Here is a 72,089-nt window from a genome sequence, read left to right as displayed (position 1 = left end):
TTCGAATTCATGGTGATTTTTCGTAAACTTACTATTTTTTCAGCTTTGAAAATCAACATTCTGCCTCTCATGTAGTCACGGGACTGTTAACAACACTTTCTATAAGTTTCGTAATTTCACAAACAACATCTGTAATATTTGTGAATATCAGACCCACAATAGAACACTTTTTGATCAATTTCAAGCTTTTCTTTGTCATTCTAGAGATAAGTTCAGTGGTCAGTGCTACGTCTTCTATACGTTGTTCATTCTTGAATGAAGCATTCCTTGTTGAACAATTTAGCAGCTACTGTGTGCTCAGTGGAAGAGTATTTGTCCATTATCACACACTTCCCTTGCTTTTGGCATGGGTGTATTTGAAGGATTCTCACACAACTTCGACTTTCTTAATCCTAAAATGAAACTAAACTAAAATCTGCCCAAGCAGGCCATGAAGGTCCAACCGTACCGACCAGTCGCCGTGTCATCCTCAGCTCACAGGCGTCATTGGTTACGAATATAGACGGGCACTGGGTCAGCACACCGCTCTCCCGGACGTATGTCACTTTGCGAGACCGGAGCCGCTACTTCTAATTCAAGTAGCTCCTCAGGGCTGAGTGCACCCAGCCTGCCAACAGCGTCAGGCAGACCGGATGGTCACCCATCCGAGTGCTAGCCCAGCCCGACAGCGCTTAACTTCGGTGATGTGGCAGGAACCGACGTTACCACTGCGGAAAGGCAGTCGGCAAATCCTAAAAAAACACTTATGAAATTTGTTATATGTGCTTTACCTTTAAATACACTAATTTATTGAGAGTGCATTTGGTTGCAAATTATTTCAGCATGAGGTATAATTTCATTAGAATAACCAAAACTTGAAATTAACATCATTCAGGTATTTTAAATTACTGTTACCTCTGCAGAGGTTTGATCTGAATCTGTTACTGATGAATGACTTTTTAAAGGTTACAAATTTTCGTGAACCCTATGGTTTATAATCACAGACATTATTTCTTGGGGATAGAGGGCCACGGTTCAAGTTTTCTTTCTCACAAAAGAATTGAAAGAAAAGTAATCGGAAAGAACAGCTGGAAACAGAGTTATAATCTCATTCTACAATTGATCACATTCAGTAAAATGAAACACCGTTTTTAAGCACAACACAGCTGGGTTAAAAAATAAGACTGCCCGTCTCCCAGCAGCAGTCACCTCGCCAGATTCGGTACTGCAGAAGCGACAGTGTTGTCTCTCCCTCTCCCCCGGGGCACCCACTCTGACAGCTTCCTGTGCGCGCATGCGCTCAACAGCCGAAAACCACGCTGCTGGAAGTGTGAAGCGGAATTCCACGCAAAGTTTTTTGTATCTTTTTCAAAAATTGATGGATGTCTTCTGACATTAAGCATAATGATTACACTCTGAAGGAGAAAATATCGCAACACCAAAAAGTAATTAATGTAAAGAAATGAAATTTCGGGAATGTTTTTGTCTAGGGTAGACATTTAAGTGATCCACATTGCAAGACCACAGGTTAATGTAATTTTGAAATGTTGGTACACTAATAAACGGTGTAACCACCACAATGTGGAATGCAAGCGTGCAAACGCGCATGCGCTGTGTTGTACACGTGCCGGCCATCAGTTTGTGGGTTGGAGTCCCACGCCTGTTGCTGTCGGTCGGTCAGTACAGGAGCGGTTAATACTGTTTGTGGAAGACGCTGGAGTCGTCGCCCGGTGATGTGCCACGTGTGCCGGATTGGAGACAGATCTGGTGATCGAGAAGGTCAAAGCAACGCGTCGAGACTCTGTAGAGCATGTTGGGTTGTGGGCTAGCGTTATCCTGCTGGAAACCACCAATGGAGTGCTGTACAGGAATGGCAGTACAACAACGACTCGTTGTCACAATACTGACACATGAATTTGCAGTCAGGGCGCACGGGGTAACCACAAGAGTGCTCCTGCTGTCACACGAAACCGCACCCCAGACCACAGCTCCAGGTGTAGGTCAGGTGTGTCCAGCATGCAAACAGGTTGGCTACAGGCCGTCAACTGGCTTTCCTCTAACCAACAATTGGCCGACAGTGGTTCCGAGACAGAACCAGCTTTCGTCAGGAATCACAACAGACCTCCAGCTGCCCTCCAGTGAGCTCTCGCTCGGCACCACTGGAGCCGCGAATGGCGGTGGTTTGTGGTCAGCGGGAAGGGCGCTGCAGGGCGTCCGGCTCGGAGCTGCCCTCGACGTAACTGACTCGTTACAGCTGGCTGCGTCGCTGTGGAGCCAACTGCTGCTCAGACTGCTGCTGCAGACGCAGTTCGACGCTCCAGAACGATACGCCGGGAACGCCGGTCTCCCCTCTGGGTACTGCCACGCGGTCGGCCGGAGTCCGGTCTCGTTGCGCCAGCAGTCGTTTTCAGTGGCCGCAGCCCTCGTGCAGCACTGTAGGAGGAACATCCTGCTTCTCGTGGCCTTATTACAGGACCTAGTTCACACTCAGTGCCTTTGTCGCCTAAAAGGCATTCGTGACCAACATGAGCTCACCACGTCCAGTCTGAGAGATAATTATCGCTCACCGCCGTTACGACGTGTATTTAAAGTAAAACTGATTTGCATCCTCACAGTGGAGCTACCAGCGACTCTCTTCTGCGACCGCCGCGACATCAGAGCGGACACAATCTTCCAGATGCACCAACACGCCTACCAGCTTTCGTTTACATCTGACAACTCCTTCTTGCTGTTGCAAGTTTTGCTGTCTGTGTACATTGTACAAATGTAAATAAAGAATTCGTTGTATTAAACACTATTGATTATATAAAGTGGAAGAAAATAGCAGGTGCTACATTTCCACAGTGCCTACACGCAAGCCGCCACTGAATGCCTGCAGAGTTGCTGTTGACTATGTGTCAAACTGATACTCTGCCAGTTTGTAAGTACATCATGATTCTTAGACAAAGAAGCCCAGTGAACGAAATACGAAGCAGGCAGTCCATACTAAGTTCACCTCAGATCGTTGCCGGTGGCTTGATGTGAATTGCCTTTATGTAAATGTTTAATACGGTTATGCTAACTATCACTTACCGCAGAAATTTATTTGCATTTTATGTTTGAGTATTCTCAATGACAACAATTAAAAATCACAAATACCCGTTTTCCCATTTTCACAATTTCGTTCCAATTTCGGGCGAGCTGGCTGCACTGATGTATGTGTTCTACATTCGTATAGGTAATGACTACAACAATCTTAAAGAAAAAGGATCATAAAGAGTGCGCATTTGATGAACTGGAAAGAGATACGTTGGTGTGACGATGTATGAATGTGATGCTGATGGTAATTTAGAGGCGTAATGCTGATGATGTTACTGACACTGAAGCTGCTGTAGCTCGACTGGAGATCAACGACAAGCTCGGGCTAAGAAATTCCGATGGAAAGGGAATGAACCGTAGGAAAAGATAATGTACAAGTTGTATTCCTGTCAGAGGCGCACAGCTGGATTGGGAGTGTGGGTTGAAGAAGTAAATGTTTCAGTAAGGCATTGCAAGAACTGTGCTTGTGATGGGTTATGACTACACAACGATAGCTGATATCGTGCAGGTTGGGGTGGGGCTGGAATTAGACCAGGGTATATGCCACAAGGTTACGCATTTCCAGTTTGTTTGTAAATGAGAAATACTCGAATGTAATATCACAAACAAACAAATTACCTGTATAATTATGTTACTTCTTTCACATTTCTATCCTACAAATCACGAATGTAAATAGCACTTGTAGCTGAAGAGAATTTCCTGAGTTCGGTTGCTTCATAAACCACACAAATCTAGGAACTGTCGCTGCAACTAAATACCTAGGATTATAGTTACGAACAACTTAACATGGAACGATCAAGTAGCAAATGTTGTGCGGAAGACGAACAAAAAATTGCGCTGTATTAGCAAAACACATGGAAAATACGACAGATCTATTAAAGAAACAGCCTAACAACACTTCTCAGTCTTCTTCTACCTGGTATGGCCACACATAATACCATTGCTGATGACGGACATCACCTCCAAACGGAGTCTTAGTTTAATCATTCAATGGCCGTTATGTGACGAACATCTCCACAAAGTGTGATTCATGTCGACTGTTGCTTCAAGGAGCTAGACTTCCCATTTTCGTCACCGTGTTTGGTACGTAGTTCAGCGGTTATGTATATACAAGACAGGAAACATGACGAGTTACACATCCAGTGCTGGTGTCATTCCGTGTCGCCGCCAGCTTGCGTTCGCTGCAGGTAACTGTTATTGATGGCTGATCGCATTTAACGGAAATCAGGCGGCGAAATGACGTTCGCTTAGCGACGGATGGCGACTGCCGATGAGAGAGCGGGATTTATCGGCACGCAGACCCGCGAGCGTCAGACAAGCCGGCCGACCGCACACGCCTCCCTGCGGATTCGCTTGTTATATTAGGCGCATACGTAGAAATAATTATGCAGTGAGTGCGCTTCTACGAACTGCCCATCGGCTACCCTCTCGTACAAAATGGTTGTGTAAATATCTCATGTTTGATTTGCCGTGCAGCCTTGGGTGGCCGTATTTTTACGAGGATCACTCCGAAAAGGATTGCATAATGTATTTTTTTTTTTTGTCATGCATTTTACTTCCTTACCTCCAAAGCTTTTACATATCTTGACATACTCTTGGCAGACAAAATGTAATTTTGTGACGTAATCTCCGTCCGTTTCAGTCGCCTTATACCACTGTGGAACTAAGGCCTGTATAACCGCACGACTGAAGACAGGACCAGCGCCTTTGACCCACTGTTTAGCAGTTTACTGAAGAGGTGGTAATCACAGGGTGCCAGAGTAGGCCTGAGGGTGGTTGTTTCACAATCGCCCACCCAAGGATGAGTAGGGGCTACCTGTGACACTTCTGAAGGGTAATCGAAACAACATTGACGACCTGTGGTCAGCCATTATTCTGCAGCAGAATTGCGCCGTGCGTCAAGATTCCTGGGCTTTTGGACTTGATCGAATGCTTCAATTTTTGCAAAACATCTTCATTTCCATGGGCATTAATTGTGACGTCGTGTTCCAGAAACTCAGTCAGCAGTGGGCTCCTGCTGTCAAAGGAAAAGGTTTATTGTGAGTTTCGCACAGTTGGCGTGCCTGCTGTTCCGACTACGCTGCAGAAGTTTCGCTGGGAAGCCCTCACACGTCTGTAACACAGTGTCTGTCTCTCCCCATATGTTTGGAGAGATAGCCCAACCGACCAGTTTTCCCGCCAAAATTTGAACTTCCCGCAGTGCCATCATCGCGATGTTGCCATATCTATCTCCGCCATCTTGGACCCGCCATCTTGAGCAAATTTGTCAACAATGCAGAGTGGGGTGACTCCTTGTTGCCCTACTACTCTTATCTTGCAATTGTCTCGTTTGTCTATGTTCAGTCTGTGAGCCAACACACTTGCGGCAAAGTGTGCGATGGAATCACATATCACAATGTTGTAGGTCCTTACCGGCTTAATAGGTGATGTGTACTGAGTTGTGTCGAGTCTTGCTAGTTTGTGGATGATTTTGGGGGCTTTGTCAATTGTAACTTTGATATGATAGTTGAAAGTCTGTTTTTAGCCAATTGGCAGCCGTACATAATGTGTGGCTTGCTTCCTCTTGATGCTTGTATTGCCTAATTTTAGAATTGGATTCCTCTGTAATGTCGCTCTGAGCAATAAATATACATTTTTTATGGGAGCGACTTTTAATTTATAATCTTTGCACCAAGTGTTAATTTTCTAAACCAGTTGCGTGCCTGTTGTCTCTATTGCTGCTCTCAACTTGGCTGACACCACTATGAGCAGGTCATCTCCGTGTGCCACCACACCTCTTACCCTATTGTCACCACCCGGCATGTTCAACAAGGGTACAATTACAATATCCTAGAATATTGGTCCACAAATCGAACCCTGTGGACATCCCTTCGTTATTCTCTTGACAACCTTGTGTGTACCAGCCCTCCACTATGCCACTCTGCCTCTGCAGTAGTCGAGGAGGCTATTGAGGAGGGAAGCTGATAGCCTCATTTCCCTTAACCTGGCGAAGAGGGTCGGCCACCACAGGTTCTCAGAGCCCTGGCTATGTCGATTTTTATGGCGGCCACGTATTTGTCACTGATGCTATTTGTAACTCTCAGTTCTTGGTTGACGGCGTCTTCTATTGATCTAGCTTCCTTGAAGCCGAATTGATGGGGCGTTTACCCAAGGAGATGTCTGTGCGGTTGTATGAGGTCAGACAGCAGCCTTCTCGGTTCCTTGGAGAGAGTGTTTAAGAGGCAGATCGGTCGGTACGTTTTGGAGTCTTTTGCTCTTTGTTTTGTGATTTCCTGATTATTACTACATTAGTACTTTTCCAAAAGTTTGGAATTCTGCCTGTTAGTAGTGCCTCGTTAGTAAGAAAAGGTGTGATTTGTGTTACCCTTTGTTTTAATGTATCTGAAAGTATACTGTCTGGGCCAGTTGCTTTTCGGTTTTTTAAGCCTGCTTGCCTCATGCTCTCTCTTAGGACAGCGTGGTGTCACTCGTCTTGTGTGGGATCGACATGTGGGAGTAGCCTGTTCAGAAAATATTCTGCTGTGCTTCTCCATCCTCTGATCATGGTGCCGTCAGCTTGTTTTAGTGTTGACAGAACTGTCGGTGTCTTAACTCGTTCTGTTTCTATCTTGAAAGGTTGTCCCCAAATGTCATTCTGTTGCTGGGTTTTGACGAAATTGGTCCTGTAGTCTAGCCTTATTGTCTTTAGTTGTTTCTGGTATTTCTTTTAGCGTCACAATACAGGTCAAGTCTAATCTGTCTTTCAGGAGCTGTTTTTGCTTGTTGGTAATACTTTCTTTTGTCCCGTGAATCCTTCCTTAATCTTGCCAGTTCTGTCGACCACGATTGTTTCTGTCCCCATACAGTTTTTTTCCCGTGGTATACCTGCTTCCTTTGCTCTTTGTTGGTCCTCTGTCAGTATATGCGTTTTGCAATCTATACTGCTTTGAACTGTGTGTAGTGACGACGCCTCAACAATACCTCTAACTTTTTTCCAGTCACCTATTCCTGTGAGTAAATACTGTTGTTCGTGGCCCATGTTATGTGTAATGACATATCTGTGCTTATGGTGATTGCGTTGTGGTCGCTGTGTGTGGCTCTATCCCATACCCTCCATGTGCTCACTAGTGGAAGGGATTTTGCGTTACCTAGAGAAAGGTCTACGTTACTTACACCACCAGAGTCTCCGCGGTAGGTAGGCGGCTGACCCTGCCTACTCAGTGTAAAGACGTTGCATTCATTTACCACGCCAACCAATGTTTATCCTCCGTTATCAGTTATGAGTTCCATAAGGGGGATTTCGCGTTGATATCGGTTAGAATGAGCAGCCTTTTTCTTTCTGAGTTCCGTGCAATGTCTTTTATTTTGTCTAATAAAGGTTCTATATCATACGAGTACTGAGCGTAAATGGACGACATGAGTCATACATCCTGCTGTGGCGATGTGTTCAGAGCAAAAGTGGGTGATCTGTGTTACTAGAGGTTTTTATGAACTACTATTATCGTCGTTTTCGGGTTCAGTGCACCTACTATTGTGTTTAATGCAAGGGGAGTCCTGAAATCTTCCTGCCTCGCAGAAAGGGTTCCTGAACCCGGGCAATGTCTGCTTTTGTTTCTTCCAGGAGCCTACCTAGTTACATGTTTACTAGGGTACTTCCCTGGCAGTTTAGTTGCATTACGTTCATAAGGGATGTCTAATCAAGGAAAATCACTTAGGTGTGGTTTCTTTAAAATTCAGAAACACCCGTACATGTTCTCTCACGAAGTCCTTCTATGCTTTCCATAGGTATAGGCCATCTCCCCTTCGTGCACATGCCTCCCCTAAAAGTCTACAGAGTTGTTTGGTGTTCGATTTTCAACTCTTAGGATCAGCCTATCAGTTCGTTCTGTTGTTGGGAAGCAGATTTTATCCCCATTTTCACGCTTGTTTCGTATTACGTAGCGAAGAGCTGTTTGAAATATATCCATGTTTTCTAGTCTGCTAAGCTGTAGGTTAGCTTCTAAGCTTTCGTAGTTTATGTGATAAACGGTATTCAGCTGGGGTCCTTGGTTGTGTCTGGCTGGTGTTCTTGACTGTTTGTTTGTTGCTCCAGTTTCGAGTAATGTTGCAGTGCTGCGTGTTCTTCTTCCTTTATGGTTTCTGGTAGTGTGGAATTTGATGTGTTTTTGCTGAGCATTTTCCCTGATAGTGACTTGTTCTTTTTGATGCCTTCCAGCGACTTATTTTGTGAATGGTGACTCTTGTATGTCCATTTCTGGGGTGGTTGGGTCCTGTGTTCGGTAGGTGAAGGATGTGTCTTCCTGTTCAACTACCTCACTGCTTTATTTTTCGTATTGACTGTGTGTACTAACCCTATAGGCAAAACGAACTGGTGTAATATAGGGTCTACATTTGGTTGTATTGCACTCTACTTGCTGTGCGGGTAGTGTACGATTGTCTTTGTCTGTGTTTGCTTATGGTGTTGGATTTCTTATGAACTCCGTGACATCTTTATCCTAAGGAGGTCCAAGGACGTCGATACATTTCTCTGAACTATATTGTGTGTATTTTGTCTTCCAGTTCGTCAACTCGCAAAAGGGGGCCAGCCTGGAAGAGGCCCTGTCAAACATGTGATGTTTCAGGTGCCTGGCAACTTCATATTCAATTGCACCCTGCATGCTCATATCTCCTATATAGTCGGTAATGCTTAAGTACCTAAATTGTATTCTCTCCCAGAACTGAGGTTCGACATCATTACTAGTATTGGCATATGGGGATTGCAGGAACCCCATGTTTTGCTGCAAGGCAATGGCTCGCCGCCAGCCTCTCATTCTAGTTGACGGCGATTTGTACCTTTGCCTGTTTATGTTACTAGTTACGTCTGTCCCTGCTTGTGTTAGGGGGGTGCTTTCTGACAGTTACGGTAGCACTCCTTATTATTGGACGTTGTCCAGAACATCATACGCGGTGCACTCTATTTGTCTTTCGTAGGGCTGTTTATATGTAGGACAGTCCCACCCCCTGCCTTATCGCATGTTTTATTTGTGGGTTTGATAGGTATACAGCTTACAGGATTGTCCTGCCTGCATGCTGACACTTTGTGTCACTGTTTTGCACGTCTCCCACATACTGGGTCCTTCTCGCAATGCTTCGATCGGTGACCGAATAGTAAGCCAACAGTTAAAACATTTTTGTACAGCAACAAAGTCACTGATAAACAAAGATTCAAACTGAATGAAAACCCTTTCATTCTGAAGCAGCGGTAACCGTATTCTTGGCGACACTTTTAAAATATTGTTTACTGTCCTTTTGCCCTTTGGTCCTGTTTTAAATTTTATTTTAACCTCACTATCGAACCCATCTTTAGTAATATGTTCACTCAGGTTTTTTTCGAGGAGCGCTTCTAAGAATTCCTGGTCAGTTAAATATGTTGAGACATGGTGCACTGGCAGCAGGGGTCTGAACTTCTTGGGCTCATCACACCTAATGTCCTTAAGCTGTAATGTATTTCAATTATCTTTTTCTTGTCTACAGATTGTATGCTCCAGTGTCCGCGTATACTCGCGGACGTGGAGCTTAACTTAGTCAAAAGCCAATGCACACTTACCAAATGCTTCAAAAAAGTGAGGCAAACAGAGCACGCAGCTGACGAAATTTGCCGTACAGCAGTCGATTCCCAAATTATGGATCTATTGCGCATGTAGTTCGCTTCTAAACTGAGTGCAACCAGTTTCATGAAGCGCAGTACGCTGTGTAGTTTGTCCTGCACCTTCACGCGCTGTTACTCGGTAACAACAGGAAACAGGAGCCACAGGCCAGTTGACGATACCTGCAGCCAGCTTTCCGTAGACGGCGTCTGTCAAGTCGGCCGCTGCTGTCTGGGACTCCTGACGCGATGAACAGCTGTGGCTCTCGCAGTCTGCAGCCGCACTCCACCCTGTCGGCACTGACCGTGACCGACGTCACACAGCACGCTTCAATCCGCACTGTCAGCACCATCCGCGTCCGACGTCACCACAGCCCGCTGCACTCCACGCTGTCAGCACGGTCTGCAACCGAAGTCACCACAGCCCGCTGCGCTCCACGCTGTCAGCACCGTCCGCATCTGACATCAACACAGCCCGCTGCACTCCGTGCTGTCAGCACAATCTGCGTCCGACATCACCACAGCCCGCTGCACTCCATGCCGTCTGCACCGTCTGCAACAGACGTCCCCACAGCCCTCTGCACTCCACGCTGTGAACACCGTCTGCGGAAGACGTCAGCACAGCTCGCTGGACTCTGTGTTGTCAGCACCATCAGCGTCCGACACCACCACAGCATGCTGCACACCACGCTGTCAGCACCGTCCACGTCCGACGCCATCACAGCCCGCTGGAATCCACGCTGTCAGCACCGTCCGCGTCCGACATCACCACAGCCCGCTGCACTCCACGCTGTCAGCACAGTCCGGGTCCGACATCACCACAGCCCGCTGGACTCCACTCTGTCAGCACCATCCGAGTCCGATGTCACCACAGCCTGCTGCACTCCACGCTGTAAGCGCCGTCCGTGTCCAACGTCACCACAGCCCGCTGCACTCCATGCTGTGAGCAACGTACGCGGCCGACGTCACCACAGCCCGCTGGACTCCACGCTGTCAGCACCATCCGTGTCCAATGTCACCACAACCCGCTGCACTACACGCTGTCAGCACTGTCCGTGTCCGACGTCACCACAGAACACTGGACTCCACGCTGACAGCACCGTCCATGTCCGACGTCACCACAGCCTGCTGCACTCCACGCTGTGAGCACCATCCGCGTAAGACGTCACCACAGCACGCTGGACACCACGCTGTGAGCACCGTCAGTGTCCGACGTCACCACAGCCCCCTGCACTCCATGCTGTCAGCACCATTAAGGTCTGACGTCCCCACAGCCCGCTGCACTCCACGCTGTGAACACCGTCTGTGGAAGACGTCAGCACAGCCCATTGGACTCCGTGCTGTCAGGACCGTCCGCGTCCGACGTCAGCAGAGCCCGCTGGACATCGCGCTGTCACCACCATCCGCGTCCGAAATTACCACTGCCCGCTGCACACCACGCTGTCAGCACCGTCCGTCTCCTACGTCACCACAGCCTGCTGCACTCCTTGCTGTCAGCGCCGTCAGAGTCAGACATCACCACAGGCCGCTGCCCTCCACGCTGTCAGCACCGTCCGGGTCCGACGTCACCACAGAACGCTGGACTCCACGCTGTCAGCACCATCCGTGTCCGACGTCACCACAGCCTGCTCCACTCCTCGCTGTAAGCGCCGTCCGTGTCCAACGTCACCACAGCCCGCTGCACACCATGCTGTGAGCAACGTCTGCGGCTGACGTCACCACAGCCCGCTGCACTCCACGCTGTCAGCACCGTCTGCAACCGACGTCAATACAGCCCGCTGGACTCCACGCTGTCAGCACCGTCCGTGTCCAAAGTCACCACAGCCCGCTGCACTCCACGCTGTCAGCACCGTCCGTGTCCAACGTCACCACAGCCCCGTGGACTCAACTCTGTCAGCACCGTCCGTGTCCGACGTCACCACAGCTTGCTGCACCCAACACTTATAGCGCCGTCCGTGTCAGACGTCACCACAGCCCGCTGGACTCAACACTGCCAGCACCATCCACGTCCGACATCACCACAGCCCGCTGCACTCCACGCTCTGAGCACCATCCGCGTAAGACGTCACCACAGCCCGCTGGACTCCACGCCGTCAGCACCGTCCGTGCCCGACGTCACCACAGCCCCCTGCACACCACGCTGTCAGCACCGTCCAGGTCTGACGTCACCACAGCCCGCTGCACTCCAAGCTGTCAGCACCATTCGCGTCCAACTTCCCCACAGCCTGCTGGATTCCGCGCCGTCAGCACCATCCGTGTGCGACGTCACCACAGCCCGCTGCACTCTACGCTGTGAGCACCGTATGCGTCCGACGTCACCACAGACCGCTGCACTCCACGCTGTGAGCACCGTCCGCGTCCGACGTCACCACAACCCGCTGGACTCAACGCCGTCAGCACCGTCCGTGTCCGACGTCACCAAAGCCAGCGGGACACCACGCTTTCAGCAGCGTCCGCAACTGACGTCATCACAGCCAGTTGCACTCAAAGCTGTCAGCACCGTACGCGTCGGACGTCACCACAGCCCTCTGGGCACCACGCCGTCAGCAACGTCCGTCTCCGACGTCACCTGAGCCTGCTGCACTCCACGCTGTCAGCGACGTCCGTGTCCGACGTCACCGCAGCCCGCTGCATTCCACGCTGTGTACACCGTCCGCGTCCGACGTCACCACAGCTCGCTGTACTACACGCAGTCAGCACCGTCCGTGTCCAACGTCACCACAGCATGCTGTACTATGTGCTTTCAGTGCCGTCTGTGTCCGACGTCACCACAGCCCGCTGGACTCCACACTGTTAGCACCGTCTGCGTCCGACGTCACCAGAGCTCGCTGCACTCCACGCAGTCAGCGACGTCCGTGTCCAACGTCACCGCAGCCCGCTGCATTCCACGCTGTGTGCACCGTCCGCGTCCGACGTCACCACAGGTCGCTGTACTACACGCAGTCAGCACCGTCCGTGTCCGACGTCACCACAGCTTGCTGTACTATGTGCTTTCAGTGCCGTCTGCGTCTGACGACGCCACAGCCCGCTGGACTCCACACTGTTAGCACCGTCTGTGTCCGACGTCACCACAGCCCGCTGCACTCCACGCTGTCAGGACCGTCCATGTCCGACATCACCACAGCCCGCTCCACTCCACACTGTCAGCACCGTCCACGTCCGACGTCACCACAGCCCGCTGCATTTCACGCTGTCAGCACCGTCCGGGTCCGACGTCACCACAGCCCGCTATACACCACACTGTTAGCACCGGCCGTGTCCGACTTCACCACAGCCCGCTGGACTCCTCGCTGTCATCACCGTCCATGTCCGACATCACCACAGGCCGCTGCAGTCCACGTCCGACGTCACCACAGCCCGCTGCACTCCACGCTGTCAGCACCGTCAACAACCGACGTGAACACAGCCCGCTTGCTTCCACATTGTCAGCACCGTTTGCGTCCGACGTCATCACAATCTGATGCACTCCACGCTGTCAGCACCATCCGTGTCCGACGTCACCACAGCCTACTGCACTCAACGCTGTAAGTGCCGGCTGTGTCCGACGTCACCACAGCCCGCTGCACTCCTCGCTGTGAGCACCGTCCGCGTCGACGTCACCACAGCCCGCTGCACTCTACACCGTCAGCACCGTCCGCGACCGACGTCACCACAGCTCGCTGCACTCCACGCTGTCAGTGCTGTCTGTGTCCGACGTCACCACAGCCCGCTGCACACCACGCTGTGAGCACCGTCCGCGTCCGACGTCACCACAGCCCGCTGCACTCCACGCTGTCACCACCGTCAACGCCTGACGTCACCACAGCCTGCAGCACTCCACGGGGTGAGCACCGTCCGTGTACGACGTCACCACAGCCCGAAGCACCCCACGCTGTCAGCAACGTTCGCGTCCGACGTCACCACAGCCTGAAACAATCCACGATGTGTGCTCCGTCTGTGTCCGACGTCACCACAGCCCGCTGCACCCCACGCTGTAAGCACCGTCCACGTCCGACGTCACCATAGACCGCTGCACTCCACACTGTCATCACCGTCCGCGTCCGGCGTCACCACAGCCTGCAGCACTCCACGCTGTGAGCACTGTCAGTGTTCGACGTCATCACATCCCGCTGCACTCCATGCTGACAACACCGACTGATTCCGACGTCAACACAGCCCGCAGGACTCCATGCTGTGAGCACCGTCCGTGTCCGACGTCACCACAGCCCGCTGCACTCCACGCTGTTAGCAGCATGAGTGGCCGACGTCACCACTGCCCGCTGGACTCCACGCTGTCACCACCGTCCGCGTCCGACGTCCCCACAGCCCGCTGGACTCCACACTGTTAGCACCGTCCGTGTCCGACGTCACCACAGCTTGCTGTACTCCACGCTGTCAGTGCCGTCTGGGTCCGTCGTCACCACAGCCCGCTGCACTCCGCGCTGTTAGCACCACTTGCGTCCGACGTCACCACAGCCCGCTGGACTCCACACTGTCAGCACCGTCCGCGTCCGCCATAACCACAGCCCGCTGCACTCCACGCTGTCAGGGCCGTACCTCTTTGACGTCACCAGAGCCTGCTGCAGTCCAAGCTGTGTGCACCGTCCGCGTCCGTCGACACCACAGCCCGCTGCACTCCACGCTGTCAGCACAGTCCGCGTCCGATGTCTCACAGCCCGTTGCACTCCACGCTGTCAGCATCGTGCATGTCCGACGTCAACACAGACCGCTGCAATCCACGCTGTCAGGACCGTCCGCGTCCGACGTCACCACAGCCAGCAGCACTACACGCTGTGAGCACCGTCCGTGACCGACGTCACCACAGCCCACTGCACTCCACACTGTGTGCACCGTCCGCGTCCGACATCATAACAGCCCGCTGCACTCCACGCTGTCAGCACCGTACGGTTCTCACATCACCACAGCCCGCTGCACACCACGCTGTCAGCATCGCCTGCGTCCGACGTCACCACAGCCCGCTGGAATCCTCGCTGTCAGCACCGTCCGCGTCCGACGTCACCATAGCCGGCAGCACTCCACGCTGTGAGCACCGTCAGTGTCCGACTTCACCACAGCCCGCTGGATTCCACAATTTCAGCACCGTTAGCGTCCGACAGCACCACAGCCCGCTGCACTCGATGCTGTCAGCACCGTCCATGCCCGACGTCACCACAGCCCGCTGCACTCCACGCTGTCAGCACCGTCCGCGTCCGACGTCACCACAGCTCGCTGCACTCCACGCTGTCAGTGCTGTCTGTTCCGACGTCATCACAGCCCGCTACTCACCATGCTGTGAGCACCGTCCGCGTCCGACGTCACCACAGCCCGCTGCACTCCACGCTGTCACCACCGTCAACGCCGGACGTAACCACAGCCTGCAGCACCCCATGGGGTGAGCATCGTCCGTGTCCGACGTCACCACAGCCCGATGCACTCCACGCTGTCAGCAACGTTCGCATCCGACGTCACCACAGCCTGAAACACTCCACGATGTGTGCTCCGTCTGTGTCCGACGTCACCACAGCCCGATGCACTCCACGCTGTAAGCACCGTCCACGTCCGACGTCACCACAGACTGCTGCACTCCACGCTGTCATCACCGTCCGCGTCCGACGTCACCACAGCCTGCAGCACTCCACGCTGTGAGCACTGTCAGTGTTCGACGTCACCACATCCCGCTGCACTCCATGCTGTCAACACCGACCGATTCCGACGTCACCACAACCGGCAGGACTCCATGCTGTGAGCACCGTCCGTGTCCGACGTCACCACAGCCCGCTGCACTCCACGCTGTCTGCACCGTAAGGTTCTCACATCACCACAGCCCGCTGCACTCCACGCTGTCAGCACCGCCCGTGTCCGACGTCACCACAGCCCGCTGGACTCCACGCTCTCAGCACCGTCCGTGTCCGACGTCACCACAACCAGCTGCACTCCATGCTGCCAGCACCGTCCGCGTCCGACTTCACCACAGCCCGCTGCATTCCACGCTGTGAGCACCGCCCGCGACTGACGTCACCACAGCCCGCCACACTACACGCTGCCAGCACCGTCCGTGTCCGACGTCACCACAGCCCGCTGGACTCCATGCTGTCAGCACAGTCCGGGTCTGACATCACCACAGCCCGCTGCACTCCACGCAGTCAGCACCGTGCGCGTCCGACGTCACCAAAGCCCGCTGGGCTCCTCGCTGTCAGCACCGTCCATGTCCGACGTCACCACAGCACGCTGCACTCCATGCTGTCAGCACCATCTGCGTCCGACATCACCACAGCTTGCTTTACTACACACAGTCAGCACTGTCCTTGTCCGACGTCTCCACAATCCACTGGAATCCACGCTTTCAGCACCGCCCTGGTCTAACATCACAACAGCCCGCTGAACTCCACGCTGTCAGCAGCATGAGTGGCCGACGTCACCACTGCCCGCTGGACTCCACACTGTCAGCACCGTCTGTGTCCGCCGTAACCGCAGCCCGCTGCACTCCACGCTGAAAGGGCCATACCTCTTTGACGTCACCAGAGCCCGCTGCAGTCCAAGCTGTGTGCACCGTCCGCGTCCGTCGAAACCACACACCCCGCTGCACTCCACGCTGTCAGCACCATCCGTGTCCGACGTCACCACAGCCAGCTGGACTCCACGCTATCAGCACAGTCCGTGTCGGACTTCACCACAGCCCGCTGCACTCCACGCTGCCAGCACCGTCCTCAAACGACGTAACCCCAGCCCGCTGGACTCCACCCTGTGAGCACCGTCCGTGTCCGACGTCACCACAGCCTGCTGCACTCCACCCTGTCATCACCGTCCGCTTCCGACGACAATACAGCCCCCTTGACTCCCCGCTGTCAGCACCGTCCGTGTCCGACGTCACCACAGCCCGCTGCAATCCACGCTGTCAGCACAGTCCGCGTCCGATGTCTCACAGCAAGTTGCACTCCACGCTGTCAGCATCGTCCACGTCCGACGTCAACACAGACCGCTGCACTCCACGCTGCCAGGACCGTCCGCGTCCGACGTCACCACAGCCAGCAGCACTCCACGCTGTGAGCATCGTCAGTGTCCAACGTCACCACAGCCCGCTGCACCCCATGCTGTCAGCACCGTCCGCTTCCGACGCCACCACAGTCCGCTGGACTCCAATCTGTCACCAACGTCCGCTTCCGACGTCTTCACAGCCCGCTGCACTCCACGCTGTGAGCACCGCCCGCGTCCGACGTCACCACAGCCCGCCGCACTACACGCTGTCAGCACCGTCCGTGTCCGACGTCACCGCAGCTTGCCGGACTCCACCCTGTCAGCGCCGTCTGTGACCGACGCCACCACAGCCCACTGCACTCCACACTGTGTGCACCGTCCGCGTCCGACATCATAGCAGCCCGCTGCACTCCATGCTCTCAGCACCGTACGGTTCTCACATCACCACAGCCCGCTGCACACCACGCTGTCAGCACCGCCTGCGTCCGACGTCACCACAGCCCGCTGCACTCCACGCCTCAGCACCGTCCTCGTCTGACGTCACCACTGAATGCAGCAGTCCACGCTGTGAGGATATTTCATGTCCGACGTCACCACACCCCGCTGCAGTCCATGCTGTCAGCACCGTCCCCGTCCGACATCACCACAGCCTGCAGCACTCCACGCTGTGAGCACCGTCCACGTCCGATGTCAACACAGACCGCTGCACTCCACGCTGTCAAGACCGTCCGCGTCTGACGTCACCACAGCCAGCAGCACTCCACGCTGTGAGCACCGTCAGTGTCCAACGTCACCACAGCCTGCTGCACCCCACGCTGTCAGCACCGTCAGCTTCCGACGTCACCACAGCCCGCTGGACTCCAATCTGTCACCAACGTCCGCTTCCGACGTCAACACAGCCCACTGGACTCCACGCTGTCAGCTCCGTCCACATCCGACGTCACCACAGACCGCTGAACTCCACGCTGTCAGCGCCGTCCGTATCCGACGTCACCACAGCCCGTTGGACTCCAGGCTGTCAGCACCGTCCTCGTTTGACGTCACCACAATCCGCTGCACTTTACACTGTGAGCACCGTCCGCGTCCAACGTCACAACAGCCCGTCGGACTCCATGCTGTGAGCAACATCCGTGTCCCATGTCACCACAGCCCGCTGCACTACACGCTGTCAGCACCGTCTGCGTCCGACGTCACCAGACGCCGCTGGACTCTACGCTGTCAGCACCGCCCGGGTCTGACTTCACCACAGCCCGCTGCACTCCACGCAGTGAGCACCGCCCGCGTCCGACGTCACCACAACCCGCTGGACTCCACGCTGTCAGCACCGTCCCTGTCCGACGTCACCGCAGCTTGCTGGACTCCACCCAGTCAGCGCCGTCGGTGTCCGACGTCACCACAGCCCGCCGCACTCCACGCTGTCAGCACCGCCCGCGTCCGACGTCTTCACAGACCACAGGACTCCACACTGTCAGCACCGTTTGCGTCCGACGTCACCACAGCCAGCCGCACTCCATGCTGCAATCACCGTCCGCGTACGAAGTCACCACAGCCCGCTGCACTCCACGCTGTGAGCGCCGTCGGTGACAGACGTCACCACAGTGCGCTGCTCTCCACGCTGTGTGCACCGTCCACGTCCGACGTGACCACAGCCTGCTGGACTCCACTCTGTCAGCTCCGTCCGTGTCCGACGTCACCGCAGCTTGCTGGACACCACCCTGTCAGTGCCGCCTGTGTCCGACGTCACCACAGCCTGCTGCACTCCACGGTGGCAGCGTCGTCCGTGTCCGTCGTCACCACAGCCCGTTGGACTCCACGCTGTCTGCACCGTCCGCGTCCGGCGTCACCACAGCACGCTGCACTCCACGCTGTGAGCACCGTCCACGTCCGACGTCACCACTGCCCGCTGGACTCCACGATGTCAGCACCGTCCGCGTCCGACGTCACCACAGCCCACTGGACTCCACACTGTCAGCACTGTCCCCGTCCGACGTTACCTCAGCACGCTGCACTTCGCGCTGTCAGCGCCGTCCGTGGCAGACGTCACCACAGCCCGCTGCACCCCATGCTGTGTGCACTGTTTGCGTCCGGCGCCACCACAGCCCGCTGCACTCTACGCTGTGTGCACCGTCCGCGTCCGACGACACCACAGCCCGCTGCACACAACGCTGTCAGCACCATCCGCGTCCGACGTCACCGCAGCCCGCTGGACTCCACGCTGTCAGCCCCGTCCGTGTCCGACGTCACTACAGCTTGCTGTACTCCACGCTGTCAGTGCCGTCTGTGTCCGACGTCACCACAGCCCGCTGCACTCCACGGTGTTAGCACTGTCCACGTCCGACGGCACCACAGCCCGCTGTCCTCCACACTGTCAGCACCGTCCGTGTCCCACGTCACCACAGCCCACTGGACTCCACAATGTCAGCACCGTCCGCGTCCGACGTCACCTCAGCCCGCTGCACACCGCGTTGTCAGCGCCGTCCGTGACCAACGTCACCACAGCCCGCTGCACTCCATGCTGAGTGCACCGTCCGCGTCCGACCACACCACAGCCCGCTGCACACAACGCTGTCAGCACCATCCGCGTTCGACGTCACCGCAGCCCGCTGCACTCCACGCTGTCATCACCGACCGCGTCCGACACACCACCGCCCACTGAACTCCACACTGTCAGCACCGTCCGCGTCCGAAGTCAGCACATGCCGCTGCACTCCATGCTGTGAGCACCGTCCTAGTCCGACGTCACCACAGCCCGCTGGACTCCTTTCTGCCAGCACCGTCCGTGTCCGACGTCACCACAGCCGGCTGCACTCCACCCTGTCAGTGCCGTCTGTGTCTGACATCACCACAGCTTTCTGCACTCCACGCTGCCAGCACCGTCCGCGTCCAACACACCACAGCCCACCGGACTCCACACTGTCAGCACCGTCCGCGTCCGACGTCAGCACATGCCGCTGCACTCCACTCTGTGAGCACCGTCCGCGTCCAACATCACCACAACCCGCTGGACTCCATGCTGTGAGCACCATCCGTGTCCAACATCACCACAGCCCGCTGCGCTCCACGCAGTCAGCACCGTCCGGGTCTGACATCACCACAGCCCGCTGGACTCCACGCTGTCAGCACCGTCCGCGTCCGACGTCACGACAGCCTGCTGGACTCAACGCTGTCAGCAATGTTCGTGTCCGACGTCACCAACGCCCACTGCAATCCACGCTGCCAGCGCCGTCCGTGTCCGACGTCACCACAGCCCGCTGCTCTTTACGCTGTGTGCACCGTCCGCGTCCGACGTCACAACAGCCCGCTGCACTCCACGCTGTCAGCACCGTCCGTTTCCGAAGTCACCACAGCCTGCTGGACTCCACGCTGTCAGCAGCGTCCGTGTCCGACGTCACCACAGCCCGCTGCACCCCACGCTGTCAGCACCGTCCGCTTCCGACGTCACCACAGCCCGCTGGACTCCAATCTGTCACCAACGTCCGCTTCCGACGTCAACACAGCCCACTGGACTCCACGCTGTCAGCACCGTCCACGTCCGACGTCACCACAGACCGCTGCACTCCACGGTGTCAGCGCCGTCCGTATCCGACGTCACCACAGCCCGCTGGACTCCAGGCTGTCAGCACCGTCCTCGTTTGATGTCACCACAGCCCGCTGCACTCCACGCTGTGAGCACCGTCCGCGTCCATCGCCACAACAGCCCGTTGGACTCCATGCTGTGAGCACCATCCGTGTCCGATGTCACCACAGCCCGCTGCACTCCACGCTGTCAGCGTCGTACAGGTCTCACATCACCACAGCCCGCTGCACTACACGCTGTCAGCACCGTCTACGTCCGACGTCACCACAGCCCGCTGAAATCTACGCTGTCAGCACCGCCCGGGTCTGACTTCACCACAGCCCGCTGCACACCACGCTGTCAGCACCGTCCGCGTCCGACGTCACCACAGCCCGCTGGGCACCACGCTGTCAGCACCGTCCGCGTCCGATGTCTTCACAGCCCACAGGACTCCACACTGTCAGCACCGTCCGCGTCCGACGTCACCACAGCCAGCTGCACTCCATGCTGCCATCACCGTCCGGGTCCAACTTCACCACAGCCGGCTGCACTCCACGCTGTGAGCACCGCCCGCGTCCGACGTCACCACAGCCCGCCGCACTACACGCTGTCAGCACCGTCCGTGTCCGACGCCACCACAGCCCGCTGCACTCCACGCTGTCAGCACCATCCATGTCCGACGTCACCACAGCCCGCTACACTCCACGCTGTCAGTGCCGGCTGTGTCCGGCGTCACCCCCACCCGCTGCAATCCTCGCTGTGAGCACCGTCCGCGTATGACGTAACCACTGCCTGCAGCAGTCCACACTGTGAACATCGTCCATGTCCGACGTCACCACAGCCCGCTGCACTCCACGCTGTCAGCACCGCCCCGTCGACATCACCACAGCCTGCAGCACTCCACACTGTGAGAACCGTGCGTGTCCGACGTCACCACAGCCCGCTGCACCCCACTCTGTCATCACCGTCCGCCTCCCACGTCACCACAGCCCCCTGGACTCCACGCCGTCAGCACCGTCCGTGTCCGACGTCACCACAGCCCGCTGCAATCCACGCTGTCAGCACAGTCCGTGTCCGATTTCACCACAGCCCGCTGGACTCCATGCTGTCAGCACCGTCCGAGTCCGAAGGCACCGCAGCTTGCTGGACTCCACCCTGTCAGTGCCGCCTGTGTCCGACGTCACCACAGCCCGTGCACTCCACGCTGTCAGCACAGTCCGCATCCGACACCTTCACAGCCCACAGGACTCCACACTGTCAGCACCGCCCTCGTCCGACGTTACCACAGCCCGCTGTACTCCACACTGTGAGCGCCATCGGTGACCGATGTCACCACAGCGCGCTTCTCTCCACGCTGTGTGCACCGTCAACGTCCGACGTCACCACAGCCCGCTGGACTCCACTCTGTCAGCTCCGTCCGTGTCTGACGTCACCACAGCCTGCTGCACTCCACGGTGTCAGCGTCTTCCGTGTCCGTAGTCACCACAGCCCGTTGGACTCCACGCTGTCAGCACTGTCCGCGTCCGACGTCACAACAGCACGCTGCACTCCACGCTGTGAGCACCGTCCGCGTCCGACGTCACCACTGCCCGCTGGACTCCACGCTGTCAGCACCGACCGTGTCCGACGTCTCCACAGCTTGCTGTACTCCACCGTATCAGTGCCGTCTGTGTCCGACGTCACCACAGCCCGCTGTGCTCCACGCAGTCAGCACCGTCCGGGTCTAACATCACCACAGCCCGCTGGGCTCCACGCTGTCAGCACCGTCCGCGTCCGACGTCACGACAGCCTGCTGGACTCGCCGCTGTCAGCACCGCTCGTGTCCGACGTCACCACAGCCCGCTGCTCTTTACGATGTGTGCACCGTCCGCGTCCGACGTCACCACAGCCCGCTGCATTCCACGCTGTCAGCACCGTCCATGTCCGAAGTCACCACAGCCTGCTGGACTCCACGCTGTCAGCAGCGTCCGTGTCCGACGTCACCACAGCCCGCTGCACCCCACGATGTCAGCACCTTCTGCGATAGACGTCACCACAGCCCGCTGGACTCCACACTGTCGGCACAGCCCGCGTCCAACGTCACCACAGCCCGCTGCACTCCACGCTGCCAGCTTCGTCCGTGTCCGACGTCACCACAGCCTGCTGAACTCCACGCTTTCAGTGCTGTCTGTGTCCGACGTCACTACAGCCCACTGCACTCCACGCTGTCAGCGCCGTCCGTGTCCGTCGTCACCACAGCCCGCTGCTCTCCACGCTGTGTGCACCGTCCGCGTCCGACGTCACCACAGCCCGCAGCACTCCACGCTGTCAGCACAGTCCGTGTCCGACGTCACCACAGCCTGCTGGACTCCTCGCTGTCAGCACAATCCGGGTCTGACATCACCACAGCCCGCAGCACTCCACGCTGTCAGCAGCTTGAGCGTCCGACGTCACCAAATCCCGCTGGACTCCACGCTGTCAGCACCGTTTATGTCCGACATCACAACAGCCCGCTGCACTCCACGCTGTCAGCACCGTCCACGTCCGACGTCACCACAGCCCACTGCACTCCACGCTGTGAGCACCGCCCGCGTCCGACGTCGCCACAGACTGGTGCACTCCACGCAGTCAGCACCGTCCGTGTCTGACGTCACCACAGCCGGCTCGATTCCACGCTGTCAGCACCGTCCGTGTCCAACGTCACCACTGAATGCAGCAGTCCACGCTGTGAGCATCGTTCATGTCCGACGTAACCACACCCCGCTGCACTCCATGCTGTCAGCACCGACCCCGTCCGACATCACCACAGCCTGCAGCACTCCACGCTGTGAGCACCGTCCGTGTCTGACGTCACCACAGCCCGCTGCACTCCACTCTGTCATCACCGTCCGCTTCCGACGTCACCACAGCCGCCTGGACTCCACGCTGTCAGCACCGTCCGTGTACGGCGTCACCACAGCCCGCTGCACTCCACGCTGTCAGCACCGTCCGCGTCCGACGTCTTCACAGCCCTCAGGACTCCACACTGTCAGCACCGTCCGCGTCCGACGTCACCACAGCCAGCAGCATTCCACGCTGTGAGCACCGTCCGTGACCGACGTCACCACAGCCTACTGCACTCCACACTGTGTGCACCGTCCGCGTCCGACATCATAACAGCCCGCTGCACTCCACGCTGTCAGCACCGTACGGTTCTCACATCACCACAGCCCGCTGCACACCACGCTGTCAGCACCGCCTGCGTCCGACGTCACCACAGCCCGCTGGACTCCAATCTGTCACCAACGTCCGCTTCCGACGTCAACACAGCCCACTGGACTCCACGCTGCCAGCACCGTCCACGTCCGACGTCACCACAGACCGCTGCACTCTACGTTGTCAGCGCCTTCCGTATCCGACGTCACCACAGCCCGCTGGACTCCAGGCTGTCAGCACCGTCCTCGTTTGACGTCACCACAGCCCGCTGGTCTCTACGCTGTCAGCACCGCCCGGGTCTGACTGCACTACAGCCCACTGCACTCCACACGGTGTGCACCGTCCGTGTCTGACGTCACCACAGCCCGCTGCACTCCACTCTGTCAGCACCATCCGTTTCCGACGTCACCACAGCCGCCTGGACTCCACGCTGTCAGGACCGTCCGTGTCCGATGTCACCACAGCCCGCTGCAATCCACGCTGTCAGCACGGTCCGCGTCCGATGTCACCACAGCCCGTTGCACTCCACGCTGTCAGTACCGTACACGTCCGACGTCAACACAGCCCACTGGACTCCACGCTGTCAGCACCGTCCACGTCCGACGTCACCACAGACCGCTGCACTCCACGCTGTCAGTGCCGTCCGTATCCGACGTCACCACAGCCCGCTGGACTCCTGGCTGTCTGCACCGTCCTCGTTTGACGTCACCACAGCGCGCTGCACTCCACGCTGTGAGCACCGTCCTCGTCCAACGTCACAACAGCCCGTTGGACTCCATGCTGTGAGCAACATCCGTGTCCGATGCCACCACAGCCCGCTGCACCACACGCTGTCAGCACCGTCTGCGTCCGACGTCACCACACGCCGCTGGACTCTACGCTGTCAGCACGCCCGGGTCTGACTTCACCACAGTCCGCTGCACTCCACACAGTGAGCACCGCCCGCGTCCGACGTCACCACAGCCCGCTGGACTCCACGCTGTCAGCACCGTCCGTGTCCGACGTCACCGCAGCTTGCTGGACTCCACCCTGTCAGCAACGTCGGTGTCCGACGTCACCACAGCCCGCCGCACTCCACGCTGTGAGCACCGTCCGCGTCCGACGTCTTCACAGACCACAGGACTCCACACTGTCAGCACCGTCCGCGTCCGACGTCACCACAGCCAGCTGCACTCCATGCTGCCATCACCGTCCGCGTCCGACATCACCACAGCCCGCTGCATTCCACGCTGTGAGCACCGTCGGTGACAGACGTCACCTCAGCGCGCTGCTCTCCACGCTGTGTGCACCGTCCACGTCCGACGTCACCACAGCCCGCTGGACTCCACTCTGTCAGCTCCGTCCGTGTCCGACGTCACCGCAGCTTGCTAGACTCCACCCTCTCAGTGCCGCCTGTGTCCGACGTCACCACAGCCTGCTGCACTCCACGGTGGCAGCGTCGTCCGTGTCCGTCGTCACCACAGCCCGTTGGACTCCACGCTGTCTGCACCGTCCGCGTCCGGCGTCACCACAGAACGCTGCACTCCACGCTGTGAGCACCGTCCGCGTCCGACGTCACCACTGCCCGCTGGACTCCACGCTGTCAGCACCGTCCGTGTCCGACGTCACCGCAGCTTGCTGGACTCCACCCAGTCAGTGCCGCCTGTGTCCGACGTCACCACAGCCCGCTGCACTCCACGCTGTCAGCACCGACCGTGTCCGACGTCTCCAGAGCTTTCTGTACTCCACCCTGTCAGTGCCGTCTGCGTCCGACGTTACCACAGACCGCTGCATTCCACGCTGTCAGCACCGTCCGCGTCCGACGTCACCACAGCCCACCGGACTCCACACTGTCAGCACCATCCGCGTCCGACGTCAGCACATGCCGCTGCACTCAACTCTGTGAGCACCGTCCGCGTCCAACATCACCACAGCCCGCTGGACTCCATGCTGTGAGCACCATCCGTGTCCAACATCACCACAGCCCGCTGCGCTCCACGCAGTCAGCACTTTCCGGGTCTGACATCACCACAGCCCGCTGGACTCCACGCTGTCAGCACCGTCCGCGTCCGACGTCACGACAGCCTGCTGGACTCGACACTGTCAGCACCGTTCGTTTCCGACGTCACCACAGCCCACTGGACTTTATACTGTCAGCACTGTCCGCGTCCACCGTCACCAAAGCCCACTGCACTCCACGCTGTCAGCGCCGTCCGTGTCCGACGTCACCACAGCCCGCTGCTCTTTACGCTGTGTGCACCGTCCGCGTCCGACGTCACCACAGCCCGCTTCACTCCACGCTGTCAGCACCGTCCATGTCCGAAGTCACCACAGCCTGCTGGACTCCACGCTGTCAGCAGCGTCCGTGTCCGACGTCACCACAGCCCGCTGCACTCCACGCTGTCAGCGCCGTCCGTATCCGACGTCACCACAGCCCGCTGCTCTTTACGCTGTGTGCACCGTCCGCGTCCGACGTCACCACAGCCCGCTGGACTCCAATCTGTCACCAACGTCCGCATCCGACGTCAACACAGCCCACTGGACTCCACGCTGTCAGCACCGTCCACGTCCGACGTCACCACAGACCGCTGCACTCCACGCTGTCAGCGCCGTCCGTATCCGACGTCACCACAGCCCGCTGGACTCCACGCTGTCAGCACCGTCCGTGTCCGACGTCACCACAGCCCACTGGACTCCACCCCGTCAGCACCGTCGGCGTCCGACGTCACCACAGCTCGCTGGACACCACGCTGTCAGCACCGTCGGCGTCCGATGTCTTCACAGCCCACAGGACTCCACACTGTCAGCACCGTCCGCGTCCGACGTCACCACAGCCAGCTGCACTCCATGCTGCCATCACCGTCCGCGTCCAACTTCACCACAGCACGCTGCACTCCACGCTGTGAGCATCGCCCGCGTCCGACGTCACCACAGCCCGCCGCACTACACGCTGTCAGCACCGTCCGTGTCCGACGCCACCACAGCACGGTGCACTCCACGCTGTCAGCACCATCCGTGTCCGACGTCACCACAGCCTGCTACGCTCCACGCTGTCAGTGCCGGCTGTGTCCGGCGTCATCCCCGCCCGCTGCAATCCTCGCTGTGAGCACCGTCCGCGTCTGACGTCACCACAGCCCGCTGCACTCCACGCCGTCAGCACCGCCCGCGTATGACGTCACCACTGCCTGCAGCAGTCCACACTTTGTAGCATCGTCCATGTCCGACGTCACCACAGCCCGCTGCACTCCACACTGTCAGCACTGTCCGCGTCCGACGTCTTCACAGCCCGCTGGACTCCACGCTGTCAGCACCGACCGTGTCCGACGTCTCCACAGCTTTCTGTACTCCACTCTATCAGTGCCGTCTGTGTCCGACGTCACCACAGCCCGCTGTGCTCCACGCAGTCAGCACCGTCCGGGTCTGACATCACCACAGCCCGCTGGACTCCACGCTGTCAGCAAGCGTCCGCGTCTGACGTCACGACAGCCTGCTGGACTCGACGCTGTCAGCACCGTTCGTGTCCGACGTCACCACAGCCCGCAGCTCTTTACGATGTGTGCACCGTTCGCGTCCGACGTCACCACAGCCCGCTGCATTCCACGCTGTCAGCACCGTCTGTGTCCGAAGTCACCACAGCCTGCTGGACTCCACGCTGTCAGCAGCGTCCGTGTCCGACGTCACCACAGCCCGCTGCACCCCATGATGTCAGCACCGTCTGCGATAGACGTCACCACAGCCCGCTGGACTCCACACTGTCGGCACCGCATGCGTCCAACGTCACCACAGCCTGCTGCACTCCACGCTTTCAGTGCCGTCTGTGTCCGACGTAACTACAGCCCACTGCACTCCACGCTGTCAGCGCCGTCCGTGTCCGACGTCACCACAGCCCGCTGCTCTCCACGCTGTGTGCACCGTCCGCGTCCGACGTCACCACAGCCCGCAGCACTCCACTTTGTCAGCACAGTCCGTGTCCGACGTAACCGCAGCCTGCTGGACTCCTCGCTGTAAGCACAATCCGGGTCTGACATCACCACAGCCCGCTGCACTCCACGCAGTCAGCACCGTGCGCGTCCGACGTCACCAAATCCCGCTGGACTCCACGCTGTCAGCACCGTCCATGTCCGACGTCACCACAGCACGCTGCACTCCACGCTGTCAGCACCGTCCACGTCCGTCGTCACCACAGCCCACTGCACTCCACGCTGTGAGCACCGCCCGCGTCCGACGTCGCCACAGCCTGGTGCACTCCACGCTGTCAGCACCGTCCGTGTCTGACGTCACCACAGCCGGCTCGATTCCACGCTGTCAGCACCGTCCGTGTCCGACGTCACCACTGATGCAGCAGTCCACGCTGTGAGCATCGTTCATGTCCGACGTCACCACACCCCGCTGCACTCCATGCTGTCAGCACCGACCCCGTCCGACATCACCACAGCCTGCAGCACTGCACGCTGTGAGCACCGTCCGTGTCCGACGACACCACATTCCGCTGCACTCCACTCTGTCATCACCGTCCGCTTCCGACGTCACCACAGCCGCCTGGACTCCACGCTGTCAGCACCGTCCGTGTCCGACGTCACCACAGCCCGCTGCAATCCACGCTGTCAGCACAGTCCGTGTCCGATTTCACCACAGCCCGTTGCACTCCACGCTGTCAGCACCGTCCACGTCCGACGTCAACACAGACCGCTTTACTCCACGCTGTCAGGACCGTCCGCGTCCGACGTCACCAGGGCCAGCAGCACTCCACGCTGTGAGCACCGCCAGTGTCCAACGTCACCACAGCCCGCTGCACCCCACGCTGTCAGCACCGTCCGCTTCCGACGTCACCACAGCCCGCTGGACTCCAATCTGTCACCAACGTCCGCTTCCGACGTCAACACAGCGCACTGGACTCCACGCTGTCAGCACCGTCCACGTCCGACGTCACCACAGACCGCTGCACTCCACGCTGTCAGCGCCGTCCGTATCCGACGTCACCACAGCCCTCTGGACTCCAGGCTGTCAGCACCGTCCTCGTTTGACGTCACCACAGCCCGCTGCACTCCACGCTGTGAGCACCGTACGAGTCCAACGTCACAACAGCCCGTTGGACTCCATGCTGTGTCACCATCCGTGTCCGATGTCACCACAGCCCGCTGCACTCCACGCTGTCAGCACCGTACAGGTCTCACATCACCACAGCCCGCTGCACTACACGCTGTCAGCACCGTCTGCGTCCGACGTCACCACAGCCCGCTGGACTCAACGCTGTCAGCACCGCCCGGGTCTGACTTCACCACAGCCCGCTGCACTCCACGCTGTCAGCACCGTCCGCGTCCGACGTCACCACAGCCCGCTGGACTCCACGCTGTCAGCACCGTCCGCGTCCGATGTCTTCACAGCCCACAGGACTCCACACTGTCAGCACCGTCCGCGTCCGATGTCACCACAGCCAGCTGCACTCCATGCTGCCATCACCGTCCGCGTCCAACTTCACCACAGCCCGCTGCACTCCACGCTGTGAGCACCGCCCGCGTCCGACGTCACCGCAGCTTGCTAGACTCCACCCAGTCAGTGCCGCCTGTGTCCGACGTCACCACAGCCTGCTGCACTCCACGGTGGCAGCGTCGTCCGTGTCCGTCGTCACCACAGCCCGTTTGACTCCACGCTGTCTGCACCGTCCGCGTCCGTCGTCACCACAGCACGCTGCACTCCACGCTGTGAGAACCGTCCGCGTCCGACGTCACCACTGCCCGCTGGACTCCACGCTGTCAGCACCGTCCGTGTCCGACGTCACCGCAGCTTGCTGGACTCCACCCTGTCAGTGCCGCCTGTGTCTGACGTCACCACAGCCCGCTGCACTCCACGCTGTCAGCACCGAACGTGTCCGACGTCTCCACAGCTTTCTGTACTCCACCCTGTCAGTGCCGTCTGCGTCCGACGTCACCACAGCCCGCTGCACCCCTTGCTGTGTGCACTGTTTGCGTCCGGCGCCACCACAGCCCGCTGCACTCCACGCTGTGTGCACCGTGCGCGTCCGACGACACCACAGCCCGCTGCACACAACGCTGTCAGCACCATCCGCGTCCGACGTCACCGCAGCCCGCTGGACTCCACGCTGTCAGCCCCGTCCGTGTCCGACGTCACTACAGCTTGCTGGACTCCACCCTGTCAGTGCCGCCTGTGTCTGACGTCACCGCAGCCCACTGGACCCCACACTGTCAGCACCGTCCGCGTCCGACGTCACCTCAGCCCGCTGCACTCCGCGCTGTCAGTGCCGTCCGTGACCAACGTCACCACAGCCCGCTGCACTCCATGCTGAGTGCTCCGTCCGCGTCCGACCACACCACAGCCCGCTGCACACAACGCTGTCAGCACCATCCGCGTCCGACGTCACCGCAGCCCGCTGCATTCCACGCTGTCAGCACCGACCGTGTCCGACGTCTCCACGGCTTTCTGTACTCCACCCTGTCAGTGCCGTCTGCGTCCGACGTCACCACAGACCGCTGCACTCCACGCTGTCATCACCGACCGCGTCCGACACACCAACGCCCACTGGACTCCACACTGTCGGCACCGTCCGCGTCCGAAGTCAGCACATGCCGCTGCACTCCATGTTGTGAGCACCGTCCTAGTCCGACGTCACCACAGCCCGCTGGACTCCTTTCTGTCAGCACCGTCCGTGTCCGACGTCATCACAGCCGGCTGCACTCCACCCTGTCAGTGCCGTCTGTGTCTGATGTCACCACAGCTCGCTGCACTCCACGCTGCCAGCACCGTCCGCGTCCAACACACCACAGCCCACCGGACTCCACACTGTCAGCACCGTCCACGTCCGACGTCAGCACATGCCGCTGCACTCAACTCTGTGGGCACCGTCCGCGTCCAACATCACCACAGCCCGTTGGACTCCAAGCTGTGAGCACCATCCGAGTCCAACATCACCACAGCCCGCTGCGCTCCACGCAGTCAGCACTGTCCGGGTCTGACATCACCACAGCCCGCTGGACTCCACGCTGTCAGCACCGTCCGCGTCCGACGTCACGACAGCCTGCTGGACTCGACGCTGTCAGCACCGTTCGTTTCCGACGTCACCACAGCCCACTGGACTTTATACTGTCAGCACCTTCCGCGTCCGCCGTCACCAAAGGCCACTGCACTCCACGCTGTCAGCGCCGTCCGTGTCCGACGTCACCACAGCCCGCTGCACTCCACGCTGTCAGCACCGTCCGTGTCCGAAGTCACCACAGCCTGCTGGACTCCACGCTGTCAGCAGCGTCCGTGTCCGACGTCACCACAGCCCGCTGCACCATACGCTGTCAGCACCGTTCGCTTTCGACGTCACCACAGCCCGCTGGACTCCAATCTGTCACCAACGTCCGCTTCCGACGTCAACACAGCACACTGGACTCCACGCTGTCAGCACCATCCACGTCCGACGTCACCACAGACCGCTGCACTCCACGCTGTCAGCGCCGTCCGTATCCGACGTCACCACAGGCCGCTGGACTCCAGGCTGTCAGCACCATCCTCGTTTGACGTCACCACAGCCCGCTGCACTCCACGCTGTGAGCACCGTCCGCGTCCAACGCACAACAGCCCGTTGGACTCCATGCTGTGAGCACCATCCGTGTCCGATGTCACCACAACCCACTGCACTCCACGCTGTCAGCACCGTACAGGTCTCACATCACCACAGCCTGCTGCACTACACGCTGTCAGCACCGTCTGCATCCGACGTCACCACAGCCCGCTGGAATCTACGCTGTCAGCACCGCCCGGGTCTGACTTCACCACAGCCCGCTGCACTCCACGCTGTCAGCACCATCCGCGTCCGACGTCACCACAGCCCGCTGGACACCACGCTGTCAGCACCGTCCGCGTCCGATGTCTTCACAGCCCACAGGACTCCACACTGTCAGCACCGTCCGCGTCCGACGTCACCACAGCCAGCTGCACTCCATGCTGCCATCACCGTCCGCGTCCAACTTCACCACAGCACGCTGCACTCCACGCTGTGAGCACCGCCCGCGTCCGACGTCACCACAGCCCGCCGCACTACACGCTGTCAGCACCGTCCGTGTCCGACGCCACCACAGCACGCTGCACTCCACGCTGTCAGCACCATCCGTGACCGACGTCACCACAGCCTGCTACACTCCACGCTGTCAGTGCCGGCTGTGTCCGGCGTCATCCCCGCCCGCTGCAATCCTCGCTGTGAGCACCGTCCGCGTCTGACGTCACCACAGCCCGCTGCACTCCACGCCGTCAGCACAGTCCGCGTATGACGTCACCACTGCCTGCAGCAGTCCACACTGTAAGCATCGTCCATGTCCGACGTCACCACAGCCCGCTGCAATCCACGCTCTCAGCACAGTCCGTGTCCGATTTCACCACAGCCCGCTGGACTCCATGCTGTCAGCACCGTCCATGTCCGACGTCACCGCAGCTTGCTGGACTCCACCCTGTCAGTGCCGCCTGTGTCTGAAGTCACCACAGCCCGCTGCACTCCACGCTGTCAGCACCGTCCGCGTCCGACGTCTTCACAGCCCACAGGACTCCACACTGTCAGCACCGCCCTCGTCCGACGTTACCACAGCCCGCTGCACTCCACGCTGTGAGCGCCATCGGTGACCGACGTCACAACAGCACGCTGCGCTCCACGCGGTGAGCACCGTCCGCGTCCGACGTTACCACAGCCCGCTGCACTCCACGCTGTGAGCGCCATCGGTGACCGACGTCACAACAGCACGATGCGCTCCACGCGGTGAGCACCGTCCGCGTCCGACGTCACCACTGCCCGCTGGACTCCACGCTGTCAGCACCGACCGTGTCCGACGTCTCCACAGCTTGTTGTACTCCACTCTATCAGTGCCGTCTATGTCCGACGTCACCACAGCCCGCTGCTGTTTACGATGTGTGCACCGTTCGCGTCCGACGTCACCACAGCCCGCTGCATTCCACGCTGTCAGCACCGTCCGTGTCCGAAGTCACCACAGCCTGCTGGACTCCACGCTGTCAGCAGCGTCCGTGTCCGACGTCACCACAGCCTGCTGCACTCCACGCTTTCAGTGCCGTCTGTGTCCGACGTCACTACAGCCCACTGCACTCCACGCTGTCAGCGCCGTCCGTGTCCGACGTCACCACAGCCCGCTGCTCTCCTCGCTGTGTGCACCGTCCGCGTCTAACGTCACCACAGCCCGCAGCACTCCACGCTGTCAGCACAGTCCGTGTCCGACGTAACCACAGCCTGCTGGACTCCTCGCTGTCAGCACCTTCCGGGTCTGACATCACCACAGCCCGCTGCACTCCACGCAGTCAGCACCGTGCGCGTCCGACGTCACCAAATCCCGCTGGACTCCACGCTGTCAGCACCGTCCATGTCCGACGTCACCACAGCACGCTGCACTTCACGCTGTCAGCACCGTCCACGTCTGACGTCACAACAGCCCACTGCACTCCACGCTGTGAGCATTGCCCGCGTACAACGTCGCCACAGCCTGGTGCACTCCACGCTGTCAGCACCGTCCGTGTCTGACGTCACCACAGCCGGCTCGATTCCACGCTGTCAGCACCGTCCGTGTCCGACGTCACCACTGAATGCAGCAGTCCACGCTGTGAGCATCGTTCATGTCCGACGTCACCACACCCCGCTGCACTCCATGCTGTCAGCACCGACTCCGTCCGACATCACCACAGCCTGCAGCACTCCACGCTGTGAGCACCGTCCGTGTCCGAGGTTCCCACAGCCCGCTGCACTCCACTCTGTCATCACCGTCCGCTTCCGACGTCACCACAGCCGCCTGGACTCCACGCTGTCAGCACCGTCCATGTCCGACGTCACCACAGCCCGCTGCAATCCACGCTGTCAGCACAGTCCGTGTCCGACGTCACCACAGCCCGTTGCACTCCACGCTGTCAGCACCGTCCACGTCCGACGTCACCACAGCCCGCCGCACTACACGCTGTGAGCACCGTACGTGTCCAACGTCACAACAGCCCGTTGGACTCCATTCTGTGAGCACCATCCGAGTCCGATGTCACCACAGCCCGTTTCACTCCACGCTGTCAGCACCGTCCACATCCGACGTCACCACAGCAAGAAGCACTCCACGCTGTGAGCACCGTCCGTGTCCGACGCCACCACAGCCCGCTGCACTCCAAGCTGTCAGCACCGTGCGCGTCCGACGTCACCAAATCCCGCTGGACTCCACGCTGTCAGCACCGTCCATGTCCGACGTCATCACAGCCTGCTACACTCCATGCTGTCAGTGCCGGCTGTGTCCGGCGTCAGCCCCGCCTGCTGCAATCCTCGCTGTGAGCATCGTCCGCGTCTGACGTCACCACAGCCCGCTGCACTCCACGCCGTCTGCACCGTCCGCGTCTGACGTCACCACTACCTGCTGCAGTCCACACTGTGAGCATCGTCCATGTCCGACGTCAACACAGACCGCTGCACTCCACGCTGTCAGCACCGTCCGCGTCCGACGTCACCACAGCAAGAAGCACTCCACGCTGTGAGCACCGTCCGTGACCGACGTCACCACAGCCCACTGCACTCCACACTGTGTGCAGCGTCCACGTCCGACGTCACCACAGCCCGCTGCACTCCACGCTGTTAGCATTGTCCGCGTCCGGCAGCACCACAGCCTGCTGGACTCGACACTGTCAGCACCGTCCGCGTCCGACGTCACCACACCCCGCTGCACTCCACGCTGTCAGCGCCGTACCACTTTGACGTCACCACAGCCTGCTGCACTCAACACTGCGTGCACCGTCCGCGTCCGACGACACCACAACCCGCTGCACACAACGCTGTCAGCACCGTCCACGTCCGACGTCAACACAGACCGCTGCACTCCACGCTGTCAGGACCGTCCGCGTCCGACATCACCACAGCCCACTGCGCTCCACGCTGTGAGCACCGCCCGCGTCCGACGTCGCCACAGCCTGGTGCACTCCACGCTGTCAGCACCGTCTGTGTCTGACGTCACCACAGCCCGCTGCACTCCATGCTGTGAGCGCCATCAGTGATCGACGTCACCACAGCGCGCTTCTCTCCACGCTGTGTGCACCGTCAAAGTCCGACGTCACCACAGCCCGCTGGACTCCACTCTGTCAGCTCCGTCCGTGTCCGACGTCACCACAGCCTGCTGCACTCCACAGTGTCAGCGTCGTCCGTGTCCGTCGTCACCACAGACTGTTGGACTCCACGCTGTCAGCACTGTCCGCGTCCGACGTCACAACAGCACGCTGCACGCCACGCTGTGAGCACCGTCCGCGCCCGACGTCACCACTGCCCGCTGGACTCCACGCTGTCAGCACCGACCGTGTCCGACGTCTCCACAGCTTGCTGTACTCCACCTTGTCATTGCGTCTGTGTCCGACGTCACCACAGCCCGTTGCACTCCACGCTGTTAGCACCGTCCGCGTCCGACGTCACCACAGCCCGCTGCAATCCACGCTGTCAGCACAGTCCGTGTCCGATTTCACCACAGCCCGTTGCACTCCACGCTGTCAGCACCGTCCACGTCCGACGTCAACACAGACCGCTGCACTCCACGCTGTCAGGACCGTCCGCGACCGACATCACCACAGCCCACTGCGCTCCACGCTGTGAGCACCGCCCGCGTCCGACGTCGCCACAGCCTGGTGCACTCCACGCTGTCAGCACCGTCTGTGTCTGACGTCACCACAGCCGGCTCGATTCCACGCTGTCAGCACAGTCCGTGTCCGATTTCACCACAGCCCGTTGCACTCCACGCTGTCAGCACCGTCCACGTCCGACGTCAATACAGACCGCTGCACTCCACGCTGTCAGGACCGTCCGCGTCCGACGTCACCACGGCCAGCAGCACTCCACGCTGTGAGCACCATCAGTGTCCAACGTCACCACAGCCCGCTGCACCCCACGCTGTCAGCTCCGTCCGCTTCCGACGTCACCACAGCCCGCTGGACTCCAATCTGTCACCAACGTCCGCTTCCGACGTCAACACAGCCCTCTGGACTCCACGCTGTCAGCACCGTCCACGTCCGACGTCACCACAGACCGCTGCACTCCACGATGTCAGCGCCGTCCGTATCCGACGTCACCACAGCCCGCTGGACTCCAGTCTGTCAGCACCGTCCTCGTTTGACGTCACCACAGCCCGCTGCACTCCACGCTGTGAGCACCGTCCGCGTCCAACGTCACAACAGCCCGTTGGACTCCATGCTGTGAGCACCATCTGTGTCCGATGTCACCACAGCCCGCTGCACTCCACGCTGTCAGCACCGTACAGGTCTCACATCACCACAGCCCACTGCACTACACGCTGTCAGCACCGTCTGCGTCCGACGTCACCACAGCCCGCTGGACTCTACGCTGTCAGCACCGCCCGGGTCTGACTTCACCACAGCCCGCTGCACTCCACGCTGTCAGCACCGTCCGCGTCCGACGTCACCACAGCCCGCTGGATTCCACGCTGTCAGCACCGTCCGCGTCCGATGTCTTCACAGCCCACAGGACTCCACACTGTCAGCACCGTCCGCGTCCGATGTCACCACAGCCAGCTGCACTCCATGCTGCCATCACCGTCCGCGTCCAACTTCACCACAGCCTGCTGCACTCCACGCTGTGAGCACCGCCCGCGTCCGACGTCACCACAGCCCGCCGCACTACACGCTGTCAGCACCGTCCATGTCCGACGCCACCACAGCCCGCTGCACTCCACGCTGTCAGCACCATCCGTGTCCGACGTCACCACAGCCTGCTACACTCCACGCTGCCAGTGCCGGCTGTGTCCGGCGTCACCTCCGTCTGCTGCAATCCTCGCTGTGAGCATCGTCCGCGTCTGACAGCACCACAGCCTGCTGGACTCGACACTGTCAGCAACGTCCGCGTCCGACGTCATCACACCCCGCTGCACTCCACGCTGTCAGCGCCGTACCTCTTTGACGTCACCACAGCCTGCTGCACTCAACGCTGTGTGCACCGTCCGCGTCCGACGACACCACAACCCGCTGCACACAACGCTGTCAGCATCGTCCGCGTCCGACGTCACCACAGCCCGCTGGACTCCATGCTGTCAGCACCGTAAGTGTCCGACGTCACCGCAGCTTGCTGGACTCCACCCTGTCAGTGCCGCCTGTGTCCGACGTCACCGTAGCCCGCTGCACTCCAGGCTGTCAGCACCGTCCGCGTACAACGTCTTCACATCCCACAGGACTCCACACTGTCAGCACCGCCCTCGTCCGACGTCACCACAGCCCCTTGCATTCCACGCTGTGATCGCCATCGGTGACCGACGTCACCACAGCGCGCTTCTCTCCACGCTGTGTGCACCGTCAACGTCCGACGTCACCACAGCCCGCTGGACTCCACTCTGTCAGCTCCGTCCGTGTCCGACGTCACCACTGCCCACTGGACTCCACGCTGTCAGCACCGACCGTGTCCGACGTCTCCACAGCTTGCTGTACTCCACCCTGTCATTGCGTCTGTGTCCGACGTCACCACAGCCCGCTGCACTCCACGCTGTCAGCACCGTCCGCGTCCGACGTCCCCACAGCCCACTGGACTCCACACTGTCAGCACCGTCCGCGTCCGACGTCACCTCAGCCCGCTGCACTTCGCGCTGTCAGCGCCGTCCGTGACCGACGTCACCACAGCCCGCTGCACTCCATGCTGTGTGCACTGTCCGCGTCCAACGTCACCACAGCCCGCTGCACTACACGCTGTGAGCACCGCCCGCGTCCGTCTTCACCACAGCCTGTTGGACTCCACGCTGTCAGCACTGTCCGCGTCCGACGTCACAACAGCACGCTGCACTCCATGCTGTGAGCACCGTCCGCGTCCGACGACACCACAGCCCGCTGCACACAACGCTGTCAGCACCATCCGCGTCCGACGTCACCGCAGCCCGCTGCACACAACGCTGTCAGCACCATCCGCGTCCGACGTCACCGCAGCCCGCTGCACACCACGCTGTCAGCACCGTCTGCGTCCGACACACCACAGCCCACTGGACTCCACACTGTCAGCACCGTCCGCGTCCGACGTCAGCACATGCCGCTGCACTCCAAGCTGTGAGCACCGTCCGCGTCCAACATCACCACAGCCCGCTGGACTCCATGCTGTGAGCACCATCCGTGTCCAACATCACCACAGCCCGCTGCACTCCACGCAGTCAGCACCGTCCGGGTCTGACATTACCACGGCCTGCTGGACTCCACGCTGTCAGCACCGTCCGCGTCCGACGTCACGACAGCCTGCTGGACTCGACGCTGTCAGCACCGTTCGTGTCCGACGTCACCACAGCCCACTGGACTTTATACTGTCAGCACCGTCCGCGTCCGACGTCACCATAGGCCACTGCACTGCACGCTGTCAGCGCCGTCCGTGTCCGTCGTCAACACAGCCCGCTGGTCTCCACGCTGTGTGCACCGTCCGCGTCCGATGTCACCACACCCCGCTGCACTCCACGCTGTCAGCACCATCCGTGTCCGACGTCACCACAGCCTCCTGGACTCCACGCTGTCAGCAGCGTCCGTGTCCGACGTCACCACAGCCCGCTGCACCCCACGCTGTCAGCACCGTCTGCGTTAGACGTCACCACAGCCCGCTGGACTCCACACTGCCGGCACCGTCCGCGTCCGACGTCACCACAGCCCGCTGCACTCCACGCTGGCAGCACCGTCCGTGTCCGACGTCATCACAGCCTGCTGCACTCCACGCTTTCAGTGCCGTCTGTGTCCGATGTCACCACAGCCCATTGCACTCCACGCTGTCAGCGTCGTGCGTGTCCGACGTCACCACAGCCCGCTGCTCTGCACGCTGTGTTCACCGTCCGCGTCCGACGTCACCACAGCCCGCAGCACTCCACGCTGTCAGCACCGTCCATGTCCGACGTCACCACAGCCTGCTGCACTCCACGCTTTCAGTGCTGTCTGTGTCCGACGTCACCACAGCCCACTGCACTCCACGCTGTGAGCACCGTCCGCTTCTGACGTCACCACAGCCCCCTGCACTCCACGCTGACACCACCGTGGCCTGACGCTCCGCCTACGAAACTCGCCACGCGGCACGCAAGATTACATTCACTTTCACGAATAAAAAAGACCTCTCAGGGCCAAACTACAGTCTTAGAACTACTCTTTAATGCTTAACGTGACATATTACAGCTTTAGTTGCCGCTGCAGTCCCGCACGCCCGTGTACAAGGCCGCCATGCCAGCTACCGCCTGCGATATTTTCTGATGAGGAATATCTCCAGAATTATTATTGGATTTTAATTTGGGATAGTGTGTATCCCTCTTTATAACGAACTGAACTCCGCTGGGGACACTTTCATTCTGGTATCTGAATTTCGGAAGAAATGACAATCCATTCTTCCGCAAGAGCCACAGTCGGAGATGGTATACTGTGTTATTCACAAGAATGAAACTGATGTAAAGATTACACCATGTATTCTTCCGCGTTTACTGGAATCTCACTGGATTTTATTTCACATGGAGCAGGAGCCAACAAGTCTCGAGTACAGTCAAGTACCATAATAGTAAAAAGTTTATTCTGTGCGTTACGCGCACATCGGTAGGAATCGTACATTCAAACAGCTGTACCGGCGCATTTAACTCGGACAGCACTGGCCAGATAGCTGGTCAACCTCACCTGCTGTTGTACAGCAACAAGGCAGTAAACGGTTAGGATTTTTAAAGTCCCAGAGCGAAGCCATCTCGCTAGCATTACGGTGGAGTCGACAGGAGGCAGGAGCGAAGAATAACATTTCTGCACCGAGAGCGGGTCGGGGGAAAACACAACACCAGCGCTTCTGGATGGTCAGACAGCGGACCTCAGAGAAATTTAGTGCGGCAAAGCCGCAGGACAGGATCACGTCGCACACTAGAAAAATCTCTTTAACCTAGCACGGCACAGCGAGATCCGCTGATACCTCCGTAACAGCAAGACCTATGCGGTGTGTCGTCAGGTAAACATGAGCCACCACTTCGCTCCATACGTACCCCAGCATTGTAGCTCGTAAGGCAGGCGGTCAGACGGATCGATGACGTACATGACCTTCGCAATTGATTGCTGTTTACAGTAAAGCGACGCCTGGCACACGCTACTGAGCAACGGCAGCCGTTATTGGTTGAGACGGCTACCTCGGCGTAATTACCAGTCTTTGAGTGTAACACCACAACCTGCCACTGTTGCACATGGGTGGATCCAGAAGTCTTCACTATAGTCCAGGGACAGGGCACCAGCGTTGCTGATTCTTCGTCGGACTGACCGGGGTAGGGTGACCAGAAGTCCCATATTTTATGTGATCGTCCCTTATTTAGCTGCACTGTCCCTATGCACCGACAACATACTGGTGGGGATAACATCGACTAATCACGCAGTCAATCAGATGAATAAAATCAGTCAAGGCTACAGTTAGAAATAGCAGTAAAATAAGTAAATTTGACGAGTAAAATATTCACAGATCTAATAGTTTTGCAGTTTCAAGGAATGTACTAAATCTTGCAATTTCCGACAGAATTGAGGACAGGGAAACTGATCCAGAAGACGCAACATAGTTAAAATCAGCTCGTAGCGAAATATGCCGCGGAGTTTTCCACAACACAAAACGCAATCCTTTTTCATAAAATCGGGAACGTTCCAAAGCCGTCCGGAACTGGACGGTGCACAAATAGAATCAAGGTCTGGCGCAGAAAAAAGGTATACTCTATTTCTCTATCATTACCAAGGACTTCGACCCCTTCAATGGCAAGCTCCTTCATAACAAAAATAGGCAGTGCCGTCGAACATCCAGGAGCCATGTTAAACGCAGAGCAAAAAAGGAGAGAGAGGACAAATAGTGAACTGAAGTCCTTGTAAGAATACGACATGCACACAGGAGTCATATATAAATTGACGCAACGAGCAGCATTGAAAGAAAGTACTTTCACAACAAGAAACAAAAGCATGCCCCTGAGTGGCCGCTCAGTTTGACGCGCCATGTCACGGATTGCGCGGCCGGCCGGAGATTCGAGTCCTCTCTCGGGCATGGCTGTGTGTGCGTGTGTGTGTGTTGTCCTTAGCCTAAGTTAGTCTAAGTAGTGTGTATGTCTAGGGGCCGATGGGCTCAGCAGTTTGGTCTCTTAGGAATTTACACATACTTGAAGAAGATACAAAACTCGATTTGCTGACCTACTTCATTACGTCATCAATAAATAAAAGATACACATAGCGCAAACTACAGACCTACTCGAGTGCTTTAGGAAGATTTGCAATGGTCCAATTCTTAAGAGAAGTGTTAACCATTAAAAAAAATTAAGACACACCCCCAAAATGAGCTTTCAACCCACCTTCCCCAAATTCCTGTATTTTGCTTTGAAAATGTTAAAGTCTCTGTGCGTTACCATAATAAAATCTTACAATTACTTTCCGTAAAATTCTTAAGCCATCAACCATTCTAGGAGAAAAGACAACTATTTGAGACACACCCCCAAAATGTGCCGCTTTGGAAATGCGTATAAACTGCTTTACGTAACTGTTGATTCAGTGAGCCGTTTGCAGAACTGTCGTCCGTCGCTTGTCGCAGCTCCGAGCGTCCTTCCACCCCATCAGGCCCGCGTCGTCTTCCGCAAGGCGAGGCCCTCACGCTGCCAAACTACCACTCACTAAGACATGTGTTAACGGTCGGTTCCATACCACTTGTCCAGAAAGAGTTTTAATAAATACATAAGGGAAGGGAATACAAGTCCAGTACAAAATAGAACAGAGCCTTTTTGAAACCAGAGTCAATATGGAAGCACTGAGCTAACAGGGGCGCAAAATGCAGTATACAGAAATCAAGGCCGGCAACGCCACGTGGCCACATTGAACGACATCGCAAGAGAGACGTTACAGACATCCAGAACAACTCAAAGAGGTGGCTAACAGACGGAAGGTTAAACCAAACAGACGCCCAATTTAGGTCAACTCCGGAGAGGACAGCAACTTGCACTATTTAAGGGTGGGATGTAAGCATACACACACACACACACACACACACACACACACACACACACACACACACACACACTGCATCGAAGATGTCAGGAAATATCTACACCATTGGGCGGGCCATTAGAGTAATAGAATAAAAATGAATCAACTGCCGCCAAGGCGCACTATTCAGGCTCATTCTTTCGGAATTTCACGTAAGCGAACAGCCAAGCCATCAGTCAGAGTTTTATAACGAGGCTCAAAATTCGTGTCCAGGATCACATGGTGAACGGGCCTGAGAGAGCATAGTGCCATCTCTCGGACATCAGTGCATGGTGCAGTCCAGCGAATCGGTTGGCATATAGGCGCACAATGCTTTGCAGTCAGTGCGAAAGACATTTAACAGTGTAATTACTTATGGTGAGTTATGTTGATGATATCCTTTGTGTGATTGAAAAAAAAGCGATCTATTCAATTACGTCTTTTTTATTTATTTTACAAGACATGCATCTTCCAATATGGCAGAGAATAATGAGCAACAGAAATACAACTCCTCCAAATTGAATTTTATAAATAAACAGCATATCCTCTGCTTTGTAATTGAATTTCTTGCTATGAGATCCTTCCTCCCCAGCATGTAGTCGTCAATAGCCAGGTGTGGAAAGGGAGGGGCCGAGGGAATTTGCCAGAGGGGGAGAGGTTAATTAATTTATTGATTTAATTAATTAGTCACTCAAACTAATGGAGAGGGAGGGGGCCTGAAACTGTGCCTATATTGGCGAGGGGGAGGGGGGAAGGTTGAAGGTTTTCAGAGAGGTGGCGGAGGATAGGGGGATGATGGGTCAGAGGGGAGGGCTGGAGATTTCTCAGTAGGGGAAGGGAGTAATTAATATATCAATTTAATTAATTAGTCAATTAATTTGATATCAAAAGTGTACTTGTATCAACGAAGTGTTTCCCAGAGCGGCAGGGGTAGGGGAGGGGGGAGGGTTGAGGGGGCTTTATCAGAAGGACGTATTATCCCCAGGTGGTCATACATAAATTAACAGAGCAATTTGTTAAGGGCAAGGGGAGGGGTCATAAATCAATCAAATTTTTCCCTGAATGTTTGCAACCTGCACTAAAAAATTGTCTCAGAACACATGTTTTCCCTCTACTCAAAGTCGTTACATCTTTCACCACCAGAGCATTCCTGAAGCATATTATTATGTAAATATTGCTTAATATCATGCTAAGAGACACAAGAACACGTTGGTTACTGAGCTCAGTCTTTGTACAAAGGGAAAGTAAGCAGTGTGAAAATGGCAAACCTATAGGTAAAAGCATTCATGTTCTTAAAATCATGCACCGGGTATTAATTTGCTCAAAGTTTTGAGTTGTAACGAAACTCTGTTCAGTGGCAGGATGGATGGAAAACTAAAATTGTCAAACTTTATTCTATGTTTCCTGTTTGACCTTTATTATTTTTCTAAAAATAAGTACCAGTGTACTCTAACAACACCAAATACTTTTTATATGCACCTGTATACACTCTCCTGTTTCTTTCTTGTAGTAGGCTCTGAGTCACAAAAAGTCCCACTTACCCCTCGCAATACCAAGGGGGGGAGGCAGTACTTCATGCCCGCCTTTCGAAAAAGCTGTAATTTAGTCAGTTAATTTTTTATTTTAAAATTCTGAAAAATGTTTGTTGGTTCTAATGAATTCTTCTGCCAGACTTCATGTACCTTTAAAAATTTCCAGTTAAACACTACCCACAAATTTAAGTCTCTGTAACAGTTTTCACTTTCCCCGCTAAGTGTGTTATTCAGTGGTTCGTGGTTCAGGGCCGTATTTACACACCAGTATTTCTTAAAAAGTATGTTGAAAATAAAAGTCAATAACAATGAACGAAGTTTGCATTTTTCCAATTTTTTTTTTGGCGGTCATGAAGTCAGTGGTATACATTATTGAAAGTGTGTTGATATTGCAAAGAACGTGATAAAACGTGATTTGAGTCTCTAGATCATTCTTACAAATCAACAACTCTTTAAAAAGTGTGTTGTTTATATAAATCAACAACAATTAACGAATTTTTGTTTCTTTTGATTTTTTTCGGGAGGGCACAAAGTACGCTCTCACCCCCTCACCCCTTGGTAACGTGCGTTGTGAAAAATCCCCTTGGTGTCATCATAGAGGTGGAGCATTACATAAGGTAAATGTTGAACGAAAATCAAAATCAAAGCAATCGCTTTTAACAAAGAAATCTGAAGAATCCATCAGAAAGAACCATTTCAGCGGTGACTTGTGTCATGCTATTGTGGCATCAAACATCCCTTTTCGAAATCTAAAAAATCCTAATTTCAAAGGTTTTCTTGAAAAGTACTGCAATCAGTCGGTTCCGGCAAAGGCAAAGTTGCGTAAAAATTACGTGGATTCAGTTTCCACTGACGCACTGCGTAGAACCCGAGAGAATATTACGGAATCTTGCACATGGATTTATGTTGATCAAAATACTGACAGTCTTGTCCGGTACACTGTAAATCTGATTGTTGGCACGTCGGACCCAGATGCCACTTCTAGGACTTAGCTGATTTGTTCAAAACAGCTCCCAAAGAGTAACTAGCAAACAATTGCACACTTTGAATGTGCTGAATCCAAAAGGCCTGGATAGAAACGAGGTGCTTCTGTCTTCCAGATGCCGCTGCATATATGATTGTAGCGTTTCAGTTGCTTCAAATTTTCTACCCTTTCATACTGCATGTACATGGCACCAACCGTATAGCAGAGCAAGTATGGCTAGAATTCCCTAACGTAAATTAATTATCTCTATAGTAAAGAATTTTCTTTCCCAGCCACATAAACATGTTAATCGCTGGAGCAGGTGGTTAGCGGCAGTGGGCTACAATAAGCACCTGCCAGGACCGCAGAAGGTAACTGGAAATCTAATGTACGATGTCGCCTCTGTAACTTTTGCAAAGCACGTGCTCCAAAATTCTTCAATCCAGCGGGACATGGCATATATTAGAGCCCACTACACATTTGTAGCGAGGACCATTTCCGAATTAGAAGGCTCGGGAGACCGACCAACGAGAGCATATCCTTACTGAAGGAAGTGAAAAAGAAAGTTAATGAAGCGCCGAGTGAAGTGGGAGGAAAAGCATGAGCGAAAACGGCTGAATTACTATACAACAGCATACATAAGTAACGGAAAATCCTCGTCCCTTGATTGCAGTATTCATGTCTAACATGAGACGAAAGTAAAACTCACCCCTGTCACATCTGTTGAGGAAGAACTTTTTTTCCGGCTTATAGATCAATACTGACTGACAAGCACCTTAGCTTTACTCTGGAAAACGTAGATAAGGTTTTAGTTATTTAGCGCGAGGCCAGCTATGGTCTGAACGTATGAAACCACTGGTTTATCAGCAATTAATTACATTACATATTACACTATTTCAACGTATGGCTGTATGGGTTTTATACTATATTTTTACCTTAGGAAAACTGAGGAGGTTTGAGATCAGTTTGAGCATGAAAGTGGTATAGCATCTGCTGTGTAGAGTTGTTGTGCATATTTATATTTTCCTTTTTTTTATGAGTAACAATATGCTCATATGTCAAGAATGTTTACTTTACATTGTAGTTAGTTCTACTACATAATACTTTTTAGGGCCTATTTCAGGTTTTATATAGCCAAAATGAAGATCTAAAAGAGCATATTTTAGGTGCCAAAAATGTACTTTCACGACCTAAAAAATGCGTGGTCTAGCAATAATCAGTTGCACAAACGCGTATACATAACAACATATAATATGCCTTTTGATTTATCATCTTATAAGAAGTTTTGTCGTCGTTTATAATGTGTGCCTTCAGTGACATATTATGATAACAAGTGGGACATAATAACTCATTTTTAACGAAATGAAGCCTAAGACAGACATCCAGCTACGTCCATGAAAAGAAATGCTAATGTAGACCAATTATCTGTTAGAAGATAAACAAAATAAAGGTGACTGACACAGATAACAGTTTTAATTTTTCTTTTATATCATAAATGGTTTCAATCTACACATCAAAATCCAACATGATAGAAGTAACGTAACTACAGGATAGAGTCGTGGACCTGAAATGCCATCTGACGTTTTAAAGAAGAAAAAGACAGGGAATTGTAAGAGTTTTTTATTCCCTTATCAGTTAGTATGTACTGCCAAATAACAATTAACCAACAGATGAACAAGATCATATTAGACAGGCCTTACATACTGCAAAAACCACGATATGCTGAAAAGACAACTTGCAGACATTATAATGTCTGTAATGAATTACAGCCAAATTACAGAAATATGTCAAAAATAATCAGAAATGCCGAGATGTACGGATCTGAAGCAACCATGTTGGGCAAGGGAGTCTGCATACATCTGGCGAATAAGGGTCTGAAAATTTGAAGAGACATTTGGCGAACGGAAAAACAGGGTGAATTTTGGATATATGGATATATGGATATATGGATTTAAGCATGTTACAGAAGAGAAGATTGAGATTTTCAAGCACATCATGATTGTGAACGGTAAGAATTTGACTCAAAAGATGTGGAACGAAACAGATTTAACGGGGAAGAACTGAGTGAAAGAAGTCGGAAAATAATGGGAAGCAACTGCGATATTGGAAAAGATTGATGCACAGAAACACAAGATAGATTGTGGCACAGGAAAAAAGTGGGATATCCTAGCTGGACTAGTACCGGGCTCAAAAACAAGACGAAAATAGGGAGAAACAAGAGGAACGAGAGGTATTGTTTAGAAGGATGAAGTGAAGAACAACTCATTCGAAAATCCAAACTCTAAGGCGCTGCAGTCATGGACTGTGTGACTGGTCCCGGCGGAGGTTCGAGTCCTCCCTCGGGCATGGGTGTGTGTGTTTGTCCTTAGGACAATTTAGGTTAAGTAGTGTGTAAGCTTAGGGACTGATGACCTTAGCAGTTAAGTCCCATAAGATTTCACACACATTCGAACATTTTTGAGAATCCAAATGATCGATACGAACAAAGAAGTAAGTAAACTGCCACTGACAGACAGTTTAGGGCAAAAAATATCTTATTTCATTCGCTAACTTTTTTTAAAATTTGTGTAAACTACTAGAATTTTTTTCAAATTATTTACTTTTGCCTTGCTTTGCAGAAGATCCCTTAGTATTTCGCTTAAGCTGGGAAGAATGAAATTAGATCCAGAACAAAAAAAGACAATTAAAAACATAAAGAAAGAGATGAGACATAGCGCTTATACTTTTTTTTCTCCAATCCCTTAACTGCATCACGTTCTATAGAGCGTGCACCACATGAACTGCATACATAAACGTGGAAAAATAACCTGTCGAGACTGTGATGTAATGATATCACTAAAAACACGTTGCGTATCATTCCTAGCGCTAACGAGTTGATGAAGGAAAACAATATCAAAGAAAGAAAAGTCAAGCTTGAGTTCAAAATTTTATTCAAGATGCAATAAAAATTTTTAGCCCTATAAGTTCATCATTAAGTGCTTAGCATGCAGGGTATTCCCAAATTCCCGTTATAGATTTCTAGGACTTTTAGAGTGGAGTGAATAATAATTTGTTTAGAAACCCATTTTCGGAAACGTCACCCAACGACGCTACAGACCGACAAAGTTACATGCGCCGGTGTCTGTAAATGTAAGTATATGCTGGATGATTCCGTGATGATGTTACAACATTCTAAGACGATGGAGAAGGATAAATGTATCAATTTGGAGTAAAGTCCTTGTACGGCAACGAACGATCGAATGTTATAAGCGAAAACCATTTTGATACCTCTGACAGTGGAATACATGTACTGGTACTGTTGTTGCTAAGATTTTTGGGCAAGCAACTTCCGGATGTGCTAGTAGGGACCAAAACAAGAAAAAACGTTCCGTAAACTAGGGCTCTAAAACACATACCTGAGGCGCTACGAGCACTTGTTTATCTATGCTGCTGTGAAACATCTCCTCTACTGAACAAGTGTTCATAGCTCTTAAGGTATACATTTTAAAGCCCACGTTTGCTAAATGTCTTTTCTTGTTTTGGGTGAATACTTCTACCTCCGAAAGTTGCCTACCCTACAATTTCAGCAACAACAGTAGCGGTACATGTATTCCGCTACCAGAGATATAAGAACGACTTTCTCTTGCAACCTTAGTCCTTCGTCTCCGGACCAGGGACCCTTACCTCAAATTGATACATTTATCTTCCTGCTTTCATCCAAGAAAGTTTGTAACATCATTAAGGAATCATATGCACCGGCGCCTGTAAATGTATGTGTGCACAGTATAACTTTGAGGCTCTGCAGCGACGCTGGATGACGTTTCTAGACATGTGTTCCTGCTCAAAGTGTTACGTACTCACTCCTCTCTACAAGTCATAGAAGTTTGTAACGGGAATTTACGAACACCCTGTACGGTCCGTCATTGTTTCTACGTAGCAATTTAGAACCTGTTCTTTCAGTAGAGGTTGTATAAGGTTGAAGCAGAGATCATTTACGTTTAGTAGCAGATTTCTTCACATTGCAGTTTCCTTGATAATGACCACATTTCAGTTATCTACGTTATAGGAAACTAGTACGAACTTTCGATCGAGCGTCTACGAATGTAACGAGAGACAGGTTTCTACGCAACAGACAGTCCTGAGAAGATACCGTATACGAATACATCTTTACGTAAGTAAAGCCGCATGATATGTGCGTGATCTACCAAATAACTTCAGAGCGTTCGCCAACTATGTCAGAAACCAAGGCAGCGAGCTTCGCCTTGGAGACCTGGGCTCTGTGTTAAAGGCACTCAGTACGTGTCAGCTACGTCATTGGTGGCTACATTAACAAGTTGAGGCTGTCACCGTTCCGGAGGCTGATCTGAATACCCCTATGCGTTGCTGAGCGTGTTCCTACAGAATGTGGTACGCCCTTGTCTTCCTCCGACCCTTGAACTTACCCACACAACCAACCTCAAGGGGACCAACAGCTCAATGGGAACCAGAATCACGATGCAACAAGACATTTTTACATTAAAAAATCAATGCCGGCGATGAAACAAGAAACTTACCGAGAAACTTTGTAGTGCTAACTGTAGAGCATCAGTAGAAAGGCTTCGAACTTCCGCAGTTGAGTGTTGTGCTCCGGTGTGCTTGGACAGCCGGCACGTAAATAGGACAAACACTCAGCTCAATAAAACCACAAGGATCATCTCTGGGTGGAGATAACTGCTCCCCTATACCGGCTTCCAATACTCAGCCATATAGTCCCTCCTATGGTAAGAAGACAAGAAGCACTTTTGAAAGAATATTCCAAAATGATGAATAGTCTTCAAGTTCCCACCATGAAGATATTCCTGGGTTGACAACAAACCGAGCTGGTTACAGATTCCCAACCCTGCGACTGGCGAAACGACTTGCTGATAGCAGCTTCACCATTAACACTAATGGAGTGAATCCAGGACTATGAGTGACCCACCCAAAGTGCGGCATATTCAGTACCCTCTGCAGAAACGAAGGGTTCTGAACTCCCATACGTAATGAAGACAAGAAGACCTAGGCCGCAAGGTTCGCAGGAGAGCTTCTGTAAAGTTTGGAAGGCAGGAGACGAGGTACTGGCAGAAGTGAAGCTGTGAGTACCGGGCGTGAGTCGTGCTTCGGTAGCTAAGTTGGTAGAGCACTTGCCCGCGAAAGGCAAAGGTCCCGAGTTCGATTCTCGGTCGGGCACACAGTTTTAATCTGCCAGGAAGTTTCATATCAGCGCACACTCCGCTGCAGAGTGAAAATCTCATTCTGGAAACATCCCCCAGGGTGTGGCTAAGCCATGTCTCCGCAAAATCCTTTCTTTCAGGAGTGCTAGTTCTGCAAGGTTCGCAGGAGAGCTTCTGTAAAGTTTGGAAGATAGGAGACGAGGTACTGGCAGAAGTGAAGCTGTGAGTACCGGGCGTGAGTCATGCTTCGGTAGCTCAGTTGGTAGAGCACTTGCCCGCGAAAGGCAAAGGTCCCGAGTTCGAGTCTCGGTCGGGCACACAGTTTTAATCTGCCGCGAAGTTTCATATCAGCGCACACTCCGCTGCAGAGTGAAAATCTCATTCTGCAAATATCCCCCAGGCTGTGGCTAAGCCATGTCTCCACAATATCCTTTCTTTCAGGAGTGCTAGTTCTGCAAGGTTCGCAGGAGAGCTTCTGTAAAATTTGGAAGGTAGGAGACGAGGTACTGGCAGAAGTGAAGCTTTGAGTACCGGGCGTGAGTCGTGCTTCGGTAGCTCAGTTGGTAGAGCACTTGCCCGCGAAAGGCAAAGGTCCCGAGTTCGAGTCTCGGTCGAGCACACAGTTTTAATCTGCCAGGAAGTTTCATATCAGCGCACACTCCGCTGCAGAGTGAAAATCTCATTCTGGAAACATCCCCCAGGCTTTGGCTAAGCCATGTCTCCGCAATATCCTTTCTTTCAGGAGTGTTAGTTCTGCAAAGTTCGCAGGAGAGCTTCTGTAAAGTTTGGAAGGTAGGAGACGAGGTACTGGCAGAAGTGAAGCTGTGAGTACCGGGCGTGCGTCTTGCTTCGGTAGCTCAGTTGGTAGAGCACTTGCCCGCAAAAGGCAAAGGTCCCGAGTTCGAGTCTCGGTCGGGCACACAGTTTTAATCTGCCAGGAAGTTTCATATCAGCGCACACTCCGCTGCAGAGTGAAAATCTCATCCTAATTACTGGTAGCTTAAATCATCAGAATGTCTTACAAAATTGAGGATACTAATGGTCTTTTGAAAATAATTGTTTCGTGACCGAAACAGAATTGAATGATTCAGTTTTTATCCCTCAGAAAATGTAATTTTACCCACAGGCTGGGGTAGACTTAGACTTAGAATACGTTTGATGGCCAATAGAACATGTAACAGTTCAAAGACCCCTACACACGCTTCAGGATTTGGGCCAACCGACCGCCCTGTTTCGTGGCAGCGTTCAGCCACGTCTCGACAGACTGCACTCGGCGATTACAGCGCCGGTGTGTTGTGATTTGCTAACCTTAACTTCATTGAGTTTGTTCTGAAAGTTGCTCCTTGGTTTTGTACAGAAACAAGGAGGGTTTTCCTTGGCTGTTCTAGACGTAACAAAGCAAAAAAAAAAAAAAAAAAATGAAAGCTGTGGGCAAAAAAGCAACTAATGCAAGGAAATAAATTCCCCAGGTTCCGCTACTTACTCAACTGGGAGCCGATGGTTTTCTTAATTGTGTAGCAATGGATGAATCGTGTTTCAGACCTACTGAAATCAAATTCTTAACGAAAACGGGTAGTCACGAGAGGCTGTTGCCTACATAGATTTCTGCCCCATAGCAGAAGTTAGAGGATCTCAAATTCAGTGCTGATGTATCCCCACAATTATTAATTACAGTGGTTTGTGAAACAGTAAACGTGATTTATAGTTTACTACAGAAACACATCATGGTAATGCAAAATTTGATTTATGTAACGCACTGACAAGTAAATATAAAAAATTCTAAATTCGAAGGCAGTCTAAACATGGCGGTTCGCACACTACGTAATAAATGCCACAGGTACATAAGAAATGAACCATTTAGCAACTGTTAAAACAGTAAAAAAATCACTTCACTTTTCTCATGTAAAATCTGGGAAGGTGCTATGGCATGGAAGGTAAGTGAAGAGCCGAATATGATCTTAGCGCTGAATTTATGAAGTTTCAGTGACATAAGCTGCTGACAGTGAGTGCTTTGATTTTTCTTGAAACTAAAAAAATTGTCGAAAATTGTCATCCTTACGTGCCATTATAAGAAATTCAAACATTTCTTTGCTTGTAGTCTTACCAGGAAATCAGTCTGGACATGTAAGTCTTCCATGTACTGCTTAAGCGTTAGCTTAGCAAAATAAAAAACGGATGTTGTTACTGAGTCAGTCTTAAATACTGGGGTATTTAATTTCGGTGCGAATGTTTACCTCACACTGAAACAATATATATCGTTCGTAGCTAGGTGCTGTGATTTTACGGTCTAAGATCTGTTGCTTAACCTGACGCGTGTGTCGGCAACATTTCCACAATCACCGTTTCCAGGCTGTTACCATTAGAATTTGCTCTAAGCGCGCAGCCATTGGTATCGAGTTTTCTGTTCCAATGGTGAGATTCAGCTTCACAGCTACGTATTTACCATTGCAGTACAGTTTGTCACTATCGCGGATTCGAAAAAGTTACTGTAGCGCAGGTGAGATGATTTGCCTTTAGTCTCGCATTGTGTATATTAACGGAAGCGCCAGTCAAATCTGTAGCATGTAGAAAATAAAATCTTAATTTGATGATGGGTTAGCCCCTGAAGTTTGAGAAATTTTATTAAACTGATATCTTACGAAGAATTATTCTAATCAACCGAAATGTTTGACAACAGCCAGAAAACTTCACACATGCTAGAGAAATGATTTACTCGGAAATCGAAAGAGTAGGTGCTGTTGGTGTGTAGTATCTTATAGTAATGGAAAAAGTGCAGTGTTTTGCCAAAGGAGGAAATGCGTTAGCATACGTCTTACGGCTTTGGAATTACTTACCTCCCACGTTCACTAACGTGGTGTACGGCGTGAACGGACAGTTGGTCACGTCTAGTGGTGAGAGGAAATGGAGTCACCAACTCGCTTCTCTCGTTAGCATAAACTCGTTTCATGTGAAACATGTTACATTTTAGGTGCGGTGTAGGTCTGTAGGGTAGGCATGCACTTCATCTATAGAGGTCGTGAGAAACAATCGCAATAGATTGTAAGGGGTGTGCCACGGTAGGTTGTGTTGAAAAGACAAGAAAACAACATACCTTGCACTGTTTAGAGTTAATTAACATTGAAGTTAAGTCAGGCTGTTGCGTGGGAAAATTAAAGTGCCCTCCACATACAACTGTCAGTTATCATGGTGTAGATGATGGCGCACGAGGTTGCTCAGTGTTTGGCTCGGGTTCGATCCCTACTACCGTCACACTCCAAATTTTTTAATCTCCTGTTTGATTTTAGGAAAAACCGAAGGACACGTTTGGCGACAGTCTCTTTCCGACGCTTGAATTTCCGCGCTGATCAAACTGATAGGCTAACGTTAATGCTAATGAACTCGGAAACTCTAACGTATCGAATTGTTTCCTTTCAGTTAATTGTCAGTACAAGTTACCGTGCAACACCCTTAAAAGCCTTTCACACTGTTTTTAACCACCCTGTACGTCAGTCTAACAAAGTAATGACATAGATGTGCTTTTTATGAAAAAAATTTCAACACACTCTTTGATTTCGCAATACGATCTGTGAGTTACACTGAGGGCTCCTACTTACGCATCAACATGTCGGCCAACCGACCAATTTCGTGGCAGCCAAAACACGTCCCGACCTTACCTAAAGTTCATTGTTTGTCCTAAGAGATACAGATTTGTTTCACACGGAATCAAACAGGGGATCGCATAAACTGTCTTAGAGGTAACGAGGCCAAAGAGCTGAGAGCTATGGACTAAAGTGAGTAATGCGAGCAAAGAAATTCACCCACGTTCTGTTACTTCAGCAGCTGGCCCCGATAATTTTCACAATTACCTGATAAGGGGCGAATTATTCATTTCAGAGTTGCTGAACATCAAACAATTCTTAACGAAAACGAATGAGGCTGTTAACAACTTTACGATTTCTAGCGACTGGTAGAAGTCAGGAGTACCTCAAATTCAGTGCTGTTGTATCCCACGGTTATCAGTTAATATAATTCGTGAAACGTGCAACCTGATTTATAGTTGCGAGGTAATAAATCACGCTAAAGCCAAAAAAGACGGTTTACAGTAACATTACGCACGTAGCATAAAATGACTTCAAAGTTTAAGAAGCTTATTTTAAATCCGAACACGAAAGACTACACGTGGTGATAGTGTACGTAATCTAATAAATACTACATATACATCAGAAATTAAGTACTTGGCAACTAAGACCTGTAAAAAAATTCTATCGTCCTTCTTCGTAGAAGTTTGGATATAGGCTGGACTTTGAACGTTTATAACCATGAAGCAAGTATGTTGTTGTTGTTGTTGGGGTCTTCTGTCCTGAGACTAGTTTGATGCGGCTTTCCACGCAACTCTCTCCTGTGCAAGCTTCATCTCCCAGTACCTACTGCAGCCTACATCCTTCTGAATCTGCTTAGTGTAATCATCTGTTGGTCTCCCTCCACGATTTTTACCCTCCACGCTGCCCTCCAATGCTAAATTGGTGATCTCTCGATGTCTCAGAACATGTCCTACCAACCGATCCCTTCTTCTAGTCAAGTTGTGCCACAAGCTGCTCCTTATCCCCAATTCTATTCATTACCTCCTCAATAGAGTATAGGGCTATTCAAAAAGAGGGAAAAGACTTCAACCCCACTCCAGTGTTCCTTGAAGCAGAAAAATTCTTATTTCTATGTGTAAAAGGAGAGCACAATGTGTTACACGACAAATCCCAGAATAGCAGCTCATTTCCTGCCACACCGAAGCAGCTGGTGTCTCATTATCGAGCTCACAGCTTGAACGACGCGATGTCTGACACTTCAGACTCAAGACGTCACATATTGTGACTTATTGTGTGGTCATGTAAAAGACGGCATTTCCATCTGTCCCCCCTCCCCTCCACCATGCCTCACAGTCATCGTATTGTTTAACCTGTGAGTTCGACAACGACACACCAGCTACTTCGTGTCTGGCATGAAGTGAACCACCGTTCTGGTATTTGTGCAACACATGGGGCTCACGTTGAATGCATAAAAATTTGAACTGTTCTCTTCCCAGGAACGTTGGAATTGTTTTTGTAGGAAGATCGCTGTATATGTTACAAATTAACGACCACTATATGTCGATATTCCAGCTTTTATATTAAATTTCCCGTTAGTATTGAAAACAAGATCTAAAAACAGAAATTCGAGGGACTATTACTGAGCCACGCGAAACACTTACGGATTAGTTAAAAATAGTGCTTCATTTCGTGCATCTATATTCGCATGACGTGTCCCAAGATTTGCAGCTTTTCAATATCTCCACAAAGTGTCGTTAAGGCTTCGACCGCCTCGCACCCAGTCTTGTGTATTTAATCCCGCGCACAGTGACAAGAGTGCCGGCCGCTGTGGCCGTGCGGTTCTAGGCGCTGCAGTCCGGAACCGCGTGACTGCTACGGTCGCAGGTTCGAATCCTGCCTCGGGCATGGATGTGTGTGATGTCCTTAGGTTAGTTAGGTTTAAGTAGTTCTAAGTAATATGGGACTGATGACCTGAGATGTTAAGTCCCATAGTGCTCAGAGCCAACCACAGTGACAAGACCAACTTTCCACGGAAGGTTAGCACGACAGCGCTACACACGGCATAGTTTGTTGGGTGATGTGCGGCCTCTAAGAATACTTTTGTCAGACAATTGACAATATGTGAATGGCCTTGAACTTCCGTCAGAGGAGTTTCGTTCGTATCGTAGCGAGTCAAATAGTATCATAGGTGAAACCATTTCTTGGGCTACGGTTGCAGTGGCCTTCTTGTGGGTCTATTGTTTTTCGTACTAAATCACTTACGTTGCCATGATGGCTCTGCTGAGCGTGACGTCAAACTGCAATTAATAGGTTCTGCATGCTAGTGGAAGAGTGGGAAAGCTCATTGTAATGGGTTCGCTGGTGAAGGGAGTGGTGATACGCTGCACTCCATAATTGGTAAACATCGGCTAATAGAGTGCCGAGCATTTTGGTAGATTCTCTGATCTTGCATTTCGCCATCTTAGGTGTCACTGCATTTAATTGCGCTGCAGCAGTATTCGTGGTTTCCTGTGTCTGTAGGTCTGTTGTACTGCCCAATGCGGACGTAACGCTCGTGCTCCCGCATACCCATTTGGTACTAGCGTACCGCTTTCGACAATATAGATGTCTGCACACCGACACCTGCTATACGTCGCCAGTGTGCAGAGCATGTACCTCACCCTTGGTGGAGCGTAGCACATCCATCTTCATCTTCAGGGTGCTGCAGAAGACTGACAGCTCAGCAACGAGGCGAAGGTGTTCACCACTCCGGCCATCGGCCCTCTCCACAGGAGGTAAGCGCGCTGCTGGCTGCAGTTCGTCCCTGTCCTGCCTACCTCGCCTTCTTTCATCCGTTACCATGGCTGTGCAGATGTTTGGGGGTTGCAACCATCGGAGAACATCCTTCGCACCTTTCAAAACTGATTAGTTGTGAGAAACACTGGGGCGCAGCACGCGGATAATCAGAGCCCGTGTCAGTTATGGGCAGCAATAAGTACACACAGCAGGCGGCCATTAAAACCGTGGCTGAAACGTTGGTTTCGTGAGCGGAAGTAATTTAGAATATGACGCGGTAGTACACTTATAAAGCTTTAGTAACATACTGGCTGTGGAGCACTGGGAGATTATAACTTGACTACCTTTACCAAAAAATCAATTTTGATACATTTACGCACACACAATTACTGTTTATATTTCAAGAGGTTCTAAATTTTTCTGCTGTCTCTGTACTGGTACTATACTTTCAGGTTTATAAACAATATTTGTTCAGCCGGACTATAACGATTTTCACTTTTTCTCTTGTGTGAGTGGAAATATAATTTTCCGATAGAAAATAGGTTATTTTGTTTCATAGCTTCTCATGACACGAGTTAAAACAGCTCTAATAATTTCGCAGACACTGTACGAAGCTATGTGATTAGTGAACGGAATTCTTCTGAAAACACGACTCCCCGATTCTATAGAAAGTGGTACGAAAATTTAGAGCGCGTTCCTGTGGAACCACCAGGTTGGTCTTCCCTGCCGTGTGGCAGCACAGGTGAGCTGTGCACACGTCACTGCGGCTGGAGCTGCGCTGACGTTGGTTTGGCGACAGTGGACGCGTGCGGAGTAAACGATGGTTGCATCTGAAGCTGAGTAAAAAAGAGAACTGTTTCCAGCGATGTTTTGGTTGAGTAGTGCGATACTTGGCGAACTACAACTACCAGCTATGTTACATTATCAGCTTACGTAGCGTGCAGTCCATGCAACACTTGTCTAGGACACAGATCCGCGCTGACAAGTTTCGGTTCGACCCTCTTAGGGTTATATGTAACCAAAACGTAACATAGTATGAAAACTCGACGTGATTAGATACATAAACCACTAAAAATGTTGTCAACCCTTTGAAGACCATAGCTGAAACTTTGAAACTAATTAAGAGTGTGATGCCTCGAACTAAAAGTAATACGTGTGTATAGCTTCTCATATTTCCTGCTACTGTAAACAATTCACCCTCATTGTACTGGGACAAAGATAAATGAGCGCATTGCATGTGTAGACAAACAGACCCTCGACTCTGTTTAATCTGTGGTTGACTTGTTAGTTGTTCAGCTCTGAGAAATTGAGGCATAGTAGTGTGCGGTCCTTTCCTTAAAGAATGAGATCTATTTTCCGTGTATTTTGGAGAAGTTGTCTAGAATACTTTATTATGGAGACAAAAAACTGAGGGATAATACTTTCCTATTATGTTGATTTTCAGGAATTTCGAAGGTATGTTTCTAATGAGACAATTTTGATTGTTAGCCTTCTTATCTTCTGCTGTCCTTTTGTCAGTTTGATTTCTCAGTAACGACTGTCTGTGAAGTAAAACCCACATCCGATTCGTAGTAAAGCTCAGAATTTTGTATGTCCAATGCACCTTACGCCGCACGAAGCAACAGATTTTCTGACAATAAGAATTTAGAGTAAATCATTTATCTGTAGCTTCTGCACCTCTTGATTTGTATTTGGAGAACGTGAGTACTGCAGACACAAAAAACAGCTTGCTGAGCGAGAGGCAAGTCAATTTTATTTCAAGGTGCACCTTACATTGTGTCCTTGTGCAAACAGTGTGTAGTCAGGATTCTGAGGTGTCTTGCTTGTCGTGTCAGCAGGCAGACTTACGGTAAACCCTGTTCCTAATTTTTAATATTTTCTTCAGAGTAGAGCAGTAATTCGGTTTTGTGGACTTTGTCTAACACGCATCGTTCATATTGTGCTTTGCTGCTGAATGTTAGTTTCCATTGAGTACGCATTTCATTTGGCTTTTAATGGGTTTAATTTTCTGTCAAATTTTGCGTTTGAAATCTAAAATTTTAATTCAAAACACGGTTCACATGCTCAACACAAGGCCAACAACCAGTCAGATCGGCTCAACAGTTCAATGCTACATAGCGTAAATGTTACGTGATAGCAAAGTTTTCGAAATCAGTGTAAAGTTTTCTGTTTCCTAGAAAGCTTACCCAGTGCTAAAACGTGTGTGCTAGTTGAGCGTCTGCGGTTGCCTCCGGTTACCACAGGAAATTCACAATTTATTCGTCCTTGCTACTGCTGTTTCATTCTTCTACTGGTTATAATCAAATTTTCGGTAGAAATGTAATGATGCTAGTACGTAACATTGTTTTGTCATTAAAGAAACCTCAAAATACGTAATATTTATAACAGATGACTTCTACCTGAATCGTAATTTGACAAACCAGTTGTTGAATAGAATGATCAGTCGTCGGTGGGCAATGTTTATATACTCGTACTCCTCAGCAACCGCGTAGCACCAAACTTACAGGATGACTAACTGGTGTTCGGATGCGTGCGGTGCACACGTAAAGTGGATTTTATTGTTCAACACTTTTATTCAAATAACTTGTCAAATAAGCAAAATCCATTATCAAAAGTGGAAAATCTTTAAGAGAGTTATGTGCTCATCTTCCGTTGGCAATATATTCCTAGTTGGATTCGCATAGCAGGAAAGCTTCAACGTGCATGTGAAAGTAGTTAGTATGGCAGCATTAACTTCAAAATGTCGCAGCTGTACGAGCAGGTGACCATTTCGTTCGACATAGGCCTCCAATATTCCAAGTCTTCACCTGTTCAGTCGTTTAAACCGCTGAGGCAGTTCTGATGCATTGAAGGCTGGAGCTGGTTGACAGGTGAGGCAGTGGAGACCAGACGAACAAATCTCTTCACTTCAGGGGGATCAGATTACCACCTCTCACTCAAAGAAATAGACGGGATTTTTTCACGATTCACCATTCACTTAATAAAGCAAATGAAAGGCGTTGCCTTGCGGTTTTAATTCAAGGTGATTGTAACTGTTCGTTCACGTATTTTAACATCCACTAAAAATCAAAATTAGGACTTCCGGTAATGAAATTCGTAATTTTATGATCCAAGAGTACATTTCCTCTGACTGAAAAATACTAAAACGAATATTTTTATAATTGTTAACAATTGAAACAGAAATTATCTACTTCGAGAAATTGCCAACGGTTGCTCTTAAAATCAACGTGACAATGTCCTGTTTAGGCAATTTTTGCAGGACCTGCGTGGATCATGGTTGAGGATATCATCCAGCGCCTTCAAAACTGACCAATTCTCGTCCATTATGGAGGTAACTTCTCGATTAGTCCTTTTTTAAACTGCCTTGTCTTTGAGTAGACTGTTTCTGAAACGACCACCTCACTTTTCAGCTGATCCTTGCACTTCACACTGCGCAAAGAATTTTAAAGAATGTACAGGATTTAAGACACGTGCAAGGCACACAAGCGTAGCAGATTTTCATTTTTCTACATTGCTCTTCATTATGGCAGTGATAATAAACTTCGTATCTGGTGTTAACAACACTTGCTCAGTTCGAAGTATTACCTGCAATGTGCTTCAGATGGGAAGCAATCTAGAACGTACTTCTCTGAATCCTCAGCAAAACCGAAATTTGTTCCACCTATGTTTCGCCCCATGACATAAAGACGGCCGACATGCCTATTTCCAGCATATGCAATGCGGTTATCGCAAATCCACGAAACAGACCCACGAACAAAGACAAACACCAAATAATCCACTAGTTATAAAATGAAAGCGGATGTGGAAAATACAGGGAGTACTGGCTTTAGAGTGGGGACAAGCTGAAACGCAACACCAATAACACCATACCAGAACTAAACCAGTCGCACAAAGAGGCTAAACATTCAACAACGGTGCAAAAGATAGCCATAGGAATCGAAATCTTCACTTCACCTATGGCCCAAATGAAGCCCTCGATAACAAAGAATCCACGTACCACTCGAAATCCAAAATCTCAATTTTCACTTAATAAAAGCTCACATAGAACTATAATGCTAAAGTCAATCCATACTTTACGGATTAAGGCCAAACCCAGAAGGAATATACCAGCCAGTCACCGACAAACAAATCTAATTTGGCCACGCGCACAGTGACGAGCAAGTCGTCTGCAGTCAACCAAACCTACTGCAGGGACATGATCGAAAGAAAAGTTTTTAAAGAAAATTTCCGCTGTTTGCGTGTTAATTGTTAGTTTATTGCACACAACTGATTTTGGCTATTTAGCCATTCTAAAGTGCATTTTGAAATGGCAAAATGTCTGACCTGTCGATGAGGGATAGAAGATGATCACTAGCACCGTATCATCACCCATTGCATCAGCGCATGAGCTTCTCACAGACTAAACATAAATTACCGAGAAAAAGAACAGCAACTTTCAAACCACAAGAAACACACGCCTCGAATAATACCAGACACATGAACAAATTGATAACCAATAATTTGCAAAATGAAAGTAACTCCCAGCGAACGTCATCCACTCCGATAGCGTCGTCAAATGACTCACAAAGATAACGAAAAATTTCCAAACACACACATCTAACAAGTGTGCCACCAAATAACACTCCACCCATAACCATGACCAGAAGTAAAAAATTGCTGTACCATGGAACTACGCCGGCACCAACGTGATAAACTGACCCTAGGTGTACTTCAAAACACGTGGGAAGTGTTAATGCTGGAGGCTGTCCCACGTGGAGAGCGAGTTCGTTCCTGGTAACTTCAGTATATATTAACTGCGGCGTTTAAATACACCGCTCCTTATAACACGACAAAGTTAAGACCTTCAGCAAGTACCTTTCCACCACTGGCATTGATTGCCCGTGGGCTTTGCGCGTAGCCGAGCGTTGGCGTGTTAATGCGGGCAAGGCACGAGGCCCACGAGAAAAACAGGAAGCGGCGCTTTCGTCATTAAGGCAGGCCTTAACTGGCTAGTTCTGTTCAGCAGACAAATTTCGTTTTACTTCTAATCAGTAAGACTTCATAATAGGAGATTCCAGTAGAAGATGCAATTCGCGTTAGTACGTACACGTCCAGCTACCAGTTCACAGGTTTCAAAACTTTTAAGATATACTCTATATAAATGGTATAACGGCTTGTTTATAGCATTTAGGCTCATGTGCATAAGTCCTCGTTCCAAACAAGTGGTGCCATACGCAACTGATTATCATTTTGACACGATTTTAATTTTTATAATCCCAGTACAGCCGTAACAAATCATAAGTAGGCCTGCTGACTTCCGATCTTTGTAGGACTAACAGTAAGCCTCCATAACAGCGAATTTCGGTAGAAGATGCAATTCTCGTTCGAACGTACGTGTTAACGCGTCTTTCTTCCAGGCCTCTCTAGGTGATTAGTGACGTCACAAGCTCATTGCGGGGCACGCATTTCTCGAGGGCCCCAGACCACACAGTTACGCCACTGGTCAAAGCAGATCGGTGGAATATCATTTTTTGATAGTTTCCATGAGGCAAAAGTTCTTGGAAAAGTGGATTAAAATGCCTAGGATGGAAATGACCGTCAGCAACATGTTCATTAGTTGGCACTAAAATCTATAATCACAACGTAAAGAGGACTATGTAGAGCATCTTTCATAAGCCACGATTGCATCATAAGACATTACTTCATCGCCACAGAAGATACTCAGCTTGTCAGGGAGTGATTTTTCGTACTTCATGCACGAACCGGTATTTCAATTGCCAACAATACCACTGTTAATGTCCCAGTTCACTAACATTATTAGGCCTCTATTGAGGTTCCTTCAATAGACAGCGCTTCGAACTGGTATGGAAGTGCTGAAATAACTTTCCTTCAAGGAGTGATTATTTGTCTGGAACAGATGTTTTGTATCTGAAAGTACGCCCTTGTTCCATCTTCCACGTCCTGGTTAGGTTGTAAGTTCACTTAATAGTGAAATACCACTCAGTTCATTGTATAGAAACAGTCTGAAAATATTTTACAAAATGAAGGACGAAGTAGTAACAGTGATTGCAAATTATTGGTGGATATAAGGGATCGCAGGCCTACAAGCCTACTGCATGAGAAATGGCTCAGAAATCTGTTGCTGTTCATGTGTATATGTTGCCAGTGTCTACTGCTGAACGTGTTTGCTCAAACGAACATTATGGGACATCTGTAGTCCCCCTACACTATATACGGTACAGCAAATTCAGTGCAAATTTCTTGATAGTTCACATAATTTTTCTGGAAGTATATGCACTTAAAATTAGGAAGTGAAATACCTAATGCAAGTAGGAACATCTATCTACATCTACATGGATACCCTACAAATCACATTTAAGTGCCTGGCAGAGGGTTCATCGAACGACGTTCACAATTCTCTAAAATTCCAATCTCGTGTAGCACGCGGAAAGAGCGAACACCTATATCTACAGCTCTGATTTCCCTTACTTAATCATGGTCATAGTTTCTTCATGTAGGTCGGCTACAACAAAATATCTTCCCATTCAGAGGAGAAAGTTGGTGATAAGATTTTCGTGAGAAGATTCCTCCCCAACGAGAAACGGCTTTACAATTAAATAAATACCCCTAGCTGCATACAGGCGTTGATATGCCAACGGGAACAGTTGAAAAACGTGCCCCGACCAGGACTCGAACCCGGGATCTCAGACGCTCCATCCACTTTTAAATCTTCAGTTTTCGTTCGTTGCATCTGCTCGTGGCGGACGTCGCAAGACACCTGTTTCAGTTCGTCGTTGATACATTAACTCAATTCTTTTATTAGAGGGCAGCTAACCATCCAACCGAACACGCTGAGTTACCGAGCCAACAGCCATCTGAGCCACCGAGGACACAGAGGACAGTGCGACTGCAGGGACCCATCTTTGGCACGCCTCCCGTAAGACCCACATTCGCAACTTTCGGACACTGGAAGTGGTGTCTGTTAGGGCCCACCTGGACTCTGCGATCACAGATTGCCATCTTTATTTCCCTCCTGGCAGGATTCTTACACCTGCTGCCATAACTGCCATTTTTCAGCAACTTCCTCCTTGTCGGGGATTTTAATGCTCATCATCACTTGTGGGGCAGTGCATTTCCACCTAGTTGGGGTCTTCCCAGAGACAAGTTTCTTGCAGACCACGACTTGAGCCTTTTTAATGATGGCTCCCCTACCCATTTCAGTGCCAGTCATGGTACCTTTTCTGCCACTGATCTTTCTTTCTTCTCCCTCCCTCTCTTCATTACACTGGTCGCCGCACGACGACCTTTGCTTCCCGCTCCCCGATGGACAAGTTACCTCGTTTGTCTTCCCAATACGCCGATTGGTCTCTATATACTGCACAGGTCGGTTTTTCTCCCTCTTTGTCGGGTTGTATTGATGCCTTACGTGTCGTTTTTGAGATCGTGCTGCTAGCCTTGCTATTCCACGCTCATCTGGACCATTTCGCCGCCGGCTCCCCTCCCTGGCCGAGATCCCCTTTTCTTCCCCTTTTACTCTGTTATCATTTTTTAGGGTTGGTTAGTCTCCTTCTCCCATTCGCACTTCTCCATTATAGCGGTTGCAGCTTTTACGTCGCAGGTGGTTTTGCCTCTGCTTCCGAGGTGGGATGTTTGCTGCCTCTAGAATAGCATTGGGTTCGCTCCCTTACTGACTTACCTCATTTTGTTTGTACCATTGACAACATGACTGCCCTTTTACATTTTTTAGCCTTTTCCCTTTTATCGTTCTGACTTTTCTGAGATGTCACGCTATGGGAATGGAGCACATTTGAAACAAGGGACTGATGACCTTGCTGTTTGGTCCCTTCAACCCCAATAACAACAACAATTTCGCCGCCTGCAAGTCCCGTGGAGTACGGCGATCGCCATCGTGGTTTGCAACACCTAAAGAGGCACCCATCCACTGTCAATCTTACTACCTTTAAACGCCTTCGCGTCAAAGCCCGTTACTTAAATGGAGCAAACGGGTGTGTTGGGAAAGCTTTGTTTCTTCCCTCTGTGCTACTGTCCCTATGTCACTGGTATGGGCTACACTTCGCTCTCAAAGGTTGCCATCGGCAGTCTACCCTCTCGGGTCTTGCCCTCCCAGACGGCCTTTGAACGCACCGATTGATTCTCGCGGAACATTTTGCTACCCATTTTGCGACAGCATCAGCATAAACCTATGTAGCTGCTTTCCTTCACCAGAAAGAGTGGGCCAAAGCTTCCGCCTTATGTTTTATCCCTTGTCAATCCGACCTTCCAACGAACATTTTACTAAATGGGAACTTCTTTGGCCTGTAGCACAGACTCCATTCATAACCAATCGCTTGAACATCTCAGTGCCCCACAGTGACATCTTCTCTGGGTACTCAACCATATATGGCTCCAGGGTGACTTCACTTCTCATTGGAGGGATGGCGTCGTTGTTCCTCTCCTTAAGCCTGGTAAGAGCCCCCTCTTCGTCGAAAGCTATCGGTCAATTAGTCTGACAAACGTTGTTTGCATGTTACTGGAATGGATGATAGCCCGTCGGCTCAATTGGGTCCTCGACTCTCGAGATCTATTGTCCCCTTACCAGTGTGGCTTCAGAGAGTTACCGTCATTCGGCAGGCTTTTTCACAGCGTCGCCATTTGGTTGCAGTATTTCTCGACCTTTTCAAGGCCTATGATACAGCTTGGCGCGATCATATCTTACACTCCATGAGTGGGTTCCTTGGGGCCCACTCCACATTTTTAACTGCTAGTTCCTGTTCCATCAGTTCAGGGTTTGAGTTGGTACTCGCTTTAGTTCTCCACAGACCCAGTAGAATGGAATCCCACGGGTTCTGTATTGAGTGAACTTCTTCCCCTCAATGCTATAGATGGACTTGGGGCCTCCGTTGGTCCTTTCGTCGTACCTGCTCCGTATGTGGATGATTCCTGCTATTGGGTTAGTTCGATGGCCTCTGCAGAGCGGCAGCTCCAGGGTGCTATACGACGTGCCTCTGCATGGACCCTCTCACACAGGTTGCAATTCTCCCATTTAAAATCGCGGATGGTCCACTTCTGTCGTTGTACTATGGGCCACCCTGACATGGAGCTATACTGCAATGCACGGTGATTATCTGTGGTCACATAGTTTAGTTTCCTGGTCTTCTTTTCGACAACAAGCTCACATGGTTGCTTCATATCAGACTTCTGAAGATAGGATGTTCCTGTAAACTCAATGTCCTTCACTCCATTGCCCACACCTCTTGGGGTGCGGATCGTTCCACTCTTGTGCAGCTTTATTGGGCTTTAGTGCTGTCTAGCTTGGACTATGGTTGTCAAGTTCATGGTTCAGCAGCTCCTTCCACACTGCACCTCCTGGATCCAGTCCACCATTATGGTATCAGTTTGGCCACCAGTGCCTTCCCTACTAGCCATGGGGTTAGTCTACTGGTTGAAGTGGGGATCCCCCCCTTTCTACTCCACGGTCCCAGTTTCTGGTTTCTTCTGCAATCGCTGTCTGTTCCTCTCCCACTAATCCTTCCTTTTCTATCCTGTTCCAGACCAAGGACGTCGCCCACCTGATACCCACCCTCAGGCGGGTTTACCAGTTGGGCTCTGCCTTGCATCTCTTCGCCATGATTTTCAGCTTCCTTCTTTGTCACGTTTCCCACGTTCTCTCCCCAACACCCCCACTTGGTTAGTTCCTCGGCTTCGGATTCTGATGGATCTTTGCCGAGGTCCGAAAGATTCTGTTCCCAGTATGGTGTTCCTTTTTTCCCGCCGAATTTTATCGACGTTTTGGGATGCTGTTTTTACACCTATGGCCCTAAATCTGCTGATCGTGTGGATATGCCGTCATGTCTTCTGTTGGCATGGAAAATCATCTCCTGCCAACTGTGTGTGGGTTGTTTACCGCAGAATTGATGGCAATTTCCCAGGCCCTTATCTTTATTAAAGTCCCAACTCAACCGTGTTTTGTTATGTATGAATTAGTGGCCATCAGACTATTGATAGGTATTTTTCCCACCATACCTTGGTTTCGGCCATCCATGAGTCTCACTGATCGTAACCATGTTGCTTGTTTCGTTTTCCTTTGGGTCCCTGGCTATGTGGCTATCCCAGGTAATGAGCTTGATCCATTGACTAGAAGAGCAGTCACTTACAGCCCCCCCCCCCCCTCTTTTTTTCAATAACCCCTCCTGCGGCGTATTTACGGCTCCATATCAAATCCCCACTTCACACAGTCGTGGGCCAACTCCTGGGATGCTACTTCCCTGTCTAATACGTGCGCTTAAGGTGACACGCGTCCTGCGGCGTTCGTCCTTCCGCCTCTACCGAAAGGACTCTACCACCCTGTGTCGTCTCTGCATCAGCCATACCAGGCTGACCCATGGTTTTTTGTGTAATGAGCCACCCCCACTTTGTGGTTGTGGAGCCTTAGACAGTAGCCCACATTTCGGTGGACTGCTCCCTTCTTTTGGCTTTGTGTACTATCCACACATGTCGATGCGACACCTGAATTCTTGCGTCTTGTCTTCGTGCTCCTACAGCGAAATAAACGTTGATGGTTGTAGAGACGTTTCGCAGTTGCCCTCAAATGCCGGTTCTCTAAATTTACGCCACGGTGCCTCGCTAGAAGAGCGTCGTCGTTCCTCCAGGGATTCACATAGGAGTTCATAAAGCTTCTCAGTTTCAACAGCTTAGCGATAGAATTTAGTGGTAAAAAAATTTACCAGCACGTCTGAGTTTCAATGCCTACCTTCAATTCAACCTGGTGGAGATGCCAAATACTAAAAAAGTAGTCAAGAATGGGTAACACTAGCGTTATATAAGCTGTCTTATTTCTAGATAAACTACTTTCCCAACATTCTCCCAATGAAGCGCCCGGTCTAGGTGTAGCATCTTTGATTAGTAATTATAACCACCTCTATCCTGGGCTCGAAACCCACCACTGTTTAAATTTTGATTAATTGACGGCCAAAGGCTTCCAGCATAGGAAGTCTCACTGTTTGCCAACACCTCGTCAGAGAGCAGAGGAGCAGACAAGATGTTGACCACTCTTGTCCTTGGGATGGGAAACTGCCCATCAAGGCGAAAGAAGCAGTAATGATCAACGCATAAGCATGCAGAGGACAATGGAAACAAATACATTAAAGACAAACAACCTTTGTTCCACAGGGCATGTGGACTGCAATGGAAAAAGTCATGATTTCTCCATTGGGATTACTTCCTCGAGTAGTCCCCTGTTCGAATCTCTGGGAGGGGCTGCTGAGTGGAAGGCGACCATGCGAAAAAGATCGAATAAACAGCGAAGGGATAACGTTTTAAGATTTGGGGCATGGAGTGCCAGAACCTTGAACGTAGTAAGGAAGCTAGAAATTCTGAAAACGGAAATGCAAAGGCTCAATCTAGATATAGTAGGGGTGAGAGAAGTGAAATGGAAAGAAGGCTGATTTCTGGTCACATCAGTATAAGATAGCAGCAGCAGCAGAAAGTGGCACAACGGTTGTAGGGTCAGTTAGGAATAGGAAGGTACTACGGTGGAGTGTTACTGTGAACATTTCAGTCATATGGTTGTCCTTGGCAGAATCGACAGCTAACGGACACTGACAACGATGGTTCAGGCATACACGCAGAAGTCGCAATCTGAATATGAAGAGACAAAGTATATAAAGATATTGAAAGGGTAATAAAGTATAAAAGGGAGATAAAAAACTGTCATGGGGACTGGAATGCAGTTGTAGGGGGAAGAGTAGAAAAGGTTACAGGAGAATAAGGGCTTGGGACAAAGACTGAGAGGAGGTAGACTAATGGAGTTGACTAATTTCAGCTAGAAATAGTGAATACTCATTCAAGAATCACGAGAGGAGGTGGTTGTAAGCGAATGGGGCTGAGGGGTGGGGATATAGTTTCGTTTGCTATTTCCAACCAATTCACCTCGTAATTCCAATCGTCATTAGCTCCTTCCCTTGTAGTCTAGGAGCAGCAGCTTGGGTATTGCTGTAATAAATAACAAGGGAATAAAGTGCCGATTACCGAAATTTAAGTTTCAACCTAGTGTAATCCATTGATGTTTTTTAACACTTGCACTACACAGGGACACTCAGGGGCTCAGCGTTTAGTTGCCTGTAAGTTCTGAGCATGCTTGAACGACCACCGTAAGGCGCGACGGTGGAACGACGTACGGTACAGAGCCCACAGATCTTGGCTTAACTGCCTGGGTCGCGAGGATGGTATAAACCTCTATAAAAAAAATCAATCTCAAGGTGTGCTACACGCTGAGGAGACGCACGGCTGTTGAGGTAGAACAGTTGTTAGCGGGCGAACTCTGGGGAACCTGCCACCCCCCCCCCCCGCCCGCCCCCGGTTGTACTGGTTGTATTAGGCTTACCCAGGCAAGTGGGGCTCTGTCTGGGTGGACATTCCTTTCCTTAGCTGCTCGTGGGACCACCATGAAACGAAATACGCATAGTGTGCAAGCACGAGTCTCTACGAAAGGAAAGTTCAATGCTTTACAGTATGACCCCCAATTGTTCCCTTCCCTGCCCACACCAGGGGAGGAACGACGGTTTAAATTACCTGGTGAGACGTATTCTCCTCGATTTCTGGTTTGCAGCCAAACAGATGCGGATTCATTTCTGACCACAAAGCCTCAGTTTTTGTGGAAAATTTAGAGGACAAGTGTGGAGAAGTTGAGGGAATGTCTACAATGAGGTCTGGAGCAGTCATCATTCAGATAGCATCCCCAGCAGTCATGGGCATTGCTTGCTTGTGACAAGCTCGGTGATGTTTGTCTCCATTACGCCTCATAAGAACCTCAATATGGTTCAGAAACTTTTCATCGTGACCTGTTGTTGCAGTCTGACGACGAGCTCCGTTCAAATCTGGAACGCCGTGGTGTCCACTTTGTACGACGTGTCTTCAGGGGACCTAAAGGTAGTAGGGTCGCCACCGGCGCCTTCATCTTGGCTTTAGAGGGTGACACCCTGCCCGAGAAGGTCGACATCGATGTGATGTTAAGCCTTACGTCCCTCCTCCCAACGCTGCTTTAAGTGCTGGAGGTTTGGGCATATGTCATAGAGATGTGACGCCAACCCTACCTGTCGGCATTGTGGACGTGCCTCCCACACCAACGTCCCGTGTTCGCCGCCCCCCTGTTCGTGCCAACGCTGTGCTTCAGTTCATCAGATAATTGTAACCACCACTTCGAAAACCATTGTGGTGATCCTCACATTTCTTGTGCCAGCCTAGAATATCTTTCCCGAGATTCTCAGGACTTGCGCTCATTCGTCCATGTGGTAACTGTTCGTACTAAAGTCTTGAAGATACCGGCAGACGGTAGAATCCAGTCAAGGTATTTATTACGGAAGACGTTCCAGTCCGCTTTTTCGGTTAAATATGGACTGAGGAATTGCTGTTATATTAGGTTGGTGCACAAGCTAATGGCGTTTTTGTTTCGCATGTTGGTATTTCGGTTGCTAAGGATTGATGGATTACTTTTATTTGCAGTTCACTGTTCACATGGGTTTCCATACTGGTATTTTGTCATTGGAGGAAGTGGAGCTATGGAGCTAGAAAATGCAGTGCCATATGGACAAATTGCAATTTTGTAAATATTCTTCTGTTTAAGTTGAGTAGTGGAGTGACAGCAGCTGAGGCAGCCAGAAACATGAGGTGTGTGTGTGTGTGTGTGTGTGTGTGTGTGTGTGTGTGGAGATACCACTGGACAAAACACGACAAACTGTTTCATAGTTAAAAGTCATTAGTGACTGTCTCCAGGTACAGGAAGATCTTTAGGGACTTAAAATCTTTCATGAATTAATCCACAAATGATTCACGTCAGTTTACTGGAGGAATCGTAAATGTGAACTGTGATCATTCCACCACCGTGAGATATTAGCATGCAATGAGAAGGATTAAAAACGGGTTGTATAGGTACTGCATGCTCTAAGCGAAAATCAGGGGGTGGTCATATGTGCATCTGTATGATCATCATAAATCTGCTCGTGAACGACAGCGAAGATTCTTACCCTGTATTGTTAGTGGTCACGGGAAACTGTCTCTTCATGCTGACGTGAGAAGAGAGATGAATGGTTGAGGCCAAACAAAGAAACAACTCCGCTTACAAGGACCTTTGCGCTTCCACAAAAGATAATTTATTAATCTGGTAGAACAGGGACGATGTGGTGTACTACAAATTGCTTCCCCGAGACCTCACCATTACTGATATTTCGCAAAAACTGAGACGTGTTGCAGACGCAATCCAACGACGACCATAACGTAGACTGCCTGATGCGATGATACTCCATGACAACGCCCGCCCCCATGGCTAGACTGACAAAAGAACGCTATACAGAAATTGCGCTGTGAAGTCATTGAACACTCACTTTATTCGCTTGATCTTGCACTCTCAGATCTTTCAGATTTTCCGCTCTATCAAACTGCGTCCAAGAAACTTCCTTTCGTGAGACTTACTCGCCTCAAATTCACGTTATTCGCACAGCTACTGAATCGAAAAGTTACACCCAGCTTAGGCAAACAGATTTGAATAGCCAAGGATAATATATTAAGAATGTCTAAATTGTTATGTATGTTGTGTTTATTAAAGTTACACAAAAATGATACAAACTTAAACAGCATCCTAATAAATGAAATACTTGTGCTGGCTTGTTATAAAGAGATAGTATTAAGAGGGAAATCTGACAATGTTTTCAGTTGCAGCGAACAAGCTATGGTTTCCATTAGCAGTGATAAAACATAAGTCTGACTGGAAACCATTTTTCCAAGCTGCTGAACTGAATTGAAAGAATTGAAAGAAAAATGGATGTTATTTCCATCTATTTCCTCATATTGATGAGTTATTCTACACTAAAGGAAAAATAGCAGCAACAAGGAAGGGCTGTTAGAGATAAACAAAAGCTCATAGTCGTGTATCCACACTGCGGTCTTTCAAAATAAACAAAATTCGACCTAAATATTTCAACTGAGTATGAGGTTACGTAATTAAGTTATGGCTCGTTTCGTTGTGTAGGGGTTTTAATACCTAGTTGCCGCATTACAGGCCAAGTACTGCTGAGTCTAACGTATACAATATAAATACACATGAATCGAATGGTCGAAGGTTCCTATTACTCGGCAATAGCGAATTTTGAGTGTAACATGGAAATTTATAAGTGAAAGGTGGCAATTAAAATCTGCAGGTACTATTTTAATGACTTTAAATGATGAGTACGATAGCAGAAGTACCTTGCAGAATGCAGTTTATTACTGCGAAATGACTTTTGTTGTCGATGGTCCAGCGATTAAATAAAATATTAGTTGAATAACAGGGAACAATAGATTCCTACTTTACGTAATCAGTTATGAACATAGCTAGCAAGATATACACTATTACACGCATACTACGTCTTCATTGCAGAAGCCACGGAAATCTCACAATTTGGCACTACGAAATATTTTTATGTTCGGCGACCACTCGCAAAATGCTCAACACTCTCAAAGCATTTCCAGCACTCCATGTCCTGTGCGACCTGATGCTGCTGCCCGACCTCCATACAGTCTCTCCATTGACCTCGGTAGTAACGAGCGCTGTGATTGACTAGAGCGCTTCCGCAATGTCTCAAAGCCAACGCACACTCAAACATATTGAAACGCTTACAAAATACAGGGTTTACATTTAAATGAGTTAAAAATAAATAAATAAATAAATATTCCTGTGGCTCGACCATAAACTCAGACACATTATTAAATACATAGACAAATCTAACACACATGAAACGAACAGAAACAAAAGTAGGGCAGTAGCCTAATGTCTCTGTGCTTTCTAAAACACAGTAAATATTTGATAAATTTCTTCATGAATAGTATATATCGGATATAAACAGAGACCTAGATGGAAAAATATATTTACAAGGATGCTTCTACCGTTTTTTCGTGTAGCCGTGTCCGCAGCCCATGGCCTCGCGGTCGCGTTCTCACTTCTCGAGCACAGGGTCCCAGCAGGGTCAAGGATTTTCACCTGCCTCGAGATGACTGGGTGTTCGTGCTGTCCTCATCATTTCATCATTCATGAAAGTGGCGAGATTTGGCTGAGCAAAGGTTGGGAATTTGTATGGGCGCTTATAACCGCGCAGTTGAGCGCGGCACAAACCGATCGTCGTGTAACGCGACAAATAGTAATCGACCACTTTGACCTCAATAATTCATGTACTATTGATGTTACATGCCTGTAATTCACACCAATTTAGGTTTACACCAATAGCTTTCTGATGTCGATAGAAAAACTCGGATGAACGGTTTAGATTTTGGAAATTCGTTGCTGGCTGTTACTTGTACAATTCGCAGATACTAAACTTAAAAGTAACAAAGATACGGAAAATATGATTACACCATCAGAATCGTCATGCAAATAATGGTAATGTACATGTTTCTTCTTAAGGTATCATGATTCCTCTGGCTATTACTAATTTCTACATGAACTGTGAAATGTCTGCCATTATGGTTTCACAAAGTCGACCAGCTTTGGCACCCCCAGCACACAGATCTCCCTAGACACGAAGCCCATTCCTTGACACCGCTTCGACATTGAATTGGCAGCGACGCGGTCGGCCCAGAGTGTGGCTGCCCCTGTTGATCTCGCTCTGGCTAGTCTTGGGCACCACGCAGCTGCTGACGAGCCCCTGCTTGCCGAGTGGCGCGTGCGGCCATGCACACTCCGAACTTTGAAGATTTTGAGGGCGCCACAACTCGCCCATTGCGTTACAACATCTGAAAGATCTCTCTTCAGATATCGCTCCATTCGCGTGACAGCCACTACTAGCTCC

The 72,089-nt window shown here is 51.9% G+C and overlaps 4 protein-coding genes and 1 non-coding gene across 5 annotated transcripts; all 5 read left to right on the top strand.

Moving 5' to 3' along the window:
• The first annotated feature begins 10,898 nt into the window (after positions 1-10,898).
• On the top strand, positions 10,899-13,189 carry LOC124620319 (proteoglycan 4-like). Its single transcript, XM_047146993.1, has 3 exons — positions 10,899-11,303; positions 11,386-12,203; positions 12,286-13,189. Exons 1-3 carry the CDS (start codon positions 10,899-10,901, stop codon positions 13,187-13,189), a joined length of 2,127 nt encoding a protein of 708 aa, XP_047002949.1.
• Positions 13,190-24,147: 10,958 nt separating this feature from the next.
• Positions 24,148-26,447, top strand: LOC124620318 (uncharacterized protein C2orf16-like). Its single transcript, XM_047146991.1, has 2 exons — positions 24,148-25,226; positions 25,328-26,447. The coding sequence occupies exons 1-2, from the start codon at positions 24,148-24,150 to the stop codon at positions 26,445-26,447; spliced, it is 2,199 nt and encodes a 732-aa protein (XP_047002947.1).
• Positions 26,448-27,690: 1,243 nt separating this feature from the next.
• On the top strand, positions 27,691-30,845 carry LOC124620317. Its single transcript, XM_047146990.1, has 3 exons — positions 27,691-28,826; positions 28,909-29,426; positions 29,509-30,845. The coding sequence occupies exons 1-3, from the start codon at positions 27,691-27,693 to the stop codon at positions 30,843-30,845; spliced, it is 2,991 nt and encodes a 996-aa protein (XP_047002946.1).
• A 2,091-nt stretch (positions 30,846-32,936) lies between these two features.
• Positions 32,937-33,644, top strand: LOC124620316 (mucin-1-like). The gene has a single exon (XM_047146989.1). It carries the CDS (start codon positions 32,937-32,939, stop codon positions 33,642-33,644), a length of 708 nt encoding a protein of 235 aa, XP_047002945.1.
• A 16,162-nt stretch (positions 33,645-49,806) lies between these two features.
• Trnal-caa lies at positions 49,807-49,881 on the top strand. Its single transcript has one exon. It is a non-coding gene; the product is annotated as a tRNA-Leu (tRNA).
• Positions 49,882-72,089: the final 22,208 nt, after the last annotated feature.

Source organism: Schistocerca americana, chromosome 6 (genome assembly GCF_021461395.2).
Source record: "Schistocerca americana isolate TAMUIC-IGC-003095 chromosome 6, iqSchAmer2.1, whole genome shotgun sequence".
NCBI lineage: Eukaryota > Metazoa > Arthropoda > Insecta > Orthoptera > Acrididae > Schistocerca > Schistocerca americana.
Note: the sequence above shows the minus strand (reverse complement) of the source record. Positions and strands in the feature narration are given on the sequence as shown.

Excerpts from the sequence above, each read along its gene's own strand:
- LOC124620319 (XM_047146993.1), top strand. The coding sequence starts at position 10,899 with ATGCTGTCAGCACCATTAAGGTCTGACGTCCCCACAGCCCGCTGCACT. Across the intron at positions 11,304-11,385 it reads AGCCTGCTCCACTCCTCGCT|CCCGCTGCACTCCACGCTGT; the intron begins GTAAGCGCCGTC and ends ACGTCACCACAG. Across the intron at positions 12,204-12,285 it reads AGCCCTCTGGGCACCACGCC|CCCGCTGCATTCCACGCTGT; the intron begins GTCAGCAACGTC and ends ACGTCACCGCAG.
- LOC124620318 (XM_047146991.1), top strand. The coding sequence starts at position 24,148 with ATGCCACCACAGCCCGCTGCACCACACGCTGTCAGCACCGTCTGCGTC. Across the intron at positions 25,227-25,327 it reads ATGCCGCTGCACTCAACTCT|TCAGCACTTTCCGGGTCTGA; the intron begins GTGAGCACCGTC and ends CGCTCCACGCAG.
- LOC124620317 (XM_047146990.1), top strand. The coding sequence starts at position 27,691 with ATGTCCGACGTCACCACACCCCGCTGCACTCCATGCTGTCAGCACCGA. Across the intron at positions 28,827-28,908 it reads AGCCCGCTGCACTCCACGCT|CCTGCTGCACTCCACGGTGG; the intron begins GTGAGCACCGCC and ends ACGTCACCACAG. Across the intron at positions 29,427-29,508 it reads AGCCCGCTGGACTCCACGCT|CCCACTGGACCCCACACTGT; the intron begins GTCAGCCCCGTC and ends ACGTCACCGCAG.
- LOC124620316 (XM_047146989.1), top strand. The coding sequence starts at position 32,937 with ATGTCCGACGTCACCACACCCCGCTGCACTCCATGCTGTCAGCACCGA.